The sequence below is a fragment of the Rousettus aegyptiacus genome, unplaced genomic scaffold (genome assembly GCF_014176215.1).
Source record: "Rousettus aegyptiacus isolate mRouAeg1 unplaced genomic scaffold, mRouAeg1.p scaffold_m13_p_7, whole genome shotgun sequence".
Lineage (NCBI taxonomy): Eukaryota > Metazoa > Chordata > Mammalia > Chiroptera > Pteropodidae > Rousettus > Rousettus aegyptiacus.
This window is the reverse complement of record NW_023416310.1, coordinates 1,208,410-1,277,117: the sequence shown is the minus strand read 5'-3', so window position 1 is coordinate 1,277,117 and position 68,708 is coordinate 1,208,410. Positions and strand designations below refer to the sequence as shown.

The window sequence follows — 68,708 nt, the reverse complement described above, 5'->3', positions numbered from 1 at the left end:
TCTTAAGTCGAACTGAGCCCCCCACGTAGGGTTGATAAGACTGTAAGCGACACACCTGTCGGGGCCAACGCGGGAGGGCCAGAGGCCAGCGGCCGCCCCGCCTGCCGTCTGGCCAGCTGAGCGTTGGCGGGGCCTTGAACCCCTCCTGAGGCCCAACATCCTCTCCTGTGAGTTAGGGGCCTCCCTGGCGCCTGGGGGGCCACGGTGGGGATGAAACGAAACTGGGAATGACAGACGCGTCACAGGCCGACCTGCCAGGGTTCGGTCACAGCACCTGTGCCCGCCACCCCGCCTGGAACGCATTCGATCCCAGAAACCGAGGGGCGATCTTTTTCTCCTCGTTTAGAAGTGGAGGCCACGGTGCGGAGGGGCAGGAGTGTTAGCGGCGGGGCGGGGGCCCCCGGGCAGGGGACGCGGTGGCCGGGAACCTCTGTTCACAAGGTCCCGGGTTCTCCATGGAATCTTAGAGAAAGAATACGAAGCCCTAAGGAAGGGGCCGAATTAAACAAACCCCGAGGCTCCTCGTGGTCCTAAGCAGGTCGGAAACAATGCACTCGGTCAGTCGGTCGCAGTAGGTTCTGACTGAGGAGCTGCAGCACCGTGGACCAAACCCGCTCCGACCGTAATGCGCAGAGGTGGCAAACGGCGTCGGGCCCATTTTGGGGCAGAGCAAAGGGGATGTGGTCCTTACACCGGCCAGCCAGGCAGCATCGGAAGGCCGGGGACCCAGGGGCTGAGTGGGGACCCGCCCAAGCAGAGACAGCGAGCTCCAGCTGCAAGGTCACGCGGCTAACCAGTGGTGGTGGCAGCCCTGGACTCAGATCCTTTTTTTAACCGCTGCAGAGAGTGAGACCCACCTGGAGTTTCCAGGGGGGACCCTGGCAACAGCAAGGGGCGGGCCCTCTGAGCCTAGAGGCGGGGCCCTATTCCCAGCGCCTGCCACAGTCCCCTGTGGACGTCATACGCAAAATCTCAGTCTTGTAGGAACCAATGCTTCTATCCCCAAGATGAATCGCAAGATAAAAGCTCTCGTTTGTGTTAGCAAAAGAAAACTTCTTTAGAGAGAGAAAAGGGAAAAAAGCAACCGCGTCAGCTCTGGCTCTCAGCCGCAGCCGGGAAAAAACACCCTGAATTAAACCACTCAGGAACCGCTCTCCTGCCGGGAGAAACCGGCCGCTCAGGAAACAAGCTTGAAATCTCTGCACCTGGAGCAGCTTCCGCAGGCTTTTGTCCCGACCAGGTGGGGGGGGGGGGGGGGGCGGGGCAGCAGTGCTCCTAATTGGTCGGCGGACCAACAGTGACATCTAGTGGCCAACACGATCAACAAACTGCATTCTCAATTCAACTGTCAACACAAGATATTTTTTAATAGTATGTATCTTATTACTCAACAGATTTTTACTGAAAAAACCAGGACAGGCTAGATGCTGTGCTGGATGTCACACGATACCCTTCAAGTGCAGAGATTTCCCCACCGAAACCAACCCCTAAAAAGGAAACAAGACTATGCCTGGAGTCAGATCCCTTCCCAAAGGCTGTTGGCGACGCAGAGGAGGGGTCAGGGAATTCCAAGGGGCTGGAAGACGACTTTCCACCGCGGGCTGTGACCTCGGCCACCTCAGGCACCTTGTAGACCTCAGCGAAGCTGTGTCTTTGTTATAAAACAAGGTCGTTTTGCTCACCTCTCAGGTATGTGAAGATTGGATAGAATCTTTGCTTCTTTAGTAGAACAACATTTATGGGCTGAGCCCATGCCCGGCTTTCAGCCTGGTGCCCACTCATGACACTCTCTTTTCTGCTCCCCAGTTTATCATCTGCAATGTCAGGAGGTGAAACCTGAGTCCCTAGAACAGGGGACCCGGGCCGAGGACTGACACCTGGGCCTCGGACCACACAGCAGGTGAGCAGCAGCCGAGCGAGCGAAGCTCCATCTGCATCTGCAGCCGCGCCCAGCACCGGCATCACCGCCTCAGCTCCGCCTCGGATCATCAGGCGTTAGATGCTCGTAGGAGCACCGGGCCCTGGTGCCACAAAGGGTGGGGACCGCTGCCCTATGACTTTTCCCAGTCTCACCACTTCTGCCTCTGCAGACTCCCCTCGCTTCCTGCTGCAGCTCACCGGCCTCTAGGCTCCCAGGATTCATCATCTGACTAGAAAGCCTACATTTCAAATGCACAGATACGGATTGTGCCTGTGACGAAACCTTACGTCACAGGTGCCGTGGGTCCTAGACGTCATGGATGTGCAGCGCGGGCTCCACACTGCCAGGAGCGGCCACGGCTGTTCCAAAGCCGGATGCTTCCATTGCTTCGCTCAGAATGGCACCCGATTCAAAACGAAAACAGATATTGCTCTTTTCTCTGATTTAATTAACTCGAGGGTTGACAAGGCTCATTTTTCAGGATGCGTTTGTGGCTTCTGCACCCCTGTGGGCCATCACGGCTCAGCACGCAGAGGCCACCTCCCTCCATAACCAGTGGGAATGTCACCTCTTCCAACTGGGAGGTTAAGCAGAGAGAACAGATTCGATAAGTGTGACATTTTGTTGTAATGTGCCTCACTGTTAACTAAGTAAAAACTTTATCAGAAACTCCATCTTAAAAAAGATAAATAAGAAATGATCAACATTTAGACCCCAGTTAGGCTTCAACCAACATCTTTTAGTTAAGTCTGAAATGCGCCCACACCGGAAGCACCCAATATTTCCAAACAAAGCAGTCCCTTATCTAAGATGAGGTACATTGAAGATTCATGTCAGGTGTTACACTTACTACAGAGAATAAGTCAGCTAAGGCCTTTACATACTCAATAACACATTTCCAGGAAGAGGACACCGTTTGCCAATTAACCAGAAATTTGATTTATTAGAAACATACCATTCTCTAAGCATTTTAAGGCGTCAGAGTTTTTTTTACCTTGAGTGGTTCTTCGTGAGCCCTCAAAAATACAGTTAACAGAGAATATTCTCGAGACTATGATATTTATCTTCTGGAACAACAAACAAAATGTTATCAGAGGCATCTGTGAACTACTTTTTCCACGCGGCTCCGCAGCACACACTGTGTGGGGAGCCCGGGCTGAGTATTCCGAAAAGGAAGCGACGGTAACACCTGACGTTTGTGCGTTTGCAGCTCAGAAAGTTCTTTCTCGCGTTCATCTCGAGTTATTCCTGTGCCAGACGGGGAGGTGTTTTCAGCTACACTTTGCAGAGGAGAAAGCGGAGGCTCAGAGGGTCGCCAGGCTGAGTAGGGGACATTGTGCCGTTCTGTGGGCTCTGGTCCAACATAGTCACGAAGTACTTAAACCATTTCGTAATTAAAAAATAAAAAGCGCTCTAAGATCACCGTGCTAAGGGCTAAGAGTTAGGGTTCCCAGCCCTGCCCTGCGGGGCCCAGCGGGCGAGCATCCTCGTGGCTCGCGGGACGCCGCGTGGGCAGGGAAGGCGGACATCTGACCGGCGGGCTTGCGGTGCGGAGCCGGGGAGACGAGGACGGTGGGGAGAATCGGGGGAGACCAGGAGAACGGCTGGCGGTGGAGGCTGGGACGCGTCTGGGCTCCCGAGGCCGCCGGTCTCCTGTGACTGCACACGCAGCCCGACGTGGGGAGAGCCCGCTGTGCTCACGGCTGACGCAGGGCCGAGCACATGCTCCATGTTTCATAGACACTCGAGGAACAGAGAGCCCTCTGGCTGGCATGATCAGAAGAAATTTCAAGGGTTAGAGAAATCACGTGCCCCAAACTCAGGTGCGTGGCCCCAGACCCAGGGCGAGGTGACACCCGCGTGATCACAGGGAAGAGGAGCCCCCCGCCCTCCACGGAGCGCCCCCCATCGCCCTCCGCTCCCTGCTGAGGCCGCGGTGCCTTCCTCCAGGCCCCGTGGCATCTCGCTTTTTCCCATTTTTTTTTTTTCATTTCGGGTTTTGCATTCATTTCCAACTCAGAGATATTAAAGCACTGGAGAGCGGAGAAGTTCTCGGAGGTCTCCTTTCAAAATCCATGCCCAGGCGTCCAGCCAGCTTTTCCATATTTAATCAAAAGCGCTCAGGCGCCTACGTTCAAAGGAGTTAGCGCCAAGTGCCCTGCCCACCAGCTCTAAGCAGCAGCCCCTCAAAGCCTGGGAGAGACCAGCCTCAGCCAATCAGCTCAGCGGGGAGATTCAGGGTGCCTGGCCGGTGAGTTAACTGCTGTGTAGATGTTCAATGTTATTTGTGGCTGAATGTCACCGTGTAATGGGCGCTGGGGTCGTATCTGCGAAATACGAAAAGCAAGACGAGAACTTTTTCCACTCTCTCCTTACTGTTTTCTAATCTAATTGACAAAAAAAAAAAAAAAAAAAAAGCCAAGAAACACAGTAAAAATTTCTCGCTGGTCAACAGGTGAAAATATATTTTCATGTGAAAAGTATTAAAAGGTATACAAGGAAATGAAGAGTGAGCTAGAGCAACCCCGGTTTAAGCAAACAGTGGCACATGGCAGCTCGTCTAAGGGCGCGGAGACGGAATGAGGGGACACAGAGCAGATGGCTGAGATCATCCAATTTCACTCTTCAGGAAGGAAACTCATTAGGACAGAAAGCTCAGCTTTTTCATTGTGAATGGGGTCCATTTAAGTCTCCAAATTCGCTGCCGATTTCCTGGACGGTAGATGTTTCTGAAGTGAATCTGTCGGTGAGTCATTTCCGGTTCTCGGGCTCAACACACGACCTCGCACACAGACGAGACCGGCTCGTGACGCCCCTCGGGCTCCCTGCGGATGCCAACGGCGCCAGCTTCCGGGGACACACATGGCCGCTGAACACGACACGTCTCAGTGGTTAACGCGAACGTTTTTGAAGATGTGAATTATTGTCCCCAAAATTAAGAAGTGAGTAAAAGAATTCTTCTCTGTTCTTATAATCGGCTTTCTCGCCTGACTCTAATGCAGAGCCAGGTCGTTAAAGAGAGAAGCCCCGTGGCAGCTTTGCCGGGAACCCGTCAGGACATGCTCAGCGGCTCCCCGGGCCCCGCGGCCGGTCACCGCCCGCTCAGAGCGGAGGTCCTCGAGAATGAGTGTGTGGTTTCTAATCTGTAATTATGTTGGGATTTGACAGATAGACGATGGATGCATGGATGGACAGACGAACGGAAGGACGGACGGATGGATGGATGGATGGATGGATGGATAGATAGATAGATAGATAGATAGATAGATAGATAGATAGATGGATGATAGCTGGATCTCCTGTGGTCCCTACATCAGCCTTCACACCTCCATGTTAATGGCGGGGGGGGGGGCTACAGTTCCAAATGACCAAATTCCTACCACCAATTCAGCTTTTTGATACAGAAACAGCCAATTTTCTTTCAAGTGCTGGTTTGTTCGGGCTTATGCCACATGATTAACCGACCCCTTGGAAATAATTTTGAATTTTAAAAAAGCAGCAATACCGACATACGAACATTTAAATAAATCATGCTTTCAACCCAATCAGCTCATTTGGGGACGTGAAGAAATTCTCAGGGACATTTACGCTGTGTATGACCATGAATTCGGAGAGAGCGGGATTCAGAAGGAAGGGGGATGGGAGGAGGAGCACACACTTTCGGAAGCTAAAAGAACATTCTCGCTGTGGGAACAAGAGGCGTAACCTTCAGCGAGTTTCACGGGGCCCTGACGCGGCGCACAGAGGGCGGCGAGTCGCGAGGGTGTTTAATGCCATCACCTTGACTTCTATCTCGGTAATGCAAATTTTGTGTTCGGACCTCGCGCACAAAGTCAGGAAGGGAGACGAGACAAAAAGGAGCAAAAAGAGACCGGTCCACAGGGACGTGAAAGGCACGCCCGGCGACAGGGGCACGAGTAACTAAGGGCTCGCGGCCGAGCGCGGGCTTAGGGCAGCTAGCCGACCGAGGCCGCGGCCGGCGGGCCCCTCGACGGCCCTGTCCGCTGCCCTGTGACGCCGGACTGTCCGGGAGCTCTGGCCCGGCCCCAAACAGGCCGGCTGCTCCTGAGATGGGCGGGAGCCCGCTGGCCTGGCGGCTGGACCACACAGGTGCGCGCCCTGCACGCCCAAGGCCAAGGTACTCGTCTCCATCCCATTACCAAGGCGCAGGCTGGCCCAGCGCCCAATGGCAGCGTCTGTTACAAAATCGCTCTCCTATCCAGTCCCCGCCACCGCCCCGTCCGGGGGGCGGGGGCACAGTGGCTCCGCCCTCCCCGTTCGCCAGTCTGTGCCCCGCCCCCGGGGCCAGGCGCCACCTCCCTCTTGCTCCGCAGGGAGCCGCAGCCTGCGGTTGATAAATCGAGATCACAGGGCCCAGGCCCACCACCCCCGCCTTACAGTAAACACTCTCTTTTCCTATCCAGGGAGTGTCCGCTGAGCCACCTCCGAAGGACCCGAGGTGGTAAGCGGAGAGCCGCGGCTGGAGCGTGGCCGAGTCCGTCGGCCAGCGCCTCCCCGGCTGCCGGAAGGCCACCCGCTGCGTCCCGCACAGGGAAAGCAGCGCCCCTTGACCTGCGTGTTGTAGGCATCGGGCACACCTGCTCCCCGCGTCACCCTCGGAAGGACGTTGCGTCGGCATTGACACAGGCAGGGGACTGTGTCCACGCACCTCCCCCTGCAGACTAACTTTCAGAATGGCCTACTCTGGGTACACTGGCGCCTCCAGCCCACAGTGACGGAGGACGGCCAGGGTCCACCCCTCTTCAAGCCTACACGTGGCCAGGACCCTTCCTGCTCCTTGCATCCCACTGGCCAGAATTTGGGGCACGCCCGGCTCCAGGGGCGGCAGCAAAGGTGGCCTTCCTTCCGGGGAACGCGCTCTCTGATCTGAATACGTTATACTCAGTAGCCACAGTGTCAAGTGAAGAAAAAGGGGCGGAGATTCCAGCCAACAGCGACAGGCGCCTTGAGCCGCGAAGACACTGCAGATGGTCGACCCGGCTGAGGAGGATGAAGGCGAAGACGCTAAACAGACACGACGAGTCCTCCGAGGACCCGACAGCCCTGTGCTTTCAACGTGAAGGTCACCACAGAAGAGAGAAAGCTCAAGGCGAGGTTGGCCAAGCGGGTGTGCATCACGGGCGGGCTGCACACCAGCAGGGCTGCCACACCTGGACCCAGCACCGAGGGGTCCACCAGCCCCCCGGAGAGCAGGGCCCGGCATCCCCCACACGGCCGGGGCCGAACTCAAGTGCCCGGTCTGTAAAAGCCATAAGCGAGCCGCCCAGTAAATAAAACACTGGGAGTTCCGAACATTCCGGTAGGCGACCTGGAAGAGAGTCACACGTCACCAGCTGCGTAAGCAAGTTGGCTTCGAAGGGGAAAAAAAGCTTGATCGAAACTTGACATCCATACAAATAGATAGTAGGTCGTTGCCAGCCAGCCCAGAAAAATCATGTTCTCATAGAATTTTTTAATGCTGTGGAAATGCACAAAAACTTTCTAGGTTTAAAAAAATTACCGAGTATGAACAACATGACCCCAACTTTGTAAAACTGCGCACACATATATATTCCCCTAGGGACCCAGGACACAAAGCCCCTGTGTGCGGGTGGCAAAGCCCCGCTAAATCATGGTCCTGCTGTCGTTATTTCTATAACACGCTAAATAGTAAAGTTTACTATAAACGAAAAGTTGGTGCTGGAAAGAGATGGTTGCTTGTGTTTAACTACAGACAGTTCGGGGGAGATTTATGCAAAGAAAACAGAATAATGAAAGACAGAATATGTAAATTGGACCACCGTATTTAACAAAAGGGAGTGTCTAATAATACTGAATTAGCTAAAAAAGAATACAAGATAACATGCTTGCTACGAATTACGAGATAATGTAACATGTTAGCTAATCATCTTGGCCATTACTGACGAGCCAAAAGCCGGGGGGCGTGTGCTCAGTCAAATACGGGTAACGCAGCTCCCCTGGGCCCCACAGCCCTGTGCCTGCGGTTACTCCCGGGTTTTAGAGAAGCAAGTATCAAAGAGGGATGTGGGGGGTTGAGCCTTTCCTTCCAGGTAATGTGGAATGCAGGATGTTTGCTCTAGGGGAAAAAAAGTCTAATTTCATTAACTTGCGGTCATTTTTTCAGCAGCCCCATGTGAATGCGCTCAGTGTGCAGGGCGGCCAGGGGCGGCCAGAGTCTCCAGCGGAAATGCGGGATGCGTTTCTGGGGCTCTGAAGGCCTAACTGTTTTAACTCTTTGGTCTCACTCATTAAAGCATTTATTCATCCCATTAACCAATCAAGACCAGACTCTATTTTGCAACAACTGGTGCTGAACATTGGGGACAATTCCGAGGTAGAGCCGGGGCCTCGGACGGCGTGGGGCCTTGCCGCCGCGGTGCGTGTGAGAGCGAGCTGCCTTCTGCTTCTCCCGCGAGAGCCCAGCAACATGTGTTCACGCTCCTGCCGCTGAGTCCAGAAATGTCTCTGATGAGTGCAGAACAAGTCGCATGCGACGGACGCTTTGGGCTTTCTGCCTCTGTGGAACGAACCCCGTAAAGCTGGGGGCTCAGACGGGAACCGTCCTGCTGTCTCTCACGGACCCGCGGGTGGCCGGGCTTGCAGGGGGCCCTTGGGTTCCCTGCGAGGTCAGCCGTGGGTGCAGGCATGGGGCCGCAGCTGGGTTGGGACATCTGAGATGGCCTGGAGCCCGGGCGGGGCCAGCTGGAGACTGCGGGGCCCTCTCTCTTCCCAGGGAGTCCCAGACTCTCTAGGTGGTCCCCCTAGGTGGCCACATTTCTTAAGTGGTGACACAGAGCTTCGAGAGCTCACAAGCAGAAGCTACCCAGACTTCTTGAGGGTTAGGCGAGGGGCTGCGCAGCGACTTCTCAGCCACATTCTGTTTGTAAAGCAAGTGTCTGATCAGCATGGGAGGGCCTTGTGACAGGAAGTGACTGTCAGGTCCCTGGGAGACCTCTCTGAGACGAGCTACTGTGTGGTAGGGCAGGGAATTTGGCGATGACCCGTTCTACCAAGCAGGTCACCCTAGGGTTAAAAAGCATCTTTAAAGCACGGGGTTTTCTTGATTAGCTTAAAGGCCGGGATGATGAAAGGCTCGCATCCAGCGCACGTCACCAAGCCCGCAGGCAGGTGCAGACGTGAAGCCCGGTTCCGCTTTCGGCCGCCTTTTACTTAGCGTGGAAGATGCACGCTTCTCTGCCTCGTCCTGACGAGACATGCCGCTGGGACAGACTCCGGCTCACCTGGGACATGGAAGGGACACCCATTTAGTGCCTTCGGGAACTTCTGTTGGGTTCGTTTGCTTGTTTTTTAATGAAAACGTGCTCATCCACGCTTCGGGGTGTTACACACACCTCGCATGGCTACCTGTTAAACAAGACACTCCAGAACTCAGCAGCGTTTCGGCAGCACGTGGTGGAGGCTGGCCCGGTACTGCCCGCCCCCAGAAAGGCTGCCATTGCGCCGTTGTTTTCATCGGGTAACCCTCAGGCCCTACAGAGAGCCGGGAGCCAAAGTGCACGCTGCTGGAGGCAACGTGCTCGGGCGGGAGACAAACGCCGTGGTTTTCATCTTCTAAATAAAACACGGTATTCGCAAAACCCACACATGAACACTGGTTTAATCACTGGAATAATTTTTTCCAAACAGCAATATTCAAGTATTCCTGCCAGGGAATTATGGACGTCATGGACGTTGACACTTCACGCCGTCAATCATCCTTCTCTGTTCAGCCGCAGCTTCTTGTTTTCAAATGACTCTTCCGCCGAGTCTGGGCTGCGGCTCCCGACCAGGGCGGAGGAGGACGAAACAGCCCCTCGCCCGTCTGCCCCTCACCCCTCGCAGGCAACTGTCACCACCGCCTCACCTCCCGCCCTGGCCGCCCCCGCCGTCCACGCCCAGCGGCTTCCGGGGCCACTGAGGTCACCTCTGCGCCCTTCTCCACCCGCCCCTCTCCCCCCTCGCCTCCCAAACGCCACCCCCCAGCCCCGCCTCCCGCCCCAGCCCCCGCCCCGGCCCCCGCCCAGCTCCGCGTCCTGGCGCTGGGCCCCACGGCTCCGCGCCGCGAGCCCCTCCCCGGCGCCGCCCAGACCAGAGCGCCACGCGCGCACCAGCCACGCGCGCACGCGGACGCCCCCGCCTGCTCTCAGGCCACGTGGCGCCTCCGACTCACACGACACTGTTCGGCACGGTCCCCCCGCGTCTCCGGACACCGGAGACCGGCACCTCGCAGGCCAGGCTCGTGCGGTCCCCAGCCTCGCTCCACGGTGCGCACACGAGCGGGGTCCAGATGTCACCTCGACGCCTCCCGCCACCTTGAACCAGAAACCTGTTCGCCGCCGAGACACACATGCGCTTGCCTGTCGGCTCCAGCAGCTTCTCCTCGCCTGTATCAGCCACTGCTGGCTGCCGAGGCGGGAGGGGCCGTGAGCCCCGGGGGCAGGGGAGGCAGAGGAGGCAGAGGAGGCGGCCAGGGCTCCCTCCTGGAGCCCTCGGAGGGAGCGCAGCCCGGCTGACCCCTCACCCGAGCCCAGAGAGACGAGCGACGCCCAGAACTGCGTGGTAAGTAGTCCGTGTCGTCTGAAGCCACCGGACAAGTGGCTGTTCATTACAACCGCAAAGGAACCTAGTGCGCCCCCCCCACACCGCCCTCCCCAGGCAGAAATCAGAAGTTCCACTCTCCAGGGAGGGGCAGAGTGTCTGCGCTGGGAGCACCAGGCCCACGTGAGGGCAGAAACACCCCACAGAAAACGGGGGTGCGTGAAAGCCTGCCCGGTGGGCACTGGGTGCCGACTTCCCCCCCACACACACACCAACCCCAGCAGCCAGGCTCAGCTCCAAAGGATCTGGCCAGCCCAGGGAAGACCCCGCAACGCTGATGGTGGGGGTCCCTCCAAACTGGCCCTCACGCCCACCCTGCAGTGAAGGCCCCCGTGCGCACCCCCTTCCAATCAGCCTCCTAGTGCTACGCTCTGACACACGAGGGCTCGCTGACGCTCGGGAAGGATCGGCCGCGAAAGGCGCAGTCCGGGAGGCCGGAGGACACCGAACACTTCCCCGAGATTTTATTAATCGCATCAGACAAAATGAAAGATCACGCGTCCACAAAAGGGAGATATTTTCTTAAAAAACAAGAAGGATACATGGAGAAAGAAAAACTTGGAGAACAAAAACAGCTCTCGGAAGTGGGTGATATAAAGAGACGTGTTTAACCCCGTGGAGGAGTCGGGAGCGAGCAGGGGGCACTCGCAGCAGAAGACGCCAGGCGGCTCCCGTTTCCACGGTGACCAGCCGCCTTCCTGTCACCTGCTTCAACATGACCAGTCTAAATGCCCTGGCCTGGGGTGACAAGGGTCCCGCCCAGGGAATCGGGGTTCCTCAGCCAGCACAAGAAGCATGAGGCCACCCGGAGACCAAGCCCAAGGTGACAGGTGACGTGTGGGAGGCAGATTCAGGGTCCAGCGGGCGGGTGAGGGCGTGCTGAGGGAGGGGCGCTGGGGAACGGGGGGCCCGGGGGACAGAGACGGAGCCAGAGGATCCTGTACCAACCGGACGGTCAGGATGCGGGGAGGGGCGGGACCTGAGGGGCAGGACAGACACCCGCCTCTGCCCCGGGAAGGCCGGGCTGGGGGAGGGAGCCGCCGGTGACCGCCCCCAGGAGTCACGGCTGTTTGATCAGGCGCTGAGAGTCATGGTGGGGGGGGGGCCGAGAATCAAGACGTCCTGGCGCGAGTCGGTGCCCCCTGGACACCGAGCATCCGTGCATGTCACGTACCCTTCTAAGTCCTTGGGATCCGTGGGTTTGAAACAAAACACGCCGACAAAGCGGCCCCGCCGCCTTCGACCGCGAGGAGGGGCAGACCTCGCGTTTCCTCATCTGAAACATGGGAATACTGGTCGTTCCCACAGGTCGTTGTAAAGACCTGGCTTGAATGTCCTGCCAGACACCAGTCACAGAGCAGGACTGTGTCCTCCTACACGCAGCTCTGAGCTCCACGCTGTGCCTGGCACCCACCGAGATGCTGGAGGGACGAAGCTGCGCGGCCCCCGGCGTCGTGGCCCCGGGCATCATGCCCCCCCCCCCCCGGCATCGTGGCCCCCAGCGTCGTGGCCCCCGGCGTCGTGGCCCCCGGCGTCGTGGCCCCGGGCGTCGTGGCCCCCGGCGTCGTGGCCCCTGGAGTGGGCGAGGGAGGGGCCGGCCGCGTGCGACCGCCCTCCAGGCCCTGTCTGCTCGTGTGTGACACACGCGGCTCCCTCACACGTGCCAGATGCCGCCTTCGGCTCTTCCGAGCCGTGACCTCCGCGAGGAGGGGCCTGCCGTCACTCCTCCGTACAGGCGGCGCAGGCCCGGCAAGGCCCGGCCCCTCGCCCGGCGCTCGTGGCTCGTGGGCTGAGCGGGGCTCGGGACCCAGGCAGGCTGACGCAGCCCCCGAGCGAACCCCGTCGCCACGCTGTTTCGCACTGAGACGCCAGAGTGGGCCCCGATGCTGAGCGCCCGCCGGAGCATAAGTGCACACGCCGAGCAGCCTCCACGGGGAGTGGTCAAGGCCGCAGGCGCGCAGGCGGAAGTGAGGAGCCGCCGTGAGCCCCGAGTCGTCGCCCTTTGTGGAGCGAGGAGTCGAGCCCCTGGATTTTCCGGCTTGCCTTGGCGTGTGCGGAGCTGTGTCTTTTCCAAGTGTCTTTCCGTTCGCGTGAACATAAGCCCAGTCTTGACAGAGGTCAGACTGTCATTAATTCACTTGACCAGGCTGAAAAACTCTAAGAAAGAGTGAAGGGGAAAAAAAATAAAACATTTTTCTCCAGTTCACAAACAAGAAATTATCAGTATAATACACATATACATGAAAATCAGACCAAAGAAAAAAATAATTCAACCTTTAACCATAAAAATAACACCCAATTCCAACAGAATTGGTAGAAAGTAAGTTAAAACACTTGTTATAATTAAGTTTTCCTTTCAGCCACAAGATAGAAATGCAAATAAAATCCGGAGCCAGCATCCGCCGTCCTGATAAGTCACAGACTCTGGGTCCCGAAAGTGCGCGACGACCCCGAGTTTCACAGTGCCCGTGTGGCACGGTGGCTTCTCCACACAGACCCCAAAGAACTTGCTCTTCCAGGCCTCAGGCCAAGCTCGCCCCATCGACGGAGTGGGAAAGGGCATTCTCTCAGGCAAAGCGTTTCTGAAAATTCAGACTCACACACAGCGTCTGGTCGCTTCTAAGAAACGCCTTCGGCAGATGGAACGTCCCATCTGAAGGTTTTTTAAAACTCGGCTCATGTCTGGGGTGGTGGAGGAGAGGCGCATTTAGAAAGCACTGGGCACCTTCCCGCGCTGCCGTCAGGCCTCAAAGGGAAGGACAAAAGAGGGGGCCAGCTTTGTCCCAGCATTACAAAATCCCCGCCTGAGCGGGCACCGAGTTCCCACAGCGCCCGTCACCCCGCCGTGACAGCAGGGGGCAAAGGTCAGAGGGCCTGCCAGGGAGGTCAGGGCCCTTTGAAGCGCTGGCTCCGTGCGTAAATAGCCACGGTATTGAGAGAAAAGAATGGAGCCTCATTTATATTTTGGGAAACGTAACTGGGCCTACTGACGACGAGGAGGGGGCTGCCGAAGGCCGAGGGGGGCCACTCACACTGACATCCCTCCCGCAGGGTGCCTCTCAGAACCGTGATCGGGGACCCCCAGACCCCCACCCGCAGGGGTGCTCCATGGCGGAGTCTTTGCTTTACGATTTCGGTGTTTACATTGAATAGCAGAACTCTGGTGTGAGAGGAGGTTCTGGGCCCCTTTCCCACCTCGTGGGCCGTTGCCCCCTTGGGTGCCGCTTACTGACGCCCACCTGGGAGCTCTCACCTGTGGCCGGCAACGGGATGAGGGAGGGGTCTGTGTACACTGGTCCCTCTGCCGGGGTATGACGTTCAGAGAAAAGGGAAGAGGCCGCCCCGAGCGCTGCCCCGAACCACGGGCTTCCCCGGGCACGCCGTTCTCCAAGGCATCGCGCGGCCGCGAGGTCTCGTCCCTGGCCGCGCGTGAAAAGTCTGCCTGCGCAAAGAGACTATAACAAGACTCTCGAATTTCAAGCGCGATGTCACCGGCCAGCGTTGGCTCCGCCCCTCGTCTCCCCCAGCGTTGGCTCCGCCCCTCGTCTCCCCCAGCGTTGGCTCCGCCCCTCGTCTCCCCCGGGAGCTTCGCAAAGGCTGCAAATGCCACGCGGGGGCCCGCAAGGCGTTTGTCACTCCCTGTCCCGTCCTCGGGCCACAGGCCTACTGTGACACAGGTTTGGGGGTTCCAGAACACCAAGACCCCAATGAGAAGACGGTGAACCTCAGAGAGCGCGACAGGGAAGGCCGACGGGCGAGAGCCGGTCCCCTCCCCACGCAGTCACGACCCCGCGACCCCAGCCGCTGACGCTCGTTTCCTTTGACCTTGAACTATAGAGCGAAATGTCTACAGTTGGTCCAGGAAACTCAGGCACATGACTAACACTTATTTTTACCCTGAAATTCCTGAAGCCCCTGCCCTGCGTGTGAGCCAGGGAGCCTGACTCCAGGTCTCACGATGCCAGGTGCGAGCAGGCAGCCTGCGAGCTGTGGGAGCGGGCGGGAGTGAGGGGAGTCTCCCTCGGGTCACCCATGCCGCCCCCTCACTGCCTCTGGTGGCTCGTCCATCAGAGCGGGCCCGGGCCCAGGACAGAGAGCCCCTCTCGGCTCCGCCTGCTGGGAAGTGTCGGGGTTTATAAACACACCTGGCCCGACTCTCCCGTTGCTGATTCTAACTCTGACCCTTGCCAGTCCCCGCTCCCCCTGTCCAGTGCTCGGTCACCCTCCCGGGCGTCCCTGGTTTACCCGCACGCCCCTCACGCCCGCTCACCTGCCCGCACGTCCTCGTCTGCATGGGGCTGTTGCTGCCCGCACGCCAGAACCCCGCTCCGACACGCGCGTGTGCGGCGAGCCTGCCCTCTCTGCGCAGTTAGTGCTGGGTCTTCGGGGGCCGCCTCCTCCCCCGGCCCTCACGCCTCCCGCTCCCCACCGACCCCCGCCGCCCTCCAGGACGCGCTGTCCCCCTGTCCGGCTCCACGTCGGCCCTCCCTCGCCCCGCTGGCCGCACGCCCAGCACGACCCGAACGGGGGAAAGAGCCGCCTGCGGAGCGGAGCGGAGGAAGGCTCGCGGCCTCCTTCGCAACGGCCACCACTTCGAGTTTGGAACGATGTGACGCTCGGACCCCACGGGCCTGCTGCCACTTCTGACACGTTATTTTAGGGAAAAAGATAAAGTTCGAAGCGCTCAGTGACCCCTCTGCCTGCCACTGAGCGGTGACCTGAGCCACCTCACCAGCATGTGTCACGTCTGGGACTTCCTCCCGGGGAGCCACGTCACCGTCACAGCAGGACCGAGTTGGGTGGGCGGCTCTGAGGAGTCGGCCCTGACATCCCTCCTGAAGCGCTTCCTCCCGGCTGTCCCTGAGCCGAGCCTCTCTGCCAAGCTTCGGACCAACCGCTGGGTCTCACGAGTCACGAGTGACCCTCAGATCCGACGAGCTCCGGTCCAGCCGTAAGTGCGGAGCGTCGCCCGCGTGGTCAAGAGCCAGCGTGGTCCTTGGGAAGCAGGTCCGGGAAGAGGAGAAGGAAGGAGGGGGAGAGGGAGGGAGGGGGGGAGCTGGGGGCGCAGGGAGCACCCGGGGGCCAGCGTGACCTGCACACCTGAGCGGGAGCCCGGTGAGCAGTGCGGTCACCGGAAACGCCGTGCGAGCCGCGTGTGGGACGCTACGTGCTCCAGGGGCCGCATTCTGGAAAGCACACGGAGGCGCGATCGACTGTGAGGACGCTCGCGGTTTATTTAACCCGATACCGATGACAGAGCGCTTAAAAACGAAATCGACATGAAACTCGCCCACGAGCTCACGGTCTCTCCCGCTAAGCCCTGGCACGGGGCCTCACACAGGACAGGCCACGTCTGACGCGCGGGCGGAACCGGGCGACGTCTTAAATGGCGTCTAAACCGGGCCAGGTCCTTTTTCCTGAACAAGACCCTTGTTCCTGAGTCTATAATGTGGGTTTTACTTGGACTGGGTTACAAACCTTACGCCTGCCTAGATCACCTGCCGCCGGGGCTGCCGCCCACGCGCGCGGTCCCAGAGCTAGCTGCAGGTGGTGGCATCCCGGAGCGAACCCCGCCGCGCCCCAGCGGGGGCTGGTCCCCGGCATGACCTTGGACGAGCGGAGCCGGGCGCTTGCGTGGGCAGAGCCGCAGCTCCGACCGCTTCCTCACGGCGCCTGCAGCGACCTCCCTGAACGAGCGTCCGCCGTGGCCTCAGTGGCCGTGGCCGCTGACGTGGAGGCGGCCAGCACGGCTTCGTCTCTCCGCAGGCTGGCCCCGCCGGCAGGACCGCATCACCGTGCCTCCTGGTCCCCTGGGGGTTCGTCTGTCTGCTTTCTCCCCTGAGAAAGCCGGCCGGTCCCACACAGCTTTGTCTCTGCCTGACGTGAACGGCCGGAAGCTGTTGTGCTGAAAACGTCACTGAAAACGCTATTTCCTGAATTTCAGCCATGATGGACATGATCCAAGAACCTCAAACTCTGCTAAGATTAGCCCAGCTCCAGCTCCCCGGGCCGGCAGGTCCCGGGGCGGCTGCGGACAGGTGCGGGGCACCAGAGCACATCGGGGCCGCCCTGCAGCAGGAATCGGAGAGGCAGATGCGACCTTGACACCAGCAGCAGGCTCTGTGCACCCCACTCTGAAAGGAACCAGCAAAGAAAATCGACAGCAACGGACCCCGCTGTGCCCCGACCAGCCAGGCAGCCGGCGGCCCCCACGCCAGGGCTGCGAGTCTGGCCCCGGAAGGGACCTGGCCCTTTCTGTTCTGATTAAATGATCCCGACCCAGAAAGGAGCAGGGAGACGTGGAAATGCTGCCACAGAAGAGGCCGCTCGGAGCTGTGTTTGAGGAGAGTCCTGTGTTTAAGAAACGCAAAGTCTGGGAGAACGCAAGTTACCACCTCTGGTCCCCCCAACTCCTCCGGTGACGCGATGAGAATTTTACTTCTCGCCCCAGTCCAGGGCGAGCAGTGCTGTGCTCCTCACGCAGTGGCTTCTCTCACCGTCCCCGGTAATGGGGTCCGACGGGGCGTCTCAAACGCCACCTCAGGTCCGCACTGCGTCAGCTTCTCTCGGCAGGGACGTCGGCTCGGGGACCCACAGGTCGCGGTCCTCTGAGCACTGCTCGGAAGACTCGGGGCTATAGGTCTGTGACGCTGTTTTGTGGCCAGTAACATTCACTCGACAAACCTCTGAGCCCCACATCTAAGGGGACGTTATCCGAATGGGGTCCGCACGTCTGTCCCCACTGCACTGCGCCACCCGCTGGCGAAAGGCTGGGGCACAGGGCGGTGCCGACATGGAGGTCTCCAGGGGCGCCGCTCGGAGCCCAGACCCCAAGCCCGGCAGGTCGCCCCTCGGCCGGTCTCGCCGGACGCGACAGGTGGGCACGGGGTCACGCTCCACGGGACTCACTCCACCTGTCGATGGCTTCCCCGACGGCGAGGCCACGTCGCCAAGGGTGGCCCGGCCCGCGCTCCGCCCGCGTCTCCCTGTCCCTACACAAGCCTGTCTTCTCTGGGAAGCTTGGAGCTGCTACGGTGATCCCCACCACCTCAGGCCGGCGTGACGTCCACCCGGGCGGGGCCTCGGGGACACGGCAGGCAGGCGGCCCTGAAGCCCCCCACCTGGTGCCGCAGACAGTGTGGCCTGTGACGCCTCGCCCGGAGCTGCAGGGCGCGGGGACCCACGGGCGGCTGGGGGCCATCACCGGGCAGCTCGTCATGTCCCATGTCCCGCCGCAGAGAACCCCGGCCCCGCCCAGGGCTGCAGTGTGCAGGGCGGTGACCTGAGGCTCCTCTCGGAGCGTCTGCCCCGGCACAAAGCTTTGTGAAGCAAGTTTTCTCTCCCTCGATTCTTACCCTTCTTCTCTGGGTGGTCTCGCTGGTGACAGAAATGCGCCACTCCATGCCCACAGGCCGCCCCCCTCCCGTTCCGTCCCCCATCCCCACCAGCTTCTCTGGGACTTCGCAGTCTGCTTCCGAAGGGACACGTAGCATTCCCATCTTTAATCCGTGCTAACTTCTTCTTGGGCTAAAAAAAAAAAAAAAAAAAAGATCCAAAACTCACCTTCTTACTTTAACTAGGAAAAGGAGACATATTTGCTATGAATTATTTCATGCACATGTAATTTCCATTCCAAAAGTCTACAGAAATCATTATTAAATTGTACGTTACCTTCTCTAATTCTTAAGTTTTCCAAATACGACACCTATTTGTACTGTAGGAGGGAAATCCTGAGACTTTTATTTATTTGCTACGGTATGCTCTGCACCCTAGGGGAGCAGGTTAGGAGGCTTCCAAGGAAGACAAAAATCCAAGCATTTAAAAAAATTTTTTATTACTGTCACCTTATTACAGCCCTTATGTTTCTACATCTTTATTATTTATATTATTTTCCAAAATAACCGAATGGCCTCAGAACCTTTTCTGGGCAACGGCCCTTCTTCCATTTGGCCACTTAATGAAGAAACACTCTGTCCTTGCAGGTAGGACCTGCAACGGGGTTTTTAAAAAAGGAACACTCGACATGCCTCAAAAATAATGAGATCCCACGGGCGAGGTCCTGCTGTGACGTACACATGACAGTGACCTTCCCTGAAGCTAGCAAGGGCACACGTCCGTGTCCAGGCGGAAACGTGTCCCGGGGGCCGTCGCCGCCCCGCGAACTCGCCAGCGTTGTGGGGTCTGCACCCACCACGAAAGAAGGTGTCCCCTGGATTTCGCCCGGGCGAAGGTCATGGCCATGGGGAGAGGGCGCCCGACGCAGGGGCGCCCTGTGGGCGGTGACGTGGGCGGTGACGCGCGCGCCTCGGCTGACCTAACGGCCTCTCCTAACTGCTGCTTAGGGATCAACGGCACCTGGGCGGGGTCAGCGCCGGCACCTGCGTGGGGTAGCGGCACCTGCGCGGGGTCAGCGGAACCTGCGTGGGGTCAGCACCGGCACCTGGGCGGGGTCAGCGGCACCTGTGTGGGGTCAGCACCAGCACCTGTGCGGGGTCAGCAGAACCTGGGCGGGGTCAGCGGCACCTGGGCGGGGTCAGCGCCGCGAGGCCTGGTGGTGGGCGGACCACAGCGCGGGCCCGACGTCGTATTCGCAGCCAGGACGAGGCAGACGCTGCGCACGAGGAGGGTGGCTTGCCTTCATCTTTCTAAAAATAGTTAAATTTTGCAAAATGTAAATTTTAAATAGCGTGATTGAAATATTTTTGAAATCTTTTTTTATATTTGGTAATTATTATTTGTACTTTGCATTTTAATTTTAAAATTTTTGAATATTTTATAGAAAAAATAGTACTCACATACATTGTGAAAAATGGATCTCATTTTTTAACCTTAACTCACCGAAATTTAATATCTTATAATTTCACGTGTTGACTGCACATACAAGCCAAGGGCCCGCCTGCCGTTCTGGAATCTTCAGCGGGACCCGGCCCGCTGGATGGAGGATGGGCCACTGCCGCCCGCGGCTGCCCCGTGGGCCAGCAGGCAGCCTGACCCTCCAGCCCAGCCCAGCCCAGCCCAGCCCAGCCAGCCGGGGTGCCCCGCACCTCACAGAAAGTGAGGGCGAGCTCCCCTTGCGTTTGGTCAAATGACGGTTTTCCTAAAAGAAACTTGGTCTTCTGAGCATCCCTGTGCGCGTCCAGGGGTGGACGGTCACCACTGACATGCGGCTCGGGGGAGGGACGTGCAGAGTCGGCCGGGTCTCTGCCAGCGTCGGCCCGCGCCGCGAGGGGAAAAGCGGCGACAACTACAGAAATATGTGCCCGAAATGTTTACGGTTTCAACACTTTTAAAATAGCAGTGAGAATTTCCTACACTTAGCGAGATTCGCTTTGAGCTTACCAGGTCCTTCAGCATATCTAGAAAGAGTATCTTCTGAATTTAAAAAATATACTAGTATACAGAGAAGAGTCAATCGGAAGGAGAGAAAGGAAAGGAAAGGAAAGGAAAGGAAAGGAAAGGAAAGGAAAGGAAAGGAAAGGAAAGGAAAGGAAAGGAAAGGAAAGGAAAGGAAAGGAAAGGAGGGAAGGAAGGAAGGAAGGAAGGAAGGAAGGCATAGGAGGGAGGGGAGGGAGGGGGAGAGGCCACGAGAAGGGGGAGGAAAGGAACAGGAAGAGAACAGAAGCGCTCCGCCCACCCACACCTCCTCCAGCTCCCGCCCCATTTCTCTGCTGCTTTTAACAGAACTATTTCCCCCCAAAGTTCTATGTACTTCTCTGCCACCGTCTCTCTTCTCTCTCCTGGGACTCGAGTTCCGCACGCGCTACACCGCCTCGCGGTGCCGCGGTGCCTCTCTGGCTCGTTCACGCGCCTGCTCCACCTTTTCCTCAGGGCTCGGGTCGGGATGTTTTCTGGGGCCAGCTGGCCGCTTTGCTAACCCAGTTTTCTGCCGTTTGGTGCTGTTACCTCCCTTTTCAGCGTCAATTTCGGATACCGTAAGCGTCTGTTCTAAAATTCCTTTTTGATCCTTTTCTGCAGATGCTGCCTCCTCGGTGACGTGACGGAACCGTTTCCTCCCGCCTTCGCAGACACGTTGGTTATCATCTTACGAAGACCCTTCCTGCCTCCACCGTACACCCGTGAGGTCGCCGCGTCACGGGCGTGTTCCTTGTCTGTTTATTCTCGTGACTTTCAGCGATGCAGTCTTGGTCCCGCCACACCTCACCGTCCCCCACTGCCTGCAGGGGTTTGTGTCTTTGAGACACCCATCCTCCAGGGAGGTGTCTCCCCTTCCTGCTGAAACGAGGAGGGGCCCCTCGGCCAGTCCCGGTGGGCTGACCGAGCTTGAGACTGGACCACGGCTCCCCTAAAACTCAGCTCCCTCATCCGCCCTGTCCTATCAGGACGCAAATTCTGTGAGCTCAGCCCTGCCCCCCACCATCAGCCCTGTCCTCCGAAAGACGCAGAGAGCGGGCCACAGGCACCGCAGGGGCTCGCGGCAGTCAGAGCTTCAGTTCTCAGGACATCTGCAGGCAGCGGAATGCGGCGCACGTGGACCGTGCACTGTCCTGAATGCAAACGAAACGGAGAAGTTATACGCGTGTTCAGCAAAACGATCCCCCAATTCCTCAGACGCCCTCGGACGCACGGGGTGAATCGAAGGCATACATTACCTGCTCAAATTAAAACCTCCGCTAAAGAAAACCGTTAAGTCTTTGCTGTGTGGGTATTACGTTTGTCTTCATAAAAAATAAGTAAATAGATTAGTAAAATCATTTTCCCAGCTAACCTGGGGATGTTTTTCTCTTCGCTTTAATCATTCAGAAGGTAAACTATTTTCATATTTTGAACTTCCTATAGCTGAGTTTCTAGAAACCTGTGAAAAATTCCCAGCTGTATAAAAATAACACCATCCGATACACAGCCCAGGGGGAAAAACAGCGAGGGGCCGCGCGTGGGGGGTTCCAGATACCCCTGGTTCCCTGAAGTCTGCGAGTCTTAATTATAAAGAACCGCGGCGCGCGGTTTTAAATGTTCGCTGAGGAACTATCACCGGGGACCGGGCAGAGCAACGCAGGGGCCGTGGGAGCCGCGTCCTTGGCCGCCGGGGAGGCACCCGCTGGGGCCGCTTCGCCCCGCCTTCCCGGGGCTTAAAATGTCCGCGTGTGAGGCGGAAGCGCCGAGGGTGAAGAAAAATGGACTTCGAGGCGATATAATGGTGATTTGTTTTAATCTGTTGGTCGCCACTCCGGGCCGTGTGGAAGGCAGAGGAAAGCAGATCGGAAGGAAGCGTCGGAAGACAGGAGGCGGCCGCCTCGCGCGGAGCCGCCCGGGGCCAGCCGGTCCGCCCGCCTGGGTCTGGCCGTGCTGCTGGCTGTGGCCGTGGCGCGTCATGAGCCCAGGACCTGCGGGATGAAACCGAGGCTGCCGCGGCCCGCGCTAGCAGCGGCCAGCGGCCTGCGGGCTCCGTGCTCCCAGCCGCCCGCTCCGGCCGCTCCCCTCTGCCCGCTCCATCTTCTCCCCCGCAACACAGGCCGGGGCCGGGGCTGGGGCGGCGTTGGAGTCGGCGTTTTTTGATCGGCTGGAATGCCGCACGTCCCTTGTAAGGAGCGGGTAACCCACCCCCCTGCGCCCCGACCCCCTGAGCCTGGCCCCACGCGTGGGCACCGCCCCCTCCAGAGGCAACATCTTAAATGGAGCCGCATTTACACGGCCATTAAGACACTGAGCCCAGCGCCGCACTGTGGCTTCGGGAGGGAAATCTCACTTGACTCATGCGACGAGCCTGCACTAAGGCAGGCCGAGTGCTCCACCAGATCCGGAACTCGATGTGTTTTAAGAACAGCAGGAAAGGGAACCATGAGTCCGAGTCCTGCTCCCACGAGCCACAGGCCATGAAGCCGCCGGACCCCGTGTGACCGGACGGCACCGAGTCTGCTGCGGGCGCCGCCATCTCCTGCTTTGCTCCTGGCCCCCCCACCATCGGCCTCATCGCACAGGCGAGGATGCGCAGGGAGGATGATCTGGGCACGCAGGACCGCGGGGGCCACAAGTGGCGGCCTAGAGCCGGGGTCCTCGCGCCTGGCCCATCCTCTCCCCGCAATGCCGTGCCCCGGGCCACCGGCACAGGAGTCTCAGGCAAGAAAGAAATGGGGGCGTCTAGAGCCCCTTTTCAAACACCACGGCATGCACTAAGGATGGAGCTGGGGACTCACCCGCCAAAAAGGCTAACGGTGAGACACAGACGGCTTCCGACAGATGACAGCTTTCTCCTTAAAGTGAAACAAAGTTACGGTCATAAAGGTGGTGAAATCACAGCCCTCCTTCCCCTTCCCTGTGCCGACCTGGAGTACTAGTTACAAACGGGAAAGCCCTGGAGCTCGGCAGCCCTAAAATCCTTGCTCCCACTTCTTTCCCCGGCCATCGAGAGCCTCGTGAACCCTGGCGCCAAACACAGTAACGATCTCAGCCTCGGCTCTGGGTAGAACCATCTGCCGGTCTTCCCTCAGCAAGAAAAACACAACCGCCAAAACGGAGTAGCGGCCGTGGCCAGCACTTCCTAGTGCCTTCTGTGTGTCCAGCGCGTAAGTGCTGTGTGATGAGCATTATCGCTTTAAATTATCCCAACAACCTGTGAATTAGGCACTATGAGCCCTAACATAGGGATAAGTAAACTGAGGCATGGGCCTAGTCTGCACACTTCATCGGTGGAGACTTAAGAGTCCAACTTCTTAACCAACAAAAATGTCCACTTTATGGGGTCCTACGGTCTATTCCTGACGTATCGGGGATGTGTATGTGAACTGGGCGTGAGTTTTATGTGTGTTCATGTACTTATAATTGTAAGATGCCTGATTCACTTTTAAATAGGAAGAATAGAGTACAGATAACGGGGTACGTGCGTGTCGTTTTCAGGGTGGCTGAGTCACTGGGGTGATGTCCTAGCGTGAAGGGAAGGTCCGAGCCAGGCGTGGACACACGTGCGGTCTCACTGACCACTTCTCCCCACCCCCCTACCCCGTTTGATATGCAGGGGACACAGGACGGAATTCCAGGCGAATTTAATCACTTCTTAAATGGCCGCCAAAATATGTAATTCACAATTTTAATATTCTGTTAGCGTACCTTCTCAGTATAATGTGAAAAAAGTTTAATTTTATTTTCGTTTGCCGTATAATCTTTTCTATCTTCTGATATTGCTCTTCACAACATGGCTGATATTTTAAGGTATTTGTTCTTCAGTCTGTTCTTCCCGAGACGTCTGTTTTGGAGACGGCTTCCCCAAGGACGGCTGGTCAGGGGGTCCTTCCCCATCGGGTACCTGCTCCTGGGATGTTTGTACCCAGGATGACTGTCCAAGCAACTCTTCTTCCTCGGGTAACTGTTCCTGGGATGGTTGCCCCAAAGATGGCTGATCAGGGCGTCCTTCTCCATGAGGTACCTGTTCCTGGGACGGCTGCCCCAAGGACGGCTGGTCAGGGGGTTCTTCTCCACTGGGTATCTGCTCTTGGGATGTCTGTACCCAGGATGACTGTCCAAGTGACACTTCTTCCTCAGATGCCTGTTCCTGGGATGGTTGTCTCAAGGGTGACTCTTCGAGCGACTCTCGTCCCTCGGGTCTTCCCCCTGGTGGTCTCAGTGACGATTCCTGGGATTGCTGTCCCATTGGGGGTTCTCTGTGATCTTCAACTTTTCCTGGGGTTTTTAGTAGTGCAGGTGTACTTTGTTCATCTAGAAAGTCATTTGGTTCTTTTTCTTGTTTTCAGTAGACAAAATAAAACAAAATCACCAATAAGTATAGTAGTCATCTAAACCAAGTAAAACAAATCATAAAATGACCAGCATGGCTACAACGTCATTGATTTCATAGCGACGGTGACAATACTAATAATTTTCCCACAGGCTGTCACGCTAGCAATGTGCTCACACACGCATCCTCACTTTACTCACACTGGGAGACACGATCTCATACGAGCATAAACCAGGACGGACAGCAGCAGAGGCCCCCGCGAGAAGCGGGAACGGCGTGCTGCCGAGCGCTAAGCACACGGATCTAGCTCATTAGCTGTTAAAAATCTCTCAGAGCCAAAGGACGGTCTTGCTCTTTCTGTGGGTCCCTGGGGCGGGGACGGCAGACGGAGGAAAATGAAGAGGGAGGACTCGGGGCGAAGGGGCGTCCGGAATCACCCTTCTCCGGGCCCGGCGCCGACGCGGCAGGACGGCCTGTGGCCCGCGGCCCGCGGGACGGTTACGGGACACCGACCCGCCCCAGCCAGATATCACTTGCCAGACGGTGTGGGCTGTCCCTACACTGAGATGCCATTCGTCACAGGAAGTCAAAGGACGTGCCCGAAAACCAGCACGTCACTGGAAATGACAGGTGGAAAGACACTTTCTGCAAAAGGCCTCGCAGGGCCTCAGAGGAGCAGGTAATGCAGCTGATGCGTCTGCGGCCGCCGCCCCTCAAACCTGCTCTTCCTCCTGAACCCCAAAACCCTCTTCCTCCTCGCCCCTCACGTCTGTTCTGTGGCCAAGTGTGGTCCATCCGGTCCCCTCCCAGAATCCATCACTCCCTGCGCCTCTTGCCTCCCCGCCCCCTGCCCCCCAAAGGGCTGTCGAGTCCCCGTGTGCCCTCGTACCCGCCGCACCGTCAGAGGGGTTGTCAGACCATAAACTTGATCACAGCTCTCTGCTTTAACATTCCCGACACGATAAAGACCAGAACCTTTAAGACGGCACACGCGGTGCGGGGGCGGGGCAGCAGCCCGGCCACTGCCCCGCCCCCCACCACCACCCCCGCGCGCGCACGCGCGCGGCTGCCCCGGAGGGCGCCGGCCACCAGCCTGCCCAGGCGCGCGCGTCTGGTTCAATCCACAGGCAGAGCCGGGGCGCCTGGCCCGCCGGGCTCGGGGGGAAGGTCCTACGCGCCCTGCAGCCTGTCCGCACTTCCATGCCCCGACCCCCAACCCCAAGGCAAATGAGGCCGAGGCTGGCGAAGCGGGGTCCGGCCCTTGCACCCCCTGCACGCCCCGCACCCACAGCGGAACTGCGCCCCGGGTTTAAAGAAAGCGATGAAATGACAGGGGCCCCGGGTCCTCCGCCCGGCCTCAGGGCCGCCTCCCCTCCCCGCCTTTCGGTTCTTTCTTGAAACATGTAGGATTACGGTGACAGGCGAGCGAGGCGCACGGTGAACTGTGAAAACGTGCACGCGTGACACGGCGCTCATCGTCACGGAGACGTTTAACTGGAAAAAGGGGCGATGAAGGGAGAAAAACCAAAAGCGGGCACAAGGTCAACGCGACTGGCTGCCGAACGCAAGGCCGCGGCCGGGAGACCGAGAGGGGTTGGAACCGCCCCCCCCACACACACACACGCAAACCCAGGAGGCCCTGCGGGGGCTCCCCACTGCCGCCCCGCACCCCTCGACCAGACCCACGTCCAACAGCGATCGCGTCTCCCTCGCCTGCTCGGCCTGGCACGAGGAAGGTGCGCCCCAAACATTCGATCAATGAAAGAATAAGAGAATAACGTCACCCGCAGGCCCCTAGTCCCGCACCTAAAGCCGTCCTAAAAAACGTAAAATTCTAATGCGCGAAATACAAATAGAATTGATTTTAAAGTTTGTTCATGTGACTGATACGTAACCATAAAATATAATAGAAAAGCACATCAAACATGAATGCACCAGGTGTGCCGTATCAATACAGAACGAAACGTATCTCAAAAGCCCCGCCCGCCCGCCTCGCCCTGCAATGGCCCATGGGCCCTTTCCAGGACGGCACATGCTCTGTGCCGCTCTTTCCCAGAATCGAACCCACGACCCGACAGGCCTCTAAATGTGGCCAACAGTTTGTCATTTCCGTGCCCCTACGTGCCTCCTGTCTGAAACCTGCCCTCTTATTACAAGTTCCAGGAGCTTTATTTTCTCTTCTCTATTTTTCCCCCCTCAAATTCTAGCGTGAGGATAAGTGCAGTAACGTGTTAAAACACTTGCACACCTGAACCATGAAAGGTCGCCGGAGCTGACCGCCGGCCGAGGGGCGGGGCCACCGCGCGCATAGCGCCTTCATTTGTCATCCCGTAAAACTCGTGCCCACAGAGCGTGGCTCAGAGGTTGTTGCTGTGTGGGGACGGGAGAGCAGGTGGCTTGTTTCAGGCCAGGTGAGCCCGGCGGAAGGCCACCGTGCATGGAGGTACGGGGACACGCGGCGCCGGCGGGGAGCAGGGGCCCTGCCGCAGACATCTCGGTGGGGCAGCTCCCAGAGCGCAGGTCACACACGCCCCACGGACGGCCACCCACCACCCCCTCACTCACCAGGAAACGGAACCGCTTTTTTCATCTTTCTGCCCTTCTTGAGAGATGCTAAAAGAGAGAGAGAAAAAAACATTATTAAACTGACCAGAGGTCTAAATTCCACGAGCTCTTGCTGTAAGACCTGTGGGTAAAGGAGTTAGGGGGACGTAACCATGCTGACCAGTGTAGAGAGAATTTAAAGCTTATTTCAGTAAAATTATAATTGTGTTTATTACATTATTACACAGAAAGGTCCACATTATGCGAACTCTAGTTTCTGAGATCACAGGGCAACTGGCAGGATTTTGATCTTATTTTTATTTCTCTAAGAAAAAAGCATATAGTAGTTATTGTGTTGTATTTTCAAACTCACACGGTTTAATAGCAGGAGGTCACGGGCATGTGGTGGCGTTTCCCTGTCCCCTGGCGGGACTGAGCGGGTAACACTGTCCCTCCAGTTAGACCAGCGAGCCATAAAGCGCAGATGCCGAAAGTCCTCTGTGAACAGCCGGAAACCGCCAACCTGCTCGGGTTTCCAAGCGGCTGATTTTTTAAAAACCTCAATAGTAAATCGCAATACAATAAAAATAGAATATTCAGTCTAAATGAAAATGCTAAAGCTAGAGGTGCACACCTGACTGCCACTGACAAGACGGAACACACTCACACGCACGAGCGCAGGTCTGCGGCCCGGCATCGGCATCGCGCCCGGCCGTCCCGCGGCGGCTGCGGGCGCCCACGCCCTCGGGGTGCCCGCCATGCGCGCGCGCCCCATGGCGGTGCCGGTCCGGCTGCAGCTGCACACTCCCGAGCGCGCCTGCCACTGTGCGCCCGCAGCCCTGACAGCGCAACGTTCTCGCTGACACGCGCCTCGGCTTGATCGCACGCAGGCGCCACGCCACCCGACCGGAGCCATCCTGAAGCCCTGACGTTTTGGCAAGTGAGACGGAAAGACGCGCCCGGGCAGCCGGAGGAGCTGACACTCCCCGAGCACGCAATCGGAGAAGCTGCTAGAAGAGTCGATTAGGGAGATGAACCCGCCAAGCAGCAGCTGCGGGAATCTGAAAATTGAAACAGAGAGAAAAAAGAAGAAGAACTGAGAGTTTCAAGAGGAGGCTCGTTTCGATGGCAGTCGTGGGGTCAGAGGCCACCAAGAATCAGGCTCGCCATGGCTGCCGGGTGGCGGCGGCGAGGCCACCACGGGCGCCCGCCGAGAAGCGCGCCGCGACCTGAACACGCCGCCAGCCTGACGCTTCACCGGACGCGGAGATTCGCTGCTGGACAGTTCGGGGCCCGAAGACACGGTTGTCAATTTTTCTGTCCGGTAACCGCCCCTGGGCCCCGGCTTTCCCCACGGCCCGAATGATTCCGAGCGAATCGGCGAAGACGTTTCGGAGCCTCGCCGGAAAGGAAGGGCGGGCGACGCACTCGGCCGCAGGCGTCGCTCGCTCCGTGCGACGTGCCGAGGCGGCCGACGAACGCGCGCGGGGAAAGCGACAGAGCCGCGGGCCGCGGTCTCGCCCCCGGGCGCTGGCGCACGCTGCCAGCAGCCGCCGAAGGCGGGCGAGCGCCCACGGCCGGACACCAAAGCCCGGCATGGGCGGACGGCGCCCCGCAAATGGAAGGGGCCCCCCAGCCGGCAGACGCCGCGTCACGCACGGGGGCGCAGAGCACAGCACCGGGCGCAGTCGCTCACACTGCGACGACTCTGCACAGTGTCCGTGGGCACGAGCCTGGTCGCGGCGAGCGCTTCGTAAGGTGTGTAACGGTCTAATCACCGCCGCGCACCCGAAATTAATAAACATCGCATGCCGACTGTAATTTAAAAATGAAAAGATTATTTTAAAATAATAACGATAACGCAGGGTGGTCCAAGCCCATCATGAGCCTGTGTCCTCAGTCTGTTTTCCTCCGTCCGCAAATAAGAAACAGTGGGAAAGGCTCCCTCACAGAGAGCACGCGCCGCCGCCCGACGTCACCGGCGCCTGTGACGTCACCGGCCCCTGTGACGCAGGGAGCACGCGCCGCCGCCCGACGTCCCCAGCGCCCGTGACGCAGGGAGCACGCGCCGCCGCCCGACGTCACCAGCGCCTGTGACGTCACCGGCGCCTCTGACGCAGGGAGCACGCGCCGCCGTCCGACGTCACCGGCGCCTGTGACCCGGCCCGTCGCTTGGCTCCTTCTGGTGCCGAAGACCAACGCCCTCCACTCCCGCCCGCGCCCTGCGGCTGTTCTTCCGTCATCTTGTCTTTCTCCCGGGCCCCCCCTGGGGTTATTTCCATCTGACTTTACCACGTCTAAATGCTCAGAGGGCAGCGAGTGGGGCGTGGGGCGTGGCCGGCGGCAGCCTGCCCCCGTGACCAGGGCGTCTGCGCACGTCGCTCCTCCCACCAGCTAGCAGAGCTCCCTTCGAACTTCCCTGTGATAAAGACTCCTGTACCTACCTGTCTGCAAGGGGCTTGAGGCCCGAGTCTTCACACGCAGAGGCGGGGGAGGGGGCACGGAGGGGTCAGCAAGTGTCAGGTAACCCTCAGTACCAGCTTATCTCATAGGACCCTATTACCTCATAGGATCGTAGTAACCACACTTAAAAGAAACAGAACAGATGCAGTTGCTTTGTTTCAGGGACCAAATCACCTCCAAAGAGCACGGACGTTATCGACAAAGGTCTGAGGCACGACTCAAGGCCATGGATGACCTGCGGACCTTGAGTCCCTCCCCTGGGTTCCACTGGACCCGGAGGACACGCCCTGGGAGGGGGCTCTGGCTACTTACAAGTCAGTAACAGTAACGTGGAGAATAACCACGTGACCTTGGGAGGGGTCCCCGCCCTCTCTGTGCCTCGGTTTCCTCGACTGTAAAATATCCACCTTGTATAATACAAGCAGTTAACACATCCATAGGATGTTTACAATTTGCAATGCATTATGTCATTGGAAACTATAATATATCGTGTTCCTATATTTCATAACTAATAGCTACATCAGAAAAAGCTATACGTGAAAACCCTTTATAAACTGCTTTTAAAACTAAGAATCTAAAGAATTACAAAGAAACAATCGTGGAAAAAGTGAGGAGAGAAAGTTGTGATTGGGTAGTGTCCTCGCTGTGGGTTTTCAGGAGGGGCGGGCGGGGGCAGGGTGCGCGAGAAGCGAGGCCCTTCTCCGTGCGTTTTGGAGACGCCCTCGACAGCTGGCCACCGCAGGGGTGACAGGCGCCTCGCCCAGGCGGAGCCGTCACAGAGCACATCGTTCTGAGTCTCTAGCGTGGGCATGACGTACCTTTTCCCTTTGTGCTGTGTCTCACCGGCAATCTTTTCTTAAAAGACATCTGTGACTGGTCATCCTGAAACAAAAACATCAGTGTGAGCAGCTGGCACTCTCTCCTCTGAGCAGGACTGGTGCCCCGCTATGCCTGGGCCCTGGGGACCGAGGTCCGCAGAAAGGCCAGGGCACCGGAGACACCACGCAGTCAGCAGTGACTCGCCATGGCGGCCGTGCTGGGAGGCGGCCGCCTCTCCACCCACAGCAGGCTGGTCTTGCCACGTCGTCTGACACTCCGTCCATCCAACCACCCCGTGCCCCTGTCCCCCGTGCCCCCGTCCCCCGTCCCCCCGTCCCATCCCCCATCCCCTCGTCACCCCGCCCCCCATCCCCCCGTCCCCCCACCCCCCGTCCCCCTGACATGCCATCATCACCCTCCTTCATTCCGTCTCTGTCACTCTCTCATGCCACCACCCCACAGATGATCACTGAGCGCCATCGCGAACTGTGACCGGTGTTAAGGGTCCTGGTGGCCGAGAGCGTGAGGAGGAGACGGGCAGTTGGGAAATGCGTGACGCGGGATATGAAGGACAAGCCACAGCCACCTGGAGGGGATGCAGAACCTTCTAGAGGCCGGGGAGCCGGGGGGCGGGGTGGGCGGTGAGGCCACAGGCCGGCGGGGACTGACGGCAGCAGCAGGACGGCGGCGGGCACGGTCATGCGACGCGCATCACCCACCTGGCCCCCAGGCACCTCCACCTGCTCGTCCTGCTCCTCTGGGACCTCTGGCGCTCCCCGGGTCTCCAGGTGAGGAGCCTGGGCTTTGTACACGTCGCCTTCTGGAGAAAAACAGCACAGACGGGGGCTTCGAACCAGCATCCTCTGCACACTCTCTGACCCACATCGAAGTTACGGCTCAGCATCCGCTGGGCCTCCGGTGGCCCCCTCACACATTCTGGCCCGGGGACCCGGGGACCCAGGTCCCGCCACCACCCAGCCCAGCGTGCCCATCACCCGGGCCCTTGCTTCAGCGGAGACGCCGGGCTCGGTGAGCCTAGACGTCTCCCTGAGTACGTCCCCGTCCCCACGAAGGCCCTGGGCGCTGGACGTCGGGGTCAGCGCTGTGTCCCACACGGGACTCCGTCCCAGAGGCAAAACAGAGCAAAAGCTCAGCGCTCGGACGTCCAGTTAACTCAGTTAGAAGTGGACACATGACCTCCCAGCGGGCAGGAGCACCAGATCTAAGGACGAGCAGCTTCACAAGCTCAGAACGACCTCGAGAACTGGGTCCGAACGAAATGAGTTTTAACAAACTGTGTATCACATTGGCTATTGCCACGTACTCAAGTCAGTTGACATAAAAATTGTTTCCATTAGAATTAGAATCGATTATAATTAGAATTACAATCGGATGTATTAAATGCTTATAAAATCCCAAGGTTCTCGAAAAGTTTATCCTCACCCTGATCAGAAGCAACAGGCGACAGCAGAGGAGAAAGCAGCAGCCCCGGCCCTTGACCCCGCAGGACGCAGATGCGGCCACCGACGGCTCATGGCCAACGCCCAGCGGCAGAGCCATCGGCCTCTCCGCCCCGGCACCCCCGCGGCCTCGCCCCCCTGCCCATCCTCGCCGCCCGCCCGGCCTGTCCTCACCGCCCGCCCAGCCTGCAGCCCCGGGGACCGTCCTACTGCTCTCATGCTTGGACAGAGGTGAGGGGACCAGGCGGGGAGACGCCTTCGGCAGGAATGCCGCGCCCCCGGCCACCCCACTATGCAGCCAGCATCACGACTCACAGCAGACCTTGGGCCACCCTACTCCACCCATCTGTAGAGAGGGAACTTGCCACCGCTGTTCCCATGGCCACACAGCCACGCAACCCACTGGCCCCCGTGGACTGTGCGGCCCTCCCGCAGGGTGGCCAGGTGTGCCCGGCATTTCCAGCACTGACCGCCAGAGGAAGCGCCACGTTACCTGCCCGGCTGCGGACTGAAGGCTTGACCGGCATTTTCTTGTGTCTCTTTTTGGCATAATAAACAGATTCGTGCGCTTTCAGTGGAATGCGGCCGTGCTCATGAGGGCTTCCTCCTCTGGCGTCCTCCTACGGTACAAATTAAGAATAAAATGTGTGCTCGGAACAGCGGTGTCCGGGTCCCACCGGCTCTTCAGAGGAGGCCCGGGGCCAGCCCACAGCTCCCGGGCGACACCGGACGGCGCCCAGCAACCTGAGGGGCCCCCCTCCGGCACCATCCAGCCACGCCGCCCCCGCACTGCTCTTCTGCAAGGTGACAACGCACTTCTCTCCCTGCCTGAGGGCACGGGGCAGAGCCTCGCCAGGAAGGACGGGAGCCGCCTGCTGGCTGCAGGGGACCACGGGACGCCGGGCAAGGCGAGGGCCCGCACTCGATGGGGACAGGCGCGTCCTGTCCAAGGAAGACAGGGTGGCTTCAGGGGCACCTCGTAGAGCCTAATGAAACCACTGCTTCCGCAACGACCCCAAATGCTCCTGCCGGAACCTCTAACCCAGGAGCACCCGACACACTTCAAAACGGAAAACTACACCAAATGAAAAACACACCGAAGCTTGTTTTGCATCGTAGTAAAAAGAGAACTTGGATTTCTAAAATCGCCCTGGACAGCAACGAAGCTCACCCCGCCCATGGCCGGGGCGACCTCGACCTCGGCCGGGCCCCACTCCACGGCGCAGAGCGGAGCGCCCCGACTGCAAGCGCGCCCCGATTCTGCCCTACCATCAGGTGCGAGCCACCTTCTCTGCATTTTTCTTTCTATCTTTACCAAAGCGTTTGCTCGTCGATGAGGCAAAAGCATGTAAACAAATGTTTCTCTTGACCTCGGGCGCTTAATAGAATTTTGAACTAGAACACCTTCCTCCACCATTGTTGCACTGGATGTGACGCAAACTGCCAAGTTTCCACTTGCGGACAGTGACGTGTGAACACTGCCCTGCCGTCCCGCACAGGCACCAAGCGAAATTCTGCCGCACGCGACAGGCTCTCCCGCAGGCCGACGCCGCGTCCACCGGAAACAAGACCGCAGCCCGCCCGCCCTAGAAGCAGGAAATGGCCGGGCCTGGGGGGCGCCAGGGGCGCCGGGGCTGGGTTCTGGGTTATTCTGAGCGTCGCTCGTCGCAATCATCTTCTGTTTATTTAGCCTCCCAGACAAAGACACCAGGGGTTTATCTGGGCTCGGAAAGGCCACTCAGAGGACAGTGACGGGGGGCCACCCCCCTAGGGCACAGAGGCAGCCGTGACTCAGAGCAAAGGGCGCAGAGCGACCATGGCCGCCAACGTCAGACCCCGGCCCCGTCACCCCGGCGGCCACAGTGACGGAACGCGGGGGCCCCGCCCCGACCTGGGGAGTCGCCCGCAACCCAAAGGGCCTCACAGGGTACAGGGTGGCAGGGGACGCGCGGGCTCGGTGTCACTAAAGCCACCGCACTCCTTCACCTCACACTGCACCTTGGGGACATGGGCACGCGGGCTGGGCTCACAGCAACTCCAGGGCCGCCCCTGGCTCCCCGCCTGCCCCGCACCTGACCTTGACCCCTGCCTGAGCCTTGACTGATGACCTTTCAGAGACTCTCGTGCCCGTGGGCCATTGTAATGGTTTAAACAGAGCAAACTGTAAGTTGGAAAAACTATAAAAAGGAAGTGACGAAATGTGGACATCGCCCTGGTCCCCCCAGCAGACGCCAGGCTCGACCCTTCCCTTCTAGAAAGTACTTACTTTCTTCTTCTGTGAGTCTTTCTCCGTGTCCGTGTCCGTTCTGAAAGACAAAAGGCAGTCAGCTGGACGTGTTTATCAGCTGGACGTGTTTAAAGTTCTGCTGAAAACAGCTTTATAAAGACGGAGAAGCAGCTGTGGCTCTGGGGTTGGGGAGGGGCTGTGCCCAGGGGGAGGGCCTTCCTGTCCCCAGGGGACAGCAGCTCAAGCCCCAGGGCCTCCCAGCCCCAGGGGTAGGACGGGCCCCAAGGCGTCCGTTCAGTGCCTGATCCCTGAAAATCCAGGGCTTTCCTGCCTCGGGGCAAAGCTGCTGGGCGTCCCTCAGGCGCGAGTCCCTGAGAACAGGAGGGGCCATTGTCCCATTCCCATGGGTGCGAGGACAGGAGTCCCCAGCGGCGCCTCCCGCATCGCACCTTGACACCCATGCGCTCGGCGCTGCACCCGGCCCGCACCCCAGCCCGCGTGACGTCGCTGCTCCTGCACCAGGAGCGCCTGCTGCCCCCAAACCCGGACACCTGGCCTCACGCTGATGGCGGCAGCTCCCGCGGCCGCCAGGACTCCGGGGTCCCCAGAGAAAAGCCAGAGGCCTCTCCCCCCGCCCCCGCTCCCTGCCACGAGACCCTGCCGTCCTCGTGACTGCGCCGGACACTCGATCCTCCAGGGCTAACTTCAAAAATCCAAAACGGCATCATGTGTAAAACGAGACTCCCAAGCTTGGCTACAGAAGATAGCCCATAGCCCAGTCGGCCGCCAGGGGGAGGGTGGGGCCAGGGCCGGGTGTGCTCACTGCGGGGCCGCGGCGGCCGCGCCCGGGCTCTCCAGGTACGGGAGGCTCTTGAAGGCCTCCAGTCCCGCGGCGACATAGAAGTGCTTGTCCTGCAAATCCTGGACGCTGTGCAGAAGACGCCCGTTTATCGTGAACAGCCTGCAGACAGGGAGGAAGAGGCGGCTGCGGGTCCCGGACGGCGGTCTCGGGCGGGCGGTCTCGGGCGGGCTGATTCGGTGGATGACGCCACCTGTCTGGGGACCGTGCGCTGGACACCGGCGCACTCGTGAGCGGGCGTCACCCCAGCAGGCTACTCAAACCCGGGCGGGCGCCCTCCCGGGAGAGGCTCGCTGTCCACGTGCAGATGTTTAATTAAGGTCTGTTTTTAATTACGTACAGTGCTCGGAGGCCCTCAGGAACATTTTAAGCTCTTGATTGGTGGTCAATTAATTTTAACTAACAGCTAAAATTAATACAAATTGGCTTAGATTGTTATAACACTTGGAAAACAAAGCAGCATTTACTAGCAAATGATGTTCTTTTTCATAAGCACCGAAAGACTAATCTTTGTCTGCTTTATACTCTGTACTCCTCTTTGGCACGTACTCATGCATTTAAGAGACAATTCAATTCATTCAACCCTGAGCACCTATTACAAACCAAGAATTTAACATAAAAATGAGAAACGCTGTAAAAGAAGTCCAGGGGGGTATTATCAAAGTGGAACAAGAAACCACAGAAGGAAACAAGTGGGAAGGCTGCCGTGGACTCAGAGTCGTGGGGACCAACACGACAGGGCGTGAGCCGGGCGGCGGGGGGACGCGGCGCGGCCCCGTCACGGCGGGGAGCTGGCGCTGAGCAGGGGAGAGAGGAGCGCGCGCGGGTGCCACGTGCAGGCGCCGAGAAGCGGGGTGAGCCCGCGGCGGGGGGAGAAACGCGCGCAGACGTGCGGAGGACGAGCCGCGCAGCGCAGCGCGGAGATCTCGCGGGGGAAGAATCCGCAGACGCGGACGAGGGGAGGCGGCAGAAGCCGCCGGAGCCGCCGCGCGCGGCGTGGACGGGCCCCGCGTGCGGCGTGGACGCGCGTGGACGGGCCCCGCGTGAGGCGTGGACGCGCGTGGACGGGCCCCGCGTGAGGCGTGGACGCGCGTGGACGGCCCCGCGAGGGCGGCCTTGGAGGGCGTGGCTCGGTGGAAGGAACAGCAGATCCGCAACCCGCGGCCAGAGACCGGGAGGAAACAGTGATCCGACCCTCCGCACTGCGCGTGCTGTCGAAATTTACATCAGCATTTGCATAATGACCCCAAATTCAAATCCCAGATCATCGCAGCATGACGGGGTCACGGGGGCGGGGGAGACCAGGGAGCGTGAGCGCTTACGGCCTTGTCCGGGCAGGCGGAGGACACAGAGCGCCATTCGGAGCCCACGAGCCCCGGCGACTGGACGAGCACGGCGCAGGGCCCGGGGGCACGGAGGACGACGAGTGGGGCCGCGGGCGGGGCGGGGGGCGGCGCACGCCCGAAGTGAGCCGTCCACGCGGTGCGGAGAACCCCCGGGCCCCGAACACCTCCGCTCCGAGGGCGGCCCCACCCGGAGAGCGTCCGGAGGGCCTCCCCGGGAAAGGCGGCCGCAGAGACACACGTCGTCGTGTGTGTGTGTGTCCAGAACCTCGTTCAGTGACGAGGCGACACCAGCAGCAGACGGGGTGAGGGACGGTTCGCGGGAGTCGCAGCGGGCGCCGCGCCCACCCCCGAGACGCGCCCTCCAGCTCTTCGCGTCCCCGAGGGGGCGCGGGCGAGGCGAAGGGCAAGCTGGAACTCGTTCGTGGGGTCAAAGGGGAAGGACCTTCCGGGAGAAGGCACATCCTGCACGTGGAGACGTGGGCGTGTGAGCTGCGGGTCCAGCCCAATCGCGTGCCCGTGGGCGTGCGCACGTGTCCGCGCGTGGCGCTTCCATGGCGGCAGGTGCGCGGGAGCGCAGCGTCCCCCAGCGCGGACGTGTGCGCAGACGGGCGCACCACGCTACCAACGCGGCCCGTGGTCCACCCGGCAACCTGTCCCCGAAGGCGTGGGGCGGGGAACGGGAGTTCGGAAAACAGCGCCCAGCGGTCCACAATCACTGTCCCCAGGCCACGCTGGCTGCCGCCCAGCGCTAAGCGCTTCTCACGCGTTAGACCGGGCCGGGCAGGCGATGCTATGATTCCCAGGTTTCTAGACGAGGGAACAGGCCCCCAGACAATGCGCAGGGCCCGAGGCGACGGGAAGCAGGCGGCAGAGACGAGGTTTGGCTCCAGGTCAGCCAGTGGGCACCTTCCTGCAGGACCCACCTCCCCCCTGACCGCTGAGTCTCCGCTCAGACACCAGCGCCCCACACGGCCCCTGGGAGGCCCCATTCGTCCCAGCGGCAGCAACTGACCAAACGCTGAGGCTGGCGCCCCCAGCGGGGACATGACTGTCCGGTGAGGCCGCGTCCACCGCACCCGGAAGCGCTACTGGACGCGGGAAGGGAGCAGGTCGGAGCTCAGCGAAGCCTCCGAGCATTGAACTCAGAGGGGACGATGAGTCCTTCGGCCTGGCTGGTCCAGCAGGCTTGCACCGTGGTGACCCCCGCCCGCCGGTCCCCAGGGACAGGCCGTACCTCCGCACGCCCCCCAGAGGGAAGACCTTCTCGTTAACCGTGGCCAGCACGCTCTCCCACTCCGCCAGCCTCTGCTTGGGTATGACGACTCGGATGGGGGGAAGCAGCAGATTTCCATTCGTGAAAACGCTGCAGGGATGAAAGACACGCGACCGTTAGTGTGCGGGACTCGCAGGGACCACGCGGGAGGTTCAGAGGACGGTTGGCGACTGCAGAGCGATGAGAGTGACCACACGTCACCCGTCTGGGTGGCAGAGGGCTCGGGGCTCAGCGCCAGCGACACACCCGACGCTGGGCAGATGTGTTCTCGGGGAGCAGGAAATGCCAGGCGAGCAGCCCAGAACCCGACTGAAAACCACGCGTCTCCAGGGCACCGGTCGGGAGGGCGGCAGACGGCATCGCCTCGGAGAACGAAGGGGGAAACTTTGCCTTTAAAACGTCAGCTGCTTTCCCTTCCCACAGCCAAGAGAGCGTGTCCCAAGGAGGGAAATGTGCAATCCTTTGGAAAGATAACAGAAACAGTCGATTTCATTCTTGCAGCTTTAAGGCAGCTTCACAGTGATCTCAGGGGCTTGATTTTATTATTTCTATGTTTTTTGGGGGGATGGGGAGACAAACCCAGTGGTCAGATGTTAACAAAGCTGTGACACTTTGTCAAAGCCACTTGGCAACAGTTGCAAACTCTAGTGACTCAGTAAAGTAATGTAAAATACAGGCTTGTTTCTTTAAGTCTAAAAGTAACGATCGGTAGTTAACAATTTAGGAGCTCGACTTTACGATTCCGGTTTCTAATTCTTTAGGTTACTATCTATGGTGGCTGTTATTCTGTTGTCGTTTTCTCCTAATATGCCAGTAATTTTTAATTTTTTCAGGGTAAATATAAATGATAATGTACAGTAAAGAGAACTGGTTTTCTCAGTTACGGCTCCCACTCTGCCAAGGGCCAGGTCGTCTGCCCCAAAGCAAACCCAGGAAAGGGACCTCATGCCACTCCCCGCCCCGTGACAGAATCACTCAGAATCTTTGCTACAACCTTCCCACTTGTTGGCTTTCCTAAACAGTTGATGCCGGAAGTCTTTCAAGCATACGTGAATCATAATAAAAGACAAACGTTTCAACAAAGTCACGTTGTATTTTTGTCTAAATGTCCAAAGGTATTTAATACACATTCTCATCGTGAGCGTGGGAAAAGAGGCACGCCGCAATGGCTGACTTGTGTGCCCCCCAAAGTTACAGGAGCTAACACACACATGTGCACACGCACGCACACGCGCCCACACACGCGCGTCGTCGTAGGTAAAAGTGAGCGCGGCCTTCCCGAAGGGGGATGCGGTAACACAGACCAGCGAGATCCGCGGGTCGGTCACCCCTGACCGGTCGTCCTGCTCCGTGACGCCCATGGAAAGGACCAGGATTTACCTGTGAAGGCATTTCTCACAGGATTATTTATTAAACAAACAAAGAGACAGACAGACAGACAAACGCAACCTAACTGTCTGGTCTGGAGATTTGGTTAAATAAAGTAGAGCATAGCCCAACGGCAATTAGGGCTGTGGGCACTGGAAATGGTCATTTTAATAGGAAACATTTTAAACATTATAAAATAAAAAACAGCACATGGATTGAGGAATGGACGTTCGTCGGGTGGTTGGTGACGGTGATGGTGACAATGATGACCACGGCTGCCACTTGCGCAGCGTTTCCCGTATCACACAAGACCAATGGGGTGAGCCCTCCGTGTGGGGCACAGATGGCTAATCGCTATGTCGCACGCCTGAAACTAACAACTCTATTGACAGATAAAAATAAACTCTTTTAAAAAGTGTAATTGTTACGTCGTAAGCCTGAAACTACAGGATACAGCATGGCGACTGTAATTGAAAAACAAATTAAAAAAAAATAAAATTGGAAAGTGGTTTACCACATCACACGGCTTAGTTAGAGACTGACCAGGACACGTGAGCCTCGGCCACCGGCCACACTGGCGACTGCGAATGCACACGGCATCGACCAGCCGCGTCCGCAGGAGCCCAGACGGGGACACCCGGTTCTTTCTGCCGCATGGGCTGCTGCAGGCCTCACGCTCAGCAAGCCCCCGGCCCTCTGCCTCGGCCCCCCGTTGGCGAGGAAGGGTCAACACCCCCCTCTCCCGCCAACAAAGACCCTGAAGCCGTCGTGACGGTCTTCTGCTGTGTGTTGGGTTACACAGCTACGAGCCCTCCGAGCAAATATGGCCAGGTCTCTCCCTGCATTTGGATGGATGTCTGGGTCCCTCTAGTGGGGCTTCCAGTTCACCAACATAGAGCATGGAGCGTACGCCGTGGGGGACGTGGTTTGTGATAGGAAAAAAAGTCTGTCCGAATTAGCGAGACTCACTGATGTCGTGCAAAAAAGTGTGGCTTTGGGGACGCATGTGTTTGCCAGGAAGGACTCATAAGCCGAGAATGTCCCCTGAGGTTCCCATATGCTTTTCAGCAAGACAAGCTCACGCTGTTTACAAATACCTTGTCTTTCATCGTTGCAAGACAGTTCTCAGATTTAAAAAGGCATTTATAAAAAAGGGGTTATTTATGGAAGGACCTCGCATGTGTAAGTGGCTTCTTCACGGAAGCCTGAGGAAGGGTGATTTAAAGAGACGAGAGTCAGGGTTCGAGGCCAGGCGACAGGGGCGGGAGCCACTAATGACAGTGCCCTTGGACCTGTGTCCCAGGCCGGGCTCTGCTGGTGCCCACGGGGCTTCGCTTCCCACCTCCTGGTCTCCGCCCCTTTGCCGCCAGCATGAGGGTGAAGAGCGGTCGACTCCGCTGACGAAGGCCAGGACTGGACGCGTCGGCCAGCGTCCCCCCGACGCCGAGGGCCCGCGACTGAGGCTCACGGGCACGCCGTCCCCCGGAGCAGCACGGGGCACTGGGAGCACCATCCCGATCTTCACGTCGGGGGTTTCAACCCTAAAACATTACAACGTCGCAATAGGAGGAGGACTGGGGGGAAGGAGCGCCACGTGGAGAATTCCTGCTCCGTGAGGAGCCGGGCGGGGCTCCTCGGACCTGTCACCTGGTCCCCCTCGGGGCACGTGGCCGGCGGACGGTGCCAGCCCCGCTTCCCAAGGAGGCGGCCACTCCACAGAGATGAGCGTGTGCGGGAAGCAGGCTTCGAACCAGTGCTTTAAGCCACGTGGGTTCCCTCTCTGCTTCCCCCAAGGCCTGGCCTCCCCCGGCAACGCGGTCTCGGTCCCCTGGATGGACGCCTGCTCCGGGGACCCCCACCCAGCTCTGGCACCGGCTCCCGCACATTCCGGTCCTGGAAGGAACAGCTCCCGGGGCGGGATGAGCCCTACACCGCCCCCGACGGCCCGCGGCTGCCCGGCCACGCGGGAGGAGAGGCATGGAAAGCCTCGGCTCTCCCCAGGTGAAGCCATAACTTCCCCTGCACGGAACCCATCCGAACGGCGGCTCGGCGGCTGCCCGGCGTCTCCGCCACCAAGGTCCAAGAGAGGAAGGATGCGTGGCCCCTGACAGGCCGCCACGCAGCGCCGTCCCAGAAGACGGGGGCCGGTGGAGAACCAGGGGGCTGGGGGGGCAGGCGTGACGCCCCGAGGGCCCCCCACCGCGCCTCCTCTCCCGCGATACTCACTGGATGCACTGGGGCAGGTGATGGAGGCTCCGCCACCGCGAAGGCATGTGCATGTCGCGATGCACCACCGGCACGATCTGGAACAAGTAAAAACGAGTCTCAGGATTCAGTGCAAACCAACGCACACTTGCCAACTGCAAATCCTGTGCCCCCAGAACCCGAGCAAAGGTGGCCTCGCTGACGAAGATGCAGGGGAGACCCGGAGGGGTTCCACGTCAGCCGGACCCAGCCAGGGCCCTGCCACGGGGCTGGGGCCGGAAGTCGTGCCCCCGAAGCAAAGGCGCGGAGCAGAGGGGCTGGCGTGGGAATGCCCAGCCCCCCTCATTGTCACAAAGTGTCACAAGACACGTGGAATTACAGACGCCCACACACTAACCATGGGGAAAAAAACAAGCCACAGGTATCAGCAACTGGCGCAAACTCACAGACTGAGCTGGCAAAGGAGAAGGTGGCCCTGCGCCACCCCCTGGGGTACGGCCGCCCCTGGAACGGCTGCCTGCTCGGTCGCGTAAAACTACGGAAACAATGAGCCAATTGCTCATTTTATGTGTTAAGGAGTCATTAACCCTGATGTCACCTGCCTAATTACATAACTCCAGCAATTAAATCCATGAGTCTGGATTTTTTTTTCTCTGTACTCATATAAGAATCTCCAAGGAAGCGCCAAGCAAATGCAGTTTTCTATTACCGTGGCTGGTGGTGACAGTTTCGAGGACACGAGTCACTCACCCGGCTGGAGAAGCCGAAGGGCTTGGTGGACTTTACGGCCCTTAACCAAGCGTCCAGCGTGACCCGAACACATCCACGCCAGTGGCGGAAGGCGCTGGGGTCGCCAGAGCCCCGGTTCGCCCCGTGCCCATTACGTGTGGGCACCGCGTCCACACCGGCCCCCGCGCCCACGCCCACCCTCGAATCAACTGGGCGGGTACCCAGGGAGTGAGGACCCAGAGAGCTGATGTTACCTGCCCGGGGTCACACGGTTAGCAGGTGTCCTGAGTGCGAGAAGCCTTCGGAAACATCTCATCGCAGCTTTTGGCAAAATGGGGATCAGAAACTACGCCGACGCAGCACTTAGAAGCCCGAGTTTTGAGTCCCCCGGGGCTGTCGCCTCCCGGCCGTGCACCGCCGCCCCCCACCCCCGTGGCTGTCGCCGCCTCGCTCGGGCTGTGCCGCCGCCCGGAGTCCCTGCCCCTTCCCGCACGCCAAGCCGGGGAGAGTTGGGCCTCTCTCCTGAGGTCTGCTTTCAAAATGCGTAACACAGAATGAGATGACGTATTGTCTCAGCAAAATGCCTGAGACAAGGTCAGCCTCAGAGGTCAGCGCTCGACCGCAGGAGTGGGAGGCGCAGGGGGGCCGGGACCACCCTCCCCCGCCCGCTGCAGGGTGTGCGCCCGGGCCCTCCCGCCACGCCCCCTGTGGCCCGCCCCAGTGTGAGGTCGGCGACTCAGCGAGGGGACGGGCCCCTGCAGGTGTGCAAGGTTGGAAAGCTCACTCCCACTGGCCATCTTGCCCCGAGCAAGGTGGCCTCCGCTGGGAAACGGCGAGGTTTGACGACATGGCCTGGAAGTTCCTTCCTATCCTAAAAGGCTAAACATTTCCTCAGGGATCATTTTTCATTTTTTAAATCTCTGAATCGTGCAAAGGATAAACATGGACTCAGAACGAAGACCTGCCCTTCAGGGCGCGTCTCAGAATCGGCGTTTCAGCCCACCCCGCCTCACCTGCAGAGGGAAAAGCAGGTGCGGAGGCCTTGAGACTAACCCATCGCCGTTTCCGCTCCCTTCGCTGACCGCCAGAGTCGCTTCCGGCTGCAAACGAGCCCTCCCGCCCCGGCAAGTTACAGTCTGAGTGGGTAAAGGGTACGTTTTATTTGGTGCATCCCCTGCCTTGAAGTGCTGGCTGGGACAAGCAGCTAAATGTCGCAGTTCGTGACCCGTGCTGGAGCCCCCAGGACGTCCGTCAGTGGGACACTACGTGGCGGGCCAAGGGCACAGAGGAGTCCCGCCTCGTTAGGACGTGGAGGAGGAGAGCCCACAGCGGCCGGAGCCGGGGCGTGGGGCAGGCTCATCGTTTAGTCCTCACCACAGTCGTTCACGGTAAAGACTGTCATCTCATTTTATGGAGAAGAAAACTCAATGATAGCAAAACTACCACCCAGAGAGGCAGATACGTTAACAACATGTCACCCCGAAACACTCCTCAAAAGACAGGTCCATTTTTTTAAAGTACAAACCATGTTACATTTGGAATACCGACAGGCTAAGCAGATCAAAACATGGCAATTTCTGTTGCTTATTTGAAAAAGAGTGGGTCTCTTTTACTTCGTAGCTTAAAGGCTGTGGGGGGTTTGGAGGGCGGTGGTTCTTATTTCGCTAAGAATCGCGTGATGTGAGCAGAGGGATGGAATGTTCCATCCTCGAGACCCTTCGGCTGTCCACCAGCTACAAAAATGTCCAGAGTGTGGGGCAGCCCTTTACCTGAGCGTCGTGACTACCTTCAGCTTTGTATAACTTAAAATAACTGTTCCTGACCCCTGTCTTTCCCAATCCCTGAAACAAAAGTGAAAAGTCGTAATGAGTCACTGCACGGGGCCTCTCGAAGGTAGCTGTCTCCGGAGCTGGGGTCCTAGACCCTTCTGACTGGTGGACCACGGCGCTTTGGCAAGCCTGCCCAGCGAGTTCTGGTGTCGAGAGCAACGTTTCTTCGTAGGCGTTCTCTACAAAGTGCTGTTTTTGTAAAACTTCAATTATTCGATACTGACATTTTAATTTTTACCATATCATCCAATTCGTCCCAGTCTTAGCAGTTAGCAGTGAACACTTACTTCCTTCGACTTTTTCATCTTTACAGGTTTTCTGGGAACGATGTGAATATAACTGCAAAAAAAAAAAAATACAAAAGAAAGAAAAACCCAATTAGAAGGTAAATATTTGGATAACACCTTTGACCCTCTTAGGAGATGACCCCTTTTCGGCATCACAGTATAAAACTCCACAGCCCCAAAGCCGCTAGCGTCCGGGTTGGTGACAAGCAGCCTCGTCACCGCAGGATGGCGTCAGCCCTGCCACCGCTGGTGGCCCCCGGGGACGCCGTCTCCAACCGGCATCGTTTCCCCTCAGATGCCGTCACTCGTCGAGGAGGGGCCACGGAGATCTCATCCAGTCCCCCTTTGCACCAGGGCACGAAGGGCCCACAACTGTGAGCTGACCCCGGGCCCCACGACCGCCCAAAGCCACAGCAGAGTCCCCGGGGTGACTCGCCCAGCTCCTCATCACCTCCTCCGCTCCCTCCTGCCCCAGAGAATCTCGTCATTGTCCCGACCCTGCCGAAACCGAACGCGCCAGAAGAAAAGTCCTACTGTCATTCAAACTCTTTGGGGTGTCTCTCACACACTCACATGCACGCGATTCTCTGATTTTACAGGTTGCTGTGAATGTAGCTATCTCCACCAAAAAAAAAAAAATCATTAATGCTAGGCTTAACAGGGCTTTGTAAAAAAGTAATTCTTAGCTTATAAAATTTTGTTTTATAGAGAAAAAAAATGTTCTTTCACCTCAAATTAATTTATTCCAGAAAATGCAGAAAACGTCTGAATAATGACTAGGTTTTGCATAGATTTCACGGTGTTCATCTTTCCAATGCACCATTCACAGCCATTACAGTACGAGAAAAGCCCCAGGATGGTTAATATATCACCACGTTTCACGTCAAAGTTCATTTGCTGGTGAAAATTAATTTTAACTGCTCGACAGCTCAGCGACCACAGAACGCACACGCTGGCTTCCTCGTGCCAGCGGAAGTCGAGAAAAACACTCTCCGGAGCTCTATCCACCAAAGTCTGAATTCCGATTATTTCACTGGTCTAAGCAGCAGTGAAAGCCGGCGTCTCTCCTGGTGACCGTCCCGTGCGGGCACCAGCACCTGTCACAGAGGCGAAGGGGCATGGACGGTGGCCACGGGCCGTGCAGAGTCCCCGCCCTCACTCAGCGACGGGTGGCAGCCCCTTCCTACCGAAAACGATAAGGAACAGTAAGAAGCCTGGGCACGGGAACAGCTCGGAGCCTCCCCCCCGTTCCTACCACACGTCCAGAATGTTCTAATCGATCCCGGAAAACCTGAGAAACGAGAGGCCTGTCGGGGTCAGCGGACAGCACGGGGGCCTCGGAGACAGGACGGAGCAGCGCCCGGGCATGCGAGCCACCGCGGGGGCCCCCGCGCCTCCTCCCGCCGGCTCACGCACAGGACGTGCCGTCAAAACCAACGTTTGAGGGAAAACGTAAACAATTCTCCACGCGCATATACTGAAAACGACGTTGGAGTCAGTCTGTAGAAACGTCGCCGTTTGTCCCACGGATTTGTCCCAGCGCTGGAGGCTGCGCGTCCTGGGCCGAGGCCTCGCAGACACGGTGTCGGGCGGTGACGTCCCCGCCGGCTCACAGGTGTCTCGTGGCGAAGGCCCAGGGAGCTCTCCGGGGCTCTGTCACGAGGGCCCTGACCCCACTCGCGAGCAAGCCACCCTTGGACCTCACCACCACCCGAAGGTCCCACATCCTATGGTGTCACACGGGGGTGGGGTGGCGAGGTGTCAACAAATTTCAGAGGGACACACACACTCTGTCTACATCATTCGGCAGCTGTCCCTGAAAAAATCATCAGGAGATCACACAGCCACAAGGGTACAGCCTCGTCCGTGGCCTCCGACCCACGACACGGTCATCGCAGTGGGAAACTTGACCTAAAACGTCACGGCGCTAAACAAACCCTACCAGCGACCGTGACGTCTGCAACTGGGGGTTTTCCCCCCAAAACAAGAGGATGTTCAGTGGCCTCTTTGCAAATGGCATTAAAAATCTGGATCGCAAGCCAGCTCACTCACAAAATCACACTGCACGGGTGGCCCAGAGGACCCAAAGGCGCCGATTTACTCAGAAATATCTCTGCATCGGGGAGCACTCCCCACATCTCGAAGACGAACCTGGAAACTCTCTCTGGGGAACCGCACCTCCAAGCATTTCCTCAAATGGAACCCTACAGAAAGGGGGTCATCGCAGTCAGAAAACACGGGGACCAGCAGGGAGGTGAGAGCAAGCCAGCCGAGGCGACAGGAAGCAGAGACAGGCTTCGGATGCCGGCGTCCTCGCCGCAGACCACAGAGGAGCTGTGCTTCCAGAAAAGGCGAGCTTGGAAACACATGCAGAACCAAGAAACCTGGAAGAACGGCAGAGAAGGTCTGAAAAAGAACCCCGTAGAATTTTCAGAAATGAAAAATTCAGTAATTAAATTTAAAACTCGACGAATCGGTCTGACAACACGGTTTACACGAACTGGCGTGACAGAGTTAGCCGGAGGAGCCGCGTGAACAAGGTGCCCCCAGCGCGGCCGAGAGAGAACAGAGCATGAGGAAGAGGCCGGAGGGTCAGCGAGCGAGGCGGCCCGCGTCAGGGGCATCGTCTGCGGACGCGGTGGCTGATGGAAGTGACCACCTTGGGGACTCAAAGGAACCCCAGAAGTCTGCACTTAGGCTCAGAATTGGGACTGCAGTACGCAGAAGTCAAAGAGAATACCTTTTAGATGGCTAAAGAGCATAACACGTCCCTTCATGTCAAAGACGTGAACGGCGAGGGCAGATTCCTCCCCAGCAACCCCTAAGTTGGAGCAGAGATGGACTGAGGGACGCGGCCACCCGCGGGTGGGCTGAGGGACGCGGCCACCCAGAGAATCCTACAGCAAACGAAACTACGTGCGAAGAGTCCGGGAGAGCGCACGTTGGCTGCTGGTCTGTCCTTCCACAGCAATAAAACGGACGAAAGGAAACTCCTCTCTGCCCGACAAGATGGGGAGCGACCACCAGGCTCGCATGTGGGGGAGGGCACCCACAGGCGAGAGCCTGTCCCAGGGGCCGCCGTGGCCCGGGGCCGCTGCCGAGGCGAGCCGGCAGCGGGGAGGCTAAACACGCCCGTGCAGGGCCCACCGGCAGCGAGCGCCCTGTGGACAGCCTCGCCCTCAGCTGGGACCCACGGAGCCGCACCTTAGCAGCAGAGGACATCCCGGCTCCAAGCCACCCAGGTGGCCCAAATCGCCCCACACTCTAAAGCTGTATTACGGCGATCGTAACCCACTGGGGACACAGCAAACAAAAACCCACTTTGGCAAAAGACAGCATCACTCCAGGCCCCAAGTTACTTCCACGAACAGGTTTAAAGTGACGTCCGGCACACGAAGGCAGCTGGGCGGATGGCGAGAGATGCCACGGAACAGAACCGGCAGGAACGGTGGACACAGCTTCAGCCTGGATGGCGGCACCGGAAGACCCGCCGCCAAGCCGCCGAGGAACAGGCTCCCGCGGGGCCGTGGGGCCGCCTCCCACGGCCGGGGCACTGAGCTGCACGCTGGCAGCCGAGCCGGCGTGCGGCCAGCACCTTCCCCGGAGTCTCTGGGTCAGAGCCGCTCAGCCCCGCTGCTCTGGGAGCTCCGGGCTCGGAAGCCGTGAGATAGCGAATGCCGTTCTGAGCCAACAAGCCTGTGCCAAGTGGTCACGCGGCAAGAGCAACCAATTCGCCCTCCTGGAGAGTGTCACCCACGTGACCCAGGAGACACAGACAAGGGTGTTTACAGCAATGCCGCTGCTCGTTTCAGCGGAAAATCAAAAACGACCCTAATTATCCATCAACAGACTGGATAAACAAACTGGTACATTAATCAATGACATAAGACCTAACGGTAAAAATGAATGCTCTACAGCTACGTGCTATTAATAGGGATGAGTCTCACAAGCATACTATTCTGTGAAAAAGCAAGTAACAGGAAAACATATACAATAAAATTGCATTTATATAAAGTACAAAAACATGAAACATTGAAAAACGATGGTTATTATTAAAGCCGAAACGGCGGTTACCTGCCGGTGCAGGGTTTAAAATACCAGAGATGTTCCTCCTTCCTCTGGGCTGTGGCTCACACGGAGGCTTGCGTTGCTGCTACTGTTAACACTGCACATAGAAGCAAACGCACCTTTCCGTATATACATTGTATTTCACAATGAAAGAAATGGGCTTAGCAACCATGCAAACAGTAATAATAACTTTCGAAGCAGACGCGAGACTGGGTGAGGCTGAACCAGGTCAGGAGCCCACGCGGGGCTGAGAAACCCGCCCCTTCCATCGCGGAAAGAAGCCTTCCCCGGGGCTGTGCCTGGACTCGAACCCCAGCTTCGGTCCTGCCGGGTCACCGCTTTCTCTCTTGTAGTAACTTCTGTTTGTCTCTCATCTCCCAAGACGCAGCCGTGAGCGCGGCACCCTCTGCAGCACCCCTGGCGGCCCCACAGGAAGACGGCCCAAGAGAAAGGCGAGACAGGAAGGGGTTCCCGCCGCAAAGGAACTGGGACCACGACAGTTACCGAGGAAGCCGAGAAAATCTGTGAGGAGACCGGGTACCCTTGGGAAGGAAAGTGAGAGTGCCGCAGGCCCCGCCCGCGGGAAGAGCTCCGGGGGCTGCGAGGCGGCCCTGGCTAACGAGCACAGACCCGAACCGCCATTCCCGCCGGCGCCCTCCGGTCCCGCCGCGGGCTGACCGTGGCCAGTCCATTCCCGCCCCGGCTTCCTGCAGGGGCCCTGGCACTGGACACACGCTCTGCTCCCAGGACGGGACAGCCGTTTGTCTGCAGCTGCTGTCCTGCCCCGGGGACACCACGGGGGAGAGGGAGGGGCTTCCCCGCTCAGAGGCCAGCATCCCAGGCGCAGCACCGTCCTGGCGGGGTCAGAGCCTCTCCGGAGAGACAGCTGTGAGGGGGCCGGTGACCCGCTTCCACAGGGTGTTCACAGGAAAGGCCGCCCAGGTGGCCCCGGGCACCAGTGCGGGGTGGGGGGGCGCGGAGGGCGCGGCCCAGGTCCGACCCTGGCCTTCCGGGGCGCTCCCTGGTTTTCCTCCCTCCTTCCCCCAAACTAGCTCAGATCCTAGCTCAGAGATCCCTTCTCAAGGCACCTGCCCCGAGCGCCCCATTTTAATCGCGCCCCTCGCCCACCCCCCGCGCCCCTCCCCTTTCCGGCAGCCCCTAGTGCCCTGCTGAGCGCGCACGGCCCGCAGCCCCCACGAGGCGTTGGGGACTCCGGCTACTTTGCGCCCGGGCGAGCTGCGGGCATAGGGAAGAGCCCCGCGCACAGCACATCAGCACATCGGGGCGCTGGGAGGGGCGTATTCTCTGGGGAGTGGGCTGTGCCCCGCGGTGCGCCCCGCCCCGCCCCGCCGCGCCCCGCCCCGCCCCACCGCGGAGCGCGCCCCGCACTCACTCGAGCTTCCGGAAGTGCTCAGGCCCTGCGGCCACATACTTGCCGCCCGGCAGCAGCGCGTCCAGCCCCAGCACCAGGTGCCCGTGCGTCGGCGTAAACAGGCGCCGCACCCCGAAGGGCGCCGCCACCAGCTCCGTCAGCTGCTGCAGCAGCGCCTCGAACGTGGGCACGCGGCGCCGCTCCAGCACGAACTTGCGCCCCTCGAAGAACGGGTCCCCGTTGCGGTACACCAGGATGGTCTTGGTCGGCGTGGTGTCCACCGGCGCGCTGGGCCTGCGCGCGCCCATGGCCACGACACCCGCACCGCGGCCCCGGGGAGCCAGGGCGCGACAGCGGGGCGCGGCTGCCCCGCCCGCGTCGACGCCACCAGCCATTGTGACCGCCACTGGCCCCCAGGGAGAGAGGCTGCCTCGGGAGGGGTGAGGGATAGGCAGGTGAGGGGGCGGTGGAGCTGGGCAGGGGAGAGCAGTGGAGCTCGGGAAAGCAAGGGCCCCCCGCGACCCCACCCGCTCCCCCCGCGACCCCTCCCCCTCCTCTGCGGAAGAAGCTGGCAGGGATGGGTGGGGGCGGGGCGGCATTCGGGGCCATCCTCACGCACCAGCTGGATGAGCCGGATGAGCGCTGGAAGGTGTTCGACGCAACCACCCCCCCCCAGAGCCTCTGGCCCTAAGTCCTCCAGGAGCGAACGGAGCCTGTCCCCCAGTGGGGGGTCGTGGGAGTCACCCAAGGCCCAAGAGCCCCGCATCCAGGCCCACAGCCCTCAGAGTGGCCCTTGTCTGGGGAGGGACAAGTGCCTGGGTCGTGTCCTTGGGAAAGCCACCCCCTGCACTGGGTACAGACAGGCGGGGCCCTGAGCTGGGACAAGGAAGGAGTCCAGAAGTGGTTCTGGGTGGTCTTGGTGGGTGTAAACGCCCTTTTTAACATAATGGACTGCACATTCCCTGTGGGTCGAGCATAGAACATCCGCAATGTGAACACCGGCACCTTCCAGCAGTAAGTGACCGCCTGCCATTCACGGCTGCCGTGGCCTGCTGCGTGGCAGCGGTAAATGCGGCCATCACTGGGTGAGGGTGAACCCTTTATTAAATCGCCAGGAATGCTGTTGGTCTTAAAAAATTTGCCAGAAACTCCTTAAGGTTTGGGTGTTGGAAATACTTCAAAAGAAGAATGTGACAGTCATACGTAACCGGCACACGGCCCTGCCGAGGTCACAGGTTGGCTCTGAACCCCGCCTTAACCGAGAACCTCATCATGGGCTTCTCCCGAGGCCGCAGGAGGCAGATGGAGCTGGGGAAGCCCTTGAGACGCAGGCGGCCGAGGCCCCCGTCGGGGCTGATGGTGAGCCGGGCGTGGGTGACCACGTCCTGCAGCTCGAGGGTCAGGCTGTCGAACACGTGGTTCTTGTTGGGCGACAGCTGAAAGAGAGGCAGATGCAGAGGTCGCGTGACCACCGGACGGGCTCAGCTGCCCGGCATAGCCGGTCCGCTGGGCCTCAGGGGCCTCGGAAGGTCAGTTATTTGCTGGTGACAGTTTGGGCCACCACGGAGACCCGCTATCGGGGAAAGGCCAGAAGCGTGCCCACGTGAGCACGCGGGCCCCGCCGCGATCGCGGTGGAAGCAGTTAACGGAGCGGACACACCGGTCAGGAGCGGAGGCGAACCTGTCGGTGTGGCCAGAGGCAGTCGCCCGTCCCTCCGTGGGAGCCGCCCTCAGCCCCCCTCGGCTGACCCACAAGTGACCCCCCCCACTGGCCCAAAGACGCCGTTCCCGGCAGGTCCTGGGATCCGTCCCTCAGGCGGGCACATGGCCGCGCCTCCCGCACCGGTCGCCCGGGATCCGTCCCTCAGGCGGGCACACGGCCGCGCCTCACGCACCGGTCGCCCTTTCTAAAGAGTCAGCACAGCACGAACACTTCCTGCACGTACGTCCCTCGCTCGCGATGACTGGCCACGAAACCCGGCCGTCAGACAAGCAGAAGCATGAAAACCGGGCCCGTCCTTTCCGTCTGTAACCACGCACACGTGGCTTTTAAAGGCTCGTCCTTTTTGTCGTTAAACTGAGCAGAACGTTGGAGCTGGGCGGCTCCTTCTGAAAGCGACATGGACCGCACGGCCCGGCCGCCCGCTGCCCGCGACGCCGGCGGACACCGTACCTTCGTGACCGGAAGCAGTGGCTTCCACTTGTGGCCCAGGAGGTCCCACTTTTGCTTGATCATGTCTTCTTCCTCCTGGGTCGTCAAGATACAACCGTCCACCTTACAGCTGTCTGGGTAGTTGCCTGTGGGAACAAAACAGTCATTCGCTCCACGCCCTCGGCGCTCGGCGCGGTTCAGGGTACAGGATATCGGTCTTTTTTAAATCGGATCAAACGCCCAGCGAAGAACGCTTCACTGTTCTTTTCAAGCAAAGGCACGAAGAACGCGGGAGAAGGAACGTGCGGGTGGGCGGGGAGCTGCCCGGCCCCCCCAGGCAGACACGTGCATGCCCCTCAGAGGACTCCAGCGGCCCGAGGGGTCAGTGCGCCCACCGTCCCAAGTGCCCCTCAGCAGGACCACGGCCCCTTTATCATCCATTCATTTTGTTATTCCGTTTATTTATCTGGTATGAACATGGGAGAATTAATGTTTTCATTTAAGGATTTCCGCCTTCTCCTATCTGCAGCTTTCTTCCATGCGAAGCCTTAGCCCTGAACATAAGTAACCAGACCGTGTTTCTCTTTCTTTATATAAACCAAAAATGAGCTTAAGACCATCGAGGGTTCCGGAGGAGGAAGACGGGGGGCTTGTCGGACGAGGCTCAGGGCGCACCTCGCCGACTTACTTGCTGAGCGGTCACGGGCCTCCCAAGCGCCACGGACTTCTCTGTAAGCTGGAGCTAACACCACCTTCCTTTCCAGGTGCGAGAATTATTTTTTTTCATTAACTTATTTTTATTTATGGTGACACTGGTTAATGGACTCCAGTAAGTTCCAGCTGTACACTTTAACAGTGAGGTGTATGTATGTTTACGCTCCGTGTTCACCTCCCACAGTTAGATTTCTTTCTGTCACCCCGTATTTGACCCCCGCCTCCCTCCCCCTCCCCTCTGGTAGCCACTAGTCTATAGTCCATGTCCGTGAGTCTCCGTTGGTTCGTCCTGTTCCTTTGTGGCTTTTCGGTTTACATCCCACGCTGAGTGATGTCATAGCACGTTCCCTTTATAACCCGCGCAATAACTGAAACACATTTCCTCGCGGCTTCACGGTTACCTTTGAAGTGCTCTGTGTTAACCTCGATTTGCGTGATTACTCCAGGATGTGCCAAGCGGAAAACTGCCCATTCGCAACCCGAATCGAGGAGGATGCCGTTCTCGTCGTTCTGGAAGTCAGAGGAAGAGGCGAAAGCCAATGAGGTGTCACTCAGGAACCCGTTTGGAAACCAGCAAGTGGAAACTACAGACGTACGTATGTTGGTCCTTCCGTTCTTCCTGCGAGAGCGTTCCCTAGGACCTGACGTGTGAGTTACTTTACGTGCCAGTCGCCTCTGGCATCATTTCTCAAATGCTTTTCTCGTGCTGACTCATGAGTTTATTGGGGAATTGGTAAGTTTCTATGAATTTCTAATGTGATTTTCTATGTCGATTATAAAGTCACGTAGAATTCTATACACAACAGGGTCTTCGTCTAACCCAGCCCCTATGTTCTGATCAGTTTGTTTTGACCTTTCAAAGTAGATATGTTCTTGGTCAAATTTATACCAATATCTGATCTGCCTTCAAACCTTAGTCTCAATCAAGGAGAGTTTATCCAGTTCTATGTGGAAGCGTTGGGTGACGTGAAAATAACCTGGGAAAGGGGTGTTTATGACTAAGTTTTCAGTGGGATTTTCAACCTGAAAGGTGTTTCGTTTCATTTTGCTTCCGTCTGGATGTCAAGTCAGTACGGGCCAAATGACACAGCTGAGCTGTCTCCATCTGTCACAGGCTCACGTAAGTGGTCGCACCGAGAGGTGCACAGATATTTATGATGATCAAACTGGGTTCTTCTTCAGATCAAGGCAATGACCAGCACGTTCGGCCTTTGGGGTCTTTGCCCTGATATGATGATGATACAGCAGGAAATTTGGGAAACATGGAGAAGTAAACAGCTTCTAGAATAATGCTGCAGAGGGTTCTGCAGTAAGAGTTGCCTTGATACAAGATGAAAAAGTTCGCTTTTCAGAAGGCTGTGACCACGGCGGGTTTCGCCCCCTCACCTCTATCGTCGGCGGCCTGTCCAGCTTCCTGGCCGTTTCCCAGCCGTCCGCCGCCGACCTCGGCTGGCCGACCCCTGCGGGAGAGAGCACAGATGAGCGGGGTGTCATGCGATTTTACGCCGAAGGTGAGCATGAGTTCATTGGTGACATTAAATTACAGCTCCCAGGCTCCTGAACATCGCTACAGAAATTATTTGCATTGAAGTTAATGTTTCAGGAATCTGCATGCGACCATAAGGTTAGTAAATTTTACTGTTTTTGTCACAACTGCTTAAGCCAAATTAGGAAGGAAAATTGCTCATTTCGTGTCATGGGGGCAGCAAATCCTATTCCAGGTGGTTAATCTCTTCTGCTCCCTTAAATCAGCTTAAATCAGCCTATTACATTGGGGTGTTTAATGCCGGGACCCAGACCTCCCCAATAAAAGCCAGCCTCTCGAGCATCATCTCACCTATCATTTTGTTTGGATGCCCAAAATGCGCGTTACTAAACCCTACGCAGGCACCCCCAAAAGCCAAGGCCACCAGGTCCAAAGGCTCTTTGGCGTCCGTGGCTGTCCAGTCCTTCTGTCCGGTACCGTACACGCGGAGACGAGCGACCCCGCCATCTGAAAGTAGAAGGCGCCTCGTTATTTCTTGGTTGGCAAAGCAGCCGCCGCGGACCGCGAACTGCAAACCCCCCGCACACCAGGCCCGCTGCGCCGGGGCCTCTGTCCGTGCTACCCCTCGTCCTGGAACAACTTTCGAGGTCTCCAAGGGACCGCTTGCCGTTCTCAGGTCTCAGCCTAAGTGTCACGGCCCCGGAAAGGCCGCCCCCTCTGCTTCCCGGCCCCGGCCCCGCCTCGCCCCCAGCCTGAGACGGTCACCCCCTCCGGCACGTTTGCTCCCCAGTCTGAAACCAACTTGTTCTTTATTTAGGTCCCTGATAACATGTCTCCCAAAACCGAATCCTACACTCCTGAAGGCCTGAGGAGGTGCCCCTCTCGGCCACGTCCGCGTCGTCTCCATCTAGAGCCAGTCCTGGTGCACAGTAGGTGCGCATAGTCTTTTACGGAATTAATAACTCCAGGAAAGTCCCAAGGCAGCCGGGACACCCACCGCAGCTGTGATGTTTGGTGCCAGAAATCAGCACCACCGAGTCCCGAGTCCCGCACAGAGTGGAGCGGGAGCCGGACGTTGTTATGGAGACGACGCGTGGCCTAGCAACGCGGAACGTAAGAGTCCCCGAAGCGCGCAGTGCGCCTGCGCCCCGCTCCGCGGAGCAGAAAGAGCGGCGCGATGAGCGATCAGCGCGTCCTCTGACTCCAGGGACGCGAGCGCGTCCTGTCCGTCTGTCTGTCTGAACGCCGCCGCCACAGGGCCACAAGGCGGGAGCCGAGCTTTTCACGCAGCAGCTCAAAATCACCGGTTTCCTACTGAAACCCAACCCAGCTCGCTGTCACGTGAAAACTGGTGAAACTGACCTGAAACCGGAGCGGGAGGCGGGATGTTTGTAGCAGCTGAGCCCGACCGACCGCGTTGGCACGGGAAGTGCGCCAGAGCGGGTCCCTCGGCAGGAGCCCGCCCGCGGGCGGTCGGCCCGCAAACCCGCTCAGGCCCTCGCGCTGCTCTTACCTTAAAGCATGAAAACCGGAAAGCACTGCACCCCACAGGGGGGTCGGGACAGCCCCAGCCCCACGAGCCTGTGGCAGGCCGGAGTGCACTTGAGAAGACGGGGTGCCTTCCCTCGACCCAGCCCCGACTCCTGGGGTGGGGGCTCCACCGTGCTCTCGGCCCCCTGAGGTGTTGGGCCCTGACCAGCAGCGTGTCAGCCCACAAAATGGGCTCCACCCTGAGAGAGGAGCCAAGACGACCTGAGGCTGCTGTCCGCCCCCCACCCCGCCACTGAGCCCCAGCTCCTAGAGCAGGGGGTCACTGCGAGAACGTGCCATCGTCCCCAGCCCCGGCTCCAGAGCCAGGGCCCACAGTTCCTGCCCGGGGACGAGCAGAGCGCTCCAGGTCTCCTCCCAGTAAACCGAGCTCTGTGCGGCAGAGTTTGGGGGCGCCCGCGCCGAAGCTCAGGGCGCTCAGAAACGGTGTGGCGGGAGGCGGCTGAGAGGGGACGGGCAGACTTAGAGACCCGCATCAACGACAAAGCTGTGTCCGGCCAGTAGCAAGGACAGAGCTCGGAGCAGCCTTCCAGGATCAGAACAAACCCCCACCACCAGCCTCACGGACCTCAGGCCGCGTGCTCGGACGCACTGTAAGCCACGGATCGGAACCCCATGTCGGAGGACTCGCGGCACAGCTGTCAGCGAGGTCACGTGCACATGGCGCTTCGACGGCCAGGGAGGCGGGGATTCTTGGGAGACGCCGGACCCGGTCCGGCTCAGTCCCGTCACAGCCCGCTCCACTCGAGAGTTCGGTTTTTCGGTTTGTTTGTTTGTTTGTTTGATAACTACATGTGGCTGAGTGGGTTAAAACGAGAACTTCCTAGAAAGTGAACACGGCGAATTACCACCCTGAAGAGATCAGTGAGCGAGACAGGACGGGCGGCTTCGTCTGGTAGTTCTAAAGCGTGCCGACGGTAAGTCAGAAGCCGTATCGCCGGGGATGGGCGCGCCCCGTCTTTACCTGGGAAAATGTTCAGTCGTATGTGAGTCCATCTCTGCTGGGAGTTAACGAGAAAATAATTGTGGCCAGAAGCAGGCTTCCCTGGTTTGAGCTCCGTCATGGGGACCAGGCAGTCCCAGTCTCCGGACTTCAGCTAGAAACAAACGTAGAAATGTCAGCAGTGGCTCCAGGGGACAGCAAATCCTGTCACCTTGTGCCTGTGTGGGTCACTTTGGAGTAAAAATCGATGGTGGATGCCTCGCGGCATGTGGCAGTAAAAGCTCTAAGAAAGGCCCAGTCCCGGGTCAACGCAGAGGGCCCTGGGATCTTCACCCACATCGCAACGGGCGCTGGACGTGAGGCAGGGGTCGGGCAGCGGGTTGGGATGAGGGGCAAGATCCGGGACCCCCTCCCCAAGCCATGCCCTCAAGGAGTCTTAGGAACAAGAAGCCAGGATGGCCCTTCAGAGCCGGGGTGTTCCCGTGGGCACGAGGTCCCAGGTGACCCCGCCGGCCCGAGCCCTGCGAGCACCGTCCTCTCTGGACCGGAGCTGCTCAGGCTGAAGGGCCCATCTGTCTGGCTGTGGCCACTGTCCGTCTCCCGGTCTGCCCCCCACCAGCGCTTTCGTAAAGCACACTGTGAACCATGCACAGACGTCAAAACACGAGAACGGACCGAACACCAGCCCACGTCGTCTGTCTTACTAAATTCCCCAGGCACGGAAGTTACTTTGTCAAATGCCCACAGAAGCTGTTTAAACTCGGTCAGTCCCGTGCACATCTCGTCAGGGGCAGCGTTTGGCAGGGGGCCAGGCGAGGGGCTGCCTGTGACCAGCACTGAGGCTGCCGCATCGCCTCAGGCAGGGGCCGCACGAGCCGCCCGCAAAACGCCTGCCAGGTTGTGCCGGGCCGGCCAGCGAGGCAAGGCAGGCCACAGCCCGCGTCCGGCCACCCCCCGCCCCCCCGCAACCCCCCACGTCCCGGCTGCCACCCCGCTCCATGGCCTGAGGACCACGCAGCCTGCGTCCGGCCTCCCCCCCCCGCCCCCCTGCAAACCCCTGTGTCCCGGCCACGCACCTGAGCGACGGCTTCCAGCTCCTTGGGGCTGGCGGCCGTCCCCGTCCTTGCTCCTCTCTCAGGGATGTCTGGTTCTTTCTCTGCAGTTGGGGTCACAGGTCGCATTCAAAATCAGAGAGAACAAACTGTCTCGGGGGGTGCAGGGACTTTCATTTCGCCAAACGACACTAACGACATCGTCTCTGAAGTCACAGCGACATGCACCATGGAGCTTCCTCGACGTTTAAAGTGCCAACGGCAATTTCAGAAGTGGTGCTATACGGGTGCGGTCTGTTCGCGTCACAATAGTACACGCCGCACCCGGGCGTGGCTCGCGGGCGGTGGCAGGGTTGGTTCCAGCCACCACCCCCGCCCCCGGAAGGTGGGCGATTCAGCGACGGGAGAGCCTGAGGCCGAGGGCCGGAGCCGGGCTGCAGGCCCCTGCTGGGTGCCGGCCGCCTCCCGCCTGTACGGCGACCTCTCCCCCTCTGTCACCTGAGCGCCCGGTTGCCCTCTCGGGAGCACAGCCCCTCGCCCCCCGCAGCCCCCGGCGGGACGGTGCCCGGGGCTGCGAGGATAAGTTTGCCCGCCGATGTGGCTCACCTTCCCCAGTGCATGTCTGTCCACACACACAAAGCGGCGGCTGCGGCAGGAGGAGGACACGGGGGCGACCGGGAGTCGGGCGACATGCCCCGCGGCCCCCGCGCAGGGCGGCCTGGGCCGTGGCGGCGGGTGCTGCCGCGGGGCCCACGGCGGGCTCGGACCTGGCGCCCGGTCACCCAGCTGCTCCAGGCGCCCACGCCCTGCCCCCCGCCCCCGCCCGCTCACCGAGCCTCACGGGGACACGAGGGTCCCCCAGGCGAGGCCCAAGCAGCATGGGGATGATGCAGCCTACGCTGCGTCAAAAGCCACCGCGAAGCTAAGAATCGGAGCCACGGACCGCCTGCCGGGACGCGGCCCCCAGCTCTGGCGGCAAAGTGGCCTCGACGGGCGGCTGCACCTGTCTGGTCGGAGCGCGCAGCCGGCGGCCCACGCCGCTGGGCCTCGGGTCCCCCAACGCTCGTCCCGGGGCCGGCGTTCCCCACGCACCTTCCTCCAAGTTCGCTGCTTGAATCGAGACGCGGGGAGCGTAGTCCCCCGTGAAGTAGGAGGTGTCCACGTCGAAGCCCCGGATGATGCCGTGAACGCCCAGCCTGATGAGGCACCAGTCGTGACCTGGGGACAAGCGGACACCGCGCCCCCATCAGACCGGACCTGCCAGGCGGAGCAGGCGCCCTGAAGGGGCTGAACCAGGGAGCCGAGCACCTGCTCCTGCCCCAGGACGCGTGCTCGGGCCCGCTCTCCGCCCGGACTCCCGGACCGCTCACAGTGTCACGGTGCGGCCCCACGGGGCCACCGCGCCCCCCACGCGTCCACACCAGACGCGGAGGGGCCTCGGGTTCAGAGAGGCCCGGCACTGGCTCCGAAGTGGCCGCTCGCTCTGTGTCCTGAGCAGACCGCTCGGCGTCTCTGAGCCTCATTTACCCCACTGTGAATCAGCGGTGAGACCCGCGTCCCAGAGAGGCGGCCGTGACGGTGCCGTGGGGACCCCCCAGGCCAGCGCGGCCGGTGGGCGGGAACAGTGGCGTCTGCGGGGTTTCCTCCAGCGCCCCGCCCAGCACGTCCGTGAAATCTGAGACCTCCTCACGGCACAGCGTCACCCCGCGGTCCCACAGAGACCCCCTCAAAGCGTCCAGACGTGTCAGTCCAGCCGCGTCCGGGACACAGGAAGCCGGAGGCGGCCGAGGTTGCTGCAGCCCTCGAGCCGACGGCGAGGGGAGATGCCGCGAGCCTGGGCTGGGCGACTCCGCTTTTACAAGCATCGTTTCGACTTGAGGTGCATCTCGACGGGGACGGACGGGCAGCGAGAATCAAAGTACCGTCTCCGGGTGACATGAAAGGCAGCGTGCGCAGGGGCCTCGTGCGGAGCTCGGCTCCCGGCGCTCAGGCCGGCGCGTGGCCTGGGCTGAGGCGGTGCCGGGTCCCCACGGCACTGCGGGGCTGAGCACGCGTCCTTCTGACCCGCGAGGCCGCGTCTGCCGCGCACCGCCCTGCCCAGCCGCGGCCCGCGGGGCCCTCCCACCCCGCCAGCCCCGTGCCGCGCCCTCCCGTCCCCTGGCGGCACCCCGGGGCCGGGCGCCACCCGCCCCTCCCGAGTTCAGAGCCCGGTGGACGGCCGAGGCGCCAGAGCCGCCGCGCGGTACCTGGGGTCCTCCTCCTCCTGGTCTCCCATCCGTCCATCCACTTCCCGAACTCGGTGTACTCCTGTTCTTTGAAACTGGGGCTGTCACTCTGGAACGGAGACGCACAGGTCCATCGACAGCGTTCCCGGAGAGCCGGCCTCCCAGCATGCTCGCTGTTGCCCCCAAAGGACAGACGGCCGAGCGGACGGGGGCCTGGCACCTCGGCAGGCGCGGAGGCCAGCCCCGCACCCCGCCCCGCACCCCGCCCCGCACCCCGCACCCCGCCCCGCGCCCCGTCCACCCCGCACCCACCCCGGTGCCTCCCCGCATGCCGCCTGCACAGAAGGAACTTCTGCCCTGTGGCCTCCACGCCCGGCACTCAGTACTGACGCCACGGCCAAACCGTGCCGGCGAGCCCCACCCCCCACCCTGATGGTGCCCCCCCCCTCAGAGGCGACCGAGCAAGGGGAGTGAGGACAGAGCTCACAGTACCCAGGAGAGGCTAACGAGGCTCCCTGGGAGGAGTAGATGTGGGCCAGGCTCAGGCCAAACTCAGGAAGCCAGGCTCTGAGCTGCCCGCCCCCCGGGGAGGGGTGGGCTCTGGAGTCACAGAAGCTCAGGTGGGGGTGGGGCGCGGGGGTGTGGTCCGGCCCTGACCCAGACGGCTGAGCCACGGCAGCCTGCGGGGCTGTCGGCAGGCCGGCACGAGCCGGAGGGCCCTGAGGGGGCTCTCCGCACACCCCGAGGACGGGCACGCTGTCCCCTCGCGTCAAGACGGCTGCCAGGAGGGTCTTATGTCGCTGCTTAGGGACACATCCCGGCAGGGGCGGAGGAAAAGGACGAGTCCCAGACAAGCAGCGGTGGCCAGCACGCTGCCATGGAGCGGCTCTGGTGGCACCGCCGGGTCCCCGCACGCCCCGGCCAGGCCTCAGCCCTCGCTGCCTCGGTTCCCTCGTGCGTCACGGGCAGACGACAGAGCCGCCTCAACGACATGCAGAGAGGCGCCCGGCACACGGCAGGTGCGTGGCGTCTGGTCAGCGCCGTCGTGCCCAGGACGCTGGCGTCTGACTCTCACGGCCGCCCGAGCGCCCCGCAGAGACGGCGAGAGGGTGACCGCCTGCGGCCCCGGCCGCCGGCCCCGAGCGTGCCGGGCGGGGCTCTCTAGCGCGGGGGCAGACGGCCCACGGCACGAGGCAGTGCCGCTGCTGCCCTCACGGAGATGGGGCCGGGACGGAAGCCACGCGGGTGCCGGAGCGCGTGCTGCCTGGCCAGGGGCAGAGCTGCCCCAGGACGGCGCTCGCCGCGCGGTGATGAGCAAGATCGCGCGGAGCCGGGCCCGAGCCCAGGCAGCGCCCCGCGGCCGCAGAGCCACGCACGGACGGTCGGCGGTGCTCACGGCGCCAGCCTCGGGCGGCGCGGCCCAGTGTGCGCCTGCCGCGGCCCGGCCCACGTCCAGCTGGCCCCCGCATGTGTCTCCGGTCCCGAGAGGCCGCCGCACGGCAGGACGCCAACCAGCTCCGCACGCGGCGCCCTGCGCCCACAGCACCCGCGGGCGCCGACCCACCGTACCTTGATCAGGTTTTCCGCAGGAGCAAAAAAGTCGTCTGTTGCGAATAAAACCTAGACAAACAAAGGAAGAAATAAAGGTAAAATGACCATAAGCTAAAGACCATTCCATCGCATTCCGCAGTGGAACGCGGTGAGATGCAGTGAAGGACCACGGGGCGGCCAGAGGAGCAGCCGGACGCGGCTGGGCCCTGACGCTTCGAGCCCGCGGACCTCACTGCCCCCCCCTCCCCTCCCCCGTCTGGATGCTAACGCGCTAACTCCCTACGCTAGGGGGAAAGCAAACCAGCTTTCTTCTTTTCGAGGACCGAGGACGTTGGGCCTCGTGGCTCTTTCACAGAGAGAGCTGTGACAGAAAAAGGCCGCGCGGGGCCACGCCTGTGGCTTGGGCTCACTGAAGGGCGCCGTGCAGGTGAGCTGGCCGGGCACCTGTCAGCCCGAGCCAGGGAGAGCGAGGCCGTGTGCTCCCGATTACACGGACATGGATTTTCCCGAGCAGCACCGGCTGCTGGTCGCCCTGCGGACCTGGGACCCGGTGACACCCGGTGACGGCTGCAGTCTGAGGGAACACAGTGCGCTGGTCCCTGACTCCCGCCCAGAGCCGGAGAGGCCGGCAGGACCGCCCCGTTTTGGGGCTGCCGGCTGTGGGGGGCTGCGCCTGAGCGCTTGTCGGGTGGGTGGCACGTAGGGGTCCGCGCATTGGAGGCCGGCACCCTGCAGCTGTGCTGACTGTCCCGGCGGCTCCCGCGCTGAAGTCCAAGGACCACGCCCTGCGTGCGGGGAGGGCGCAGGGCCAGGGTTCCTTCCCTGGCTGCAGACACCTTTTGCTCCGAACTTAAGGCAGCGCCACCTGGCGGAAGCCTCTGGCCTTAGCGGGCTTTCCCAGGCAAGGGACCCTTCTGCCAGGCTCTCACCCGTCTGACGCGCTCCCCTGAGCCCCCCCACCCCCTGTCCTGCCCCTGACCGCTCACCTTGCCTCCCACGGACTCGGACGCCATGTCGACCAGCTGGATGAAGTCCGGGGACCTGGCCAGTCGTCCCTCCCTGGGCGAGTCCACCATGGTTCCTAGCGAGGGAGCAGCGGGTCACCTCCGTCCGGGGAGAGCAGCGTCCGCCGAGCGCCTGGGCATGGCCGTCCCCGGCGCCCGACCGGGTTTCAGAGCCTCAAGCACACACGGTGTCGAGTGGGTGCAGCAGGTGCACCCCACCCCACCTCACTCACCCCACCCACCCCACCCAGGCTCTAAAAGGTGACTTCCACAAGCACTGAACCAGGAGGGAACCGGCCCGGCTTCCTTCTGAAGTGTTTAAGGAGAAAACACAAATCCTGCTGCCCCACAATGCAGCTTTACTTTGTAAAGGGGGAATTTTTTAGTTTAGCAAAAGAATAATCAGCTTTAATAGTCTTTGGATCCATTCACAAAACACTCAGTGAGCAACGAGGTGGCAGGCCCTGGAGATGGGCCGGGGGCTCCCCACGTGTGAGAAACAAGCTCCCACAGACGCAAATGCCGAGGGGCGCTCTGTGACCGCCAGAGACCCAGGGGCCTCAGAGAGTCCTCCGGCCCGTGGTTCGGGGAGCATGTCACTGACGTGACACTCCAGCCCCCCATCCTGGAGTCGGGAAAGAAGGTGGTGTGGGGGGGCGGGGTGGGGGGGAGGCAGGACAGGCCCAGGGTCCCCGCGCCCGCCCATTTCTCCACCCTCTGGTGGAAGGGGACATCTCGCCAGGAGTGTTCTTACCCACAAAAGAAGAAAAACAAAAAATCAACGGACGCGGGACTCAGATGCCCCTGAAATCGCGGGTATACAGCTAATCTTACACGACGCTCTTCCCCACTGTCTGTGAACAAAGCCGCGGGCAGCTCTCAGGAGCGTGAGTTAGAACGGCCTCTGCGGAGGGACTCCGTAGAGGCTGTGAAAGGGGCAGGCGGCTCCTCGCTGTCCTCCGCCAGGGCCGCCCTGGCCGCCCGTCCTGCCGTGTCCTCGGGGTCACCGAGTCCCCCTTTCTCCACGCTTGCTGTCCAGCCAGCGGAGAGGGGCCAGAGGTTGGCTTGATGGCCGGTGTGGGGGATCTAACCCACCACGCCTATGTGAAGACCCCCAAAGGATGGGTTCGGGGAGCTGTCAGGCTGGAGGACCCCGGGACCCAGGGGGAGCAGCTGCCCGGGGAGGGAGCCCCGGGCCCCCTCCTCACACCTCCCTGGGGCACGCCTGCCCTGTGGTCGTTCCCGGGCTGTGCCCAGTCCCCACACACCCTCGATCCAGCAAGTGCCACGCCCCTCCGAGCCCTGCGGGCCTCTGGCAGACTAAGCGAACCCGAGGAGGGGTCCCCGGAACCTCTGATTTTACAGCAAACGGTCAGAAGCACAAGTGGCAACCGGGGCTTTCAAATGGCATCTGAAGAGGGGGCACCAGGCTCGTAGCACCGAGCCCCGAGCCCCGGACCTGGGGGGTGCGCTGCTCCCTCGGGGTCCCCGGTGTCGGAACCGAGGCGACCGCAGGACCCTGGCTGGGGCCCAGAGACGCGTTCGATGACTGGGGAAGCCCCCGCGCTGCAGCTGGGAGCGCAGAGCCCTTTTAAAAGCTCGGCTTTTTTTTTTTTTTTTGGTTGGTCGCCGCGCGCGGAGTGTGCACCAGACGGGGCGCGCGAACATGCTGCTAAGTCCGTAATTTAACGCCCCTCTCGGTCAGGGCCCCGTGCGATGGCGCGGCCCCGCACGGCCTCGGCCCTCCGCCCTCGTCGCCGCCAGCCAGCGTGGGAGACCGGTCCCACCTCCCCTTCCCGGGCGCGCCTCGCCCGGCCTCGCCCAGCAGCCCTGACGCGCGCACGCGGGAGGCGGCGGCGGCCCCGAAGACGCGGAGGGCGAGGACGGCGCGTGCGCTTTCTCGGGGCGGCAGCCAACGCGCCAGCCTGCAGCCCCGACTCCGAAAGCTGCCCCTCCGCCGAGGCAGGAAACACTCCGGTCAGCACGTCCTCTGAAAAGGAAAAGTGTGCGCCCCTCGGGAGACGATTCCATTTGGAAGGTAAATAGGAAAAGGTCTCCCCGGGGCGAGGGTCGGCGCGGCAGTGACTCCCGTCCCACGGGCGAGGGTCGGCGAGGACCGGGCGAGGGTCGGCGAGGACCGAGGAGCAGAGGACGCGCTGTGGCCGGAGGCACAGGAATGTCACAGCAGAAACATCAGGACGAGTCACAGCGGGGGGTCGAATCGCACCTCCAAACGCCGGAGGGCCTGGGACATCAGCAGGGCCCAGGAACCGGGCGTCCACCCGCGGGAGCTGGACGCGACCACCCCCTCGGCGAGCGGGGAGCAGGGAGCGGGTCCCGCAGAGCGCCCAGGCGCCCGCGCGGAGACCGGTGCCGGCCTCGCGGAGCCGTGCGGAGCGCCAGCGGGGCCCGCGGGCGTCTGGCCCGCGCACCGGGGGGACGAGTCTGGGTCGCTCGAGCCGTGGACGTGCGACACCAGCAGCAGACGCCGCCAGGCGCACACGTCTCCGTTCCGCGTCCCAGCCGCTGCGCCTGCGCCGAGGCGGGTCACCAGCGGGGCCGTGCGGGCGGCAGAGGCCGGGAGCCGGGGCGGCCGGCGCGGGGCCAGACCTCCTGCATCGCCGGTGCCGTTCTCCAGGCCAGACACAGTCGGGCCCGGACGCGTGTCCTCAGCTCCGCAGAGAAGCTAGGCGGCCTGCAGGAGCACCCCCTCCCCAGCAGGCGCCCCGGGGGGGACGCACACGCCCTGCCAGCGGCCCAACCACGGGCCCGGACGGCACCACCCGCCCCACGCTGACGCGAAGCCATCTGGCTTCCGGCCGGCGCTTGGCGGAGCCCCCGAGGCCTGCGCCCCGTTCAGTTCAGGTCCCTGCCCCGTTGCTCGCAAGGCACGTGCCACGGAGAGAGACGGGCACACGGGAGGGGAGCCCGCGTCTCCCCGCCGCAGCCCTGCGTCCTCGCCGTGTGTTCTCCCGGCCTCGTCACCCCAGTCCCCGCCGCACCCACGCACGTCCGCCATGCGGCAGCCCAGGGAGGTGGGGCGCTCGCCAGCCTCACACCGCGATGGGCGAGAGGGGCGCAGGTCCACGCCCGAGCCTGGCCCACGCCCCGCTGACTACCCCGCAGCCCTGCCCCTTATTTACTGCGGAGGGGACAGGCAAGTGGGTCTCTCGGGAGTGGCGCAGGTGGCCGCCCCCAAGGGAAAACCACAGGGAAGAAGAGACGGTGCCGGCGTGGACGCAGACCACACGCCTCGCCGGGGTCTGCTGTGGCAAGTTCCTCTCCTCAGCCATAAACCCCAAAGCATGTGGGCACGGCCTGGGTTTGGCGGCCCAGGGGGGCCCAGAAGACTCTTCCCGGGCCACTGGGAGCCCGTGCTCAAGGAGGCCAGTCCCATCCGCGGCAGAGGTCCCAGCACTCACCCAAGTCCCCAGGCTGGACCCTTTCCTGCCATTTCTCAGAGAGCAGCCACGGTCTGCAAGGAAGGGGCAGGGGCCCGGCAGACCTGACCCCTGTCCCCCAGAAAGCCGCCTGTGCCTGGACCACCTGTGGCTCCCGCTCAGCCTGTTGTTGGAAACCCCTACGGTGCTCGTTTAAATTAGTGGTTAAAGAATTCCCTGCAAATGGATGAGATGCCCTCAAAGGAATGAGCTTCAACTGAGGCCAGACGGCCACGTTCAGTGAATATGTTGGAGCTTTTGATGCAAATTGTGACCTATTCATCAGAAATGAGGATCACAGCAGATCGTTCCAATGAGCTGAAGCCATTATTCTCTTCTGATGGGAAGAGCGTCACCTTAAACTTCCAGAGTCGAGCGCTGTTCACTCTGCGTCCCCTTTGGGATTTGCCTTAAACTAAGAAGACGAAACGGGGCGAGTCTGGGAAGGGCAGCCTGAGACGCCCCTCTGGCTGGGGAGGCTGAGCGGGCGGGAGCCGACCCCCCCCCCACTCCCCCGTGAAGGCCGTCGGTGCCCTTGTTCGGGTTTTGCTGGAATTCGTGGCTCCTACTTCGAATATGGGTCTATCTCACCTATGGGCCCAGTTCCTGGGAGGCTTTTTAAAGCCCGAAGTCACGTGACTTAAACCCAAGCTGAGCAGGGACCAGAGTCCAGAGCCCAGAGTCTCCCTCTGGGGTGAGTCCTAGCTGTGGACACACAGGCCCCTGAGCCTGGCCACCCCCGACTCCGGCCACCCTGGCCAGGGCTGTGTGACCCGCCGCCCCTCGCCCTCAGACGCCAGACACTCACTGAGCTATCGTACTTGTCCTGCTGTGACCTTTCCTCTGGCAATGACCCTTTTACATGGCAAGTCACTTATGGACTGTGCACCGACCTCAGCCAGGGGTCAGGAGGCCGGTGTTCAGGCCAACCAAGGTTGCATGTCACCCAGGTGCTGGCCAGGAGAGAATGCGGAGGGGCCGGATAGAGCTTTCTGGAGACTGGCCGTGCCTGTGTGACGTCACAAGGGCTGGGGGGGGCGGTGCAGGGCAGGGGGAGGCTCGGAGGCGCAGCAGCCCCTCCCCGGAGAAGCCCTGCGGTCTCCGCTACATCCCTGTGTGGGGCGGAGCCAGCCCTGGCCCCTCCCACAACCTGCCGCTGCCGGCGCACCCCACAGCCAGCCGGGACAGAAGCCCGGGTCCCTCCTCCCCACCCACCTGTGGCCTCCGGATAACTCACTGCTCACAAACTCCAGGCGTACCCCATGGTCCCCGCGTTCTGGGGAACACGGGCTTTGGGGATCAAGAGGGGGCAGGGCCCTTGGCCCGGGGGAAGCTCAGCACGCGGTGCTCATGGTCCACATGGGCCCCTGGCCCCAGAGGACGCGCCCTGCGGCCTGGTGCTGCGCCTCGGGGCCGTGCAGCCAGCGCGCCCCCCCGCCCCCGGCCTGGGTGCCTGGGGTCTGAGGACGTGCTCCCAGCGATACGGCGACATGGAAACTGAGTGCCCGCCCGACGCGCGGCGACCTCACCCGCAGCCGACGCGCAAGGGGCGAGGCTGCCGGCGAGCGGTGACCCCGCAGCAGACGGCGTCCCCCAGTCCACAGCTGGAGAAACAGGCTGGGTGGGGGCGGTCATTGGGGGGTCCCTGAGTCACGTGGGCCTAGAGCACTGTGGGAACTCAGAGCTGGGAGCCAAGGCGCACTCACATCACCCCTGGGGCCAGGAAGGGTCTGTCCTGACACTCCCTATTAATTCTGCTCTCGGGTTCGGCCAGCCTCCCCCCCTGCCCCCTGCCCCTCCTCCCGCCCTGCTGGCCCGGGACAGCCACGTCCCTCCCTGATGAGGCCCGGTCACAGGACGGGGTGACCCGTGTGCCGTCTGCAGGAAGCTGCTGGCCCCCGTGCCCACGCCCGCGGCAGGGCATCAGGCCACCCAGCACTGGGGCCCCACTGACCGGTCCCCTTCCAGATGAGATTTGCACGGACAGAAACCATGTCTTGTCCTATGCAAACCATGTTTTAATAAGTTTGTGCGATTCCGCCCCCTGCTTCCTGTCCCTGTCGCCCTTCCTCGTCTGGCAGTGGACACACCCTGCCCACCGCCTTCGATAAGTCATAAGACTGCAAAGCGCAGGGCCCGTTTCGATCCTTCCACGTCACAGGGTCCAGCCCTGGGCAGGGGATGGCCGCGTGGATGTCCAGGGGCCGGCAGAGGCTGGCGGCGGGGGAGTCGCGGGCGGCTGGTCAGCGAGCGTTCTGACGGCGGACCTAGCCGGAGCCTGAGTCCAGATTCTCCAGGGGCGGGCGTCGGCGCTGCCGCCCACGCGGAGCTCGGCCGTGTGCGCCACACCGCCCAACGTGGTGGCCACTGGCCGTTTAGAATTACATCTGAAGTGAAAATTAGGGCTGAATGAAATTAAAAGTTAGCTCGCTAGGTCAACGTCAGGCTCCCCGGAGCCACACAGGCAGCACGGACACAGGCTGTCGGAGCGCGCACAGCGTCCCTCTGGGGCTCTGCGGGGGACACAGAGCAGGTGGAGTGGTAGCCCCAGGGTGGGGCCAAGCCAGAGACGGTCGGGCAGAACTGCCAGGAAGCCGCACTGCCCGAGCCACCTCCAGGTGCAGGCCGCAGGTGCAGGCCGCAGCCAGGGCTGCCGCCTGGTGGCGGTGGGGGTGGGGGCACCTTGCGGGCCTTCGGCAGGACCTGTGGGCCCTGCTCCCCGCGGAGGGCACCCGAAGGGCTTCTCCAGTCTGCAAACTTCCTGTGATCCCCACAAAGCATTCCACAAATTCCCTGTGGGCTTAAATCAGCCGGACTGGGAGTTCCTGTTTACAGAGGGGAGACGCCGCCCTTGGCTCCATCTGCTGAACTCAAAAGGGTTTCGCCTGGCAGCCGCCCCCCAACCCACACCTGCCCCCGACCCAGGAAGTGAGGTGGGCTCCCTGTCCAAGCGCGTCACCAGAGGTGGCCATCCAAGGTGGGCAGACGGCGAGAACCAGTGTTTGAGTGTGGGGGAGGCAGGAACACCCACAGTGACCGCTGGGGACGAGGACAGTGGGCTCGCATGGCCCCTGTCAGGGCGGAGCCTGCCGGCCACCTCCCCACACCGCGCCCAGACGAGCTCTGGGCCAGGCTGCAGGGGCGCTGGGACCGGCCGGACCACCACGTCCCTCCCCGGGGCTCGTCCTCCAGCAGGAGGGGCCGGCAGCTCTCCCCGAGGGCCCTTTGTTTGCCAGTGTGGACACTTCCCCCGGGGACAGGCTCAGCCTGCGGAGGACATAGCGCGGGGGGCGCCCCACGGGTCGGGGAGGGTGGAACCCCTGGGCGGGGGGCGCCCCACGGGTCGGGGAGGGTGGAACCCCTGGGCGGGGGGCGCCCCACGGGTCGGGGAGGGTGGAACCCCTGGGCGGGGGGCGCCCCACGGGTCGGGGAGGGTGGAACCCCTGGGCGGGGGGCGCCCCACGGGTCGGGGAGGGTGGAACCCCTGGGCGGGGGGCGCCCCACGGGTCAGGGAGGG

At 60.6% G+C, this 68,708-nt stretch overlaps 2 protein-coding genes and 1 long non-coding RNA gene across 5 annotated transcripts; 1 reads left to right on the top strand and 2 right to left on the bottom strand.

The window, feature by feature from the left end:
* Positions 1–22,717: 22,717 nt before the first annotated feature.
* Positions 22,718–49,384, bottom strand: DCDC2C (doublecortin domain containing 2C). The gene is made up of 12 exons (XM_016155822.2): positions 49,098–49,384; positions 43,637–43,688; positions 40,813–40,889; positions 37,180–37,308; positions 34,564–34,701; positions 33,780–33,819; positions 32,007–32,133; positions 30,773–30,873; positions 30,053–30,116; positions 26,793–26,840; positions 23,603–24,232; positions 22,718–22,749 (listed from the first exon to the last, which is right to left on the bottom strand). Exons 1-11 carry the CDS (start codon positions 49,382–49,384, stop codon positions 23,700–23,702), a joined length of 1,596 nt encoding a protein of 531 aa, XP_016011308.2. The 3' UTR covers positions 22,718–22,749; positions 23,603–23,699.
* Positions 49,385–50,305: 921 nt separating this feature from the next.
* On the bottom strand, positions 50,306–61,838 carry ALLC (allantoicase). Its single transcript, XM_016155857.2, has 11 exons — positions 61,734–61,838; positions 60,766–60,816; positions 59,218–59,305; positions 58,064–58,189; positions 56,996–57,075; positions 55,941–56,073; positions 53,780–53,935; positions 53,329–53,402; positions 52,344–52,452; positions 51,250–51,374; positions 50,306–50,512 (listed from the first exon to the last, which is right to left on the bottom strand). The coding sequence occupies exons 1-11, from the start codon at positions 61,821–61,823 to the stop codon at positions 50,306–50,308; spliced, it is 1,239 nt and encodes a 412-aa protein (XP_016011343.2). The 5' UTR covers positions 61,824–61,838.
* On the top strand, positions 50,952–57,244 carry LOC107516270. 3 transcript variants are annotated; one of them, XR_004952121.1, is made up of 5 exons: positions 50,952–51,992; positions 52,389–53,566; positions 53,830–54,104; positions 54,246–55,893; positions 57,082–57,244. It is a non-coding gene; the product is annotated as an uncharacterized LOC107516270 (long non-coding RNA). The 3 variants fall into 3 exon arrangements; XR_004952122.1 differs by lacking the exon at positions 57,082–57,244 and having other exon boundaries at positions 52,389–53,453; positions 54,246–56,603; XR_004952120.1 differs by lacking the exon at positions 57,082–57,244 and having other exon boundaries at positions 54,246–56,603.
* Positions 61,839–68,708: the final 6,870 nt, after the last annotated feature.

Bases quoted from the DNA above. Each gene is read 5' to 3' on its own strand.
- DCDC2C (XM_016155822.2), bottom strand. From the start codon at position 49,384: ATGGGCGCGCGCAGGCCCAGCGCGCCGGTGGACACCACGCCGACCAAG. The intron at 32,134-33,779 runs GTAAGTACTTTC...TTTGTACCGTAG, and splicing joins AAGACTCACAGAAGAAGAAA to GAGGACGCCAGAGGAGGAAG. The intron at 24,233-26,792 runs GTGAGTGAGGGG...ACTGAAAACAAG, and splicing joins AAAAGCGGTTCCGTTTCCTG to AAAAAGAACCAAATGACTTT.
- ALLC (XM_016155857.2), bottom strand. From the start codon at position 61,823: ATGGTGGACTCGCCCAGGGAGGGACGACTGGCCAGGTCCCCGGACTTC. The intron at 58,190-59,217 runs GTACCGCGCGGC...GCTTGTCCCCAG, and splicing joins CAGGAGGAGGAGGACCCCAG to GTCACGACTGGTGCCTCATC. The intron at 53,936-55,940 runs GTAAAGACGGGG...TTCTACTTTCAG, and splicing joins ACGACTGAACATTTTCCCAG to ATGGCGGGGTCGCTCGTCTC.